The 72,089-nt window shown below is 47.2% G+C and overlaps 2 protein-coding genes, 1 long non-coding RNA gene and 2 pseudogenes across 4 annotated transcripts; 4 read left to right on the top strand and 1 right to left on the bottom strand.

Annotated features, from left to right (window-relative positions):
- Positions 1-15,709: 15,709 nt before the first annotated feature.
- Positions 15,710-18,837, top strand: LOC109773734 (F-box/FBD/LRR-repeat protein At1g13570-like; annotated as a pseudogene).
- Positions 18,838-19,764: 927 nt separating this feature from the next.
- On the top strand, positions 19,765-20,790 carry LOC109773722 (polygalacturonase inhibitor 1-like). Its single transcript, XM_020332435.1, has one exon. The coding sequence runs from the start codon at positions 19,765-19,767 to the stop codon at positions 20,788-20,790; it is 1,026 nt and encodes a 341-aa protein (XP_020188024.1).
- A 9,038-nt stretch (positions 20,791-29,828) lies between these two features.
- Positions 29,829-31,013, bottom strand: LOC141022405 (uncharacterized). The gene is made up of 3 exons (XR_012183703.1): positions 30,714-31,013; positions 30,062-30,238; positions 29,829-29,892 (listed from the first exon to the last, which is right to left on the bottom strand). It is a non-coding gene; the product is annotated as an uncharacterized lncRNA (long non-coding RNA).
- Positions 31,014-36,431: 5,418 nt separating this feature from the next.
- LOC109773733 (cytochrome P450 71A1-like) lies at positions 36,432-56,588 on the top strand (annotated as a pseudogene).
- Positions 56,589-69,391: 12,803 nt separating this feature from the next.
- LOC109773721 (uncharacterized) lies at positions 69,392-70,993 on the top strand. Of its 2 annotated transcripts, none has more exons than XM_020332434.4 (2): positions 69,392-69,734; positions 70,318-70,993. In XM_020332434.4, exon 2 carries the CDS (start codon positions 70,367-70,369, stop codon positions 70,760-70,762), a length of 396 nt encoding a protein of 131 aa, XP_020188023.1. In that variant the 5' UTR covers positions 69,392-69,734; positions 70,318-70,366; the 3' UTR covers positions 70,763-70,993. The 2 variants fall into 2 exon arrangements, with proteins under 2 accessions (XP_020188023.1, XP_040246467.1); XM_040390533.2 differs by having other exon boundaries at positions 69,731-69,836.
- Positions 70,994-72,089: the final 1,096 nt, after the last annotated feature.

Below are 72,089 nucleotides of genomic sequence, written 5' to 3'. Positions count from 1 at the left end.
ATAAAGGCTATATTTGCCCAAGTTCTTCACCTTGGGGATCGCCAGTACTTCTAGTAGAGAAGAAGGATGGATCGTTAAGGATGGTTGTTGATTATCGAGGATTGAATGAAGTGACCATCAAAAACAAGTACCCACTGCCGATGATCAACGATTTGTTTGATCGCTTACAAGGAGCTAAGGTATTTTCCAAGATCGATCTGCGGGCAGGATACCATCAGTTGAAGATTCGAGAGCAGGATATACCTAAGACAGCTTTTACCACCAGGTATGGGCTATACGAGTATACCGTTATGTCATTTGGTCTGACTAACGCACCTGCCTATTTCATGAACCTGATGAACAAAGTGTTTATGGAGTTTTTGGATAAGTTTGTCGTAGTGTTCATTGATGAAATTTTGGTCTACTCAAAGAACGAAGAGGAGCATAAGGAGCATTTGCGTTTGGTACTTGAGAAGCTCAGAGAACATCAGCTATACGCCCAGTTCAGCAAATGTGAGTTTTGGTTGAAGGAAGTTGGATTCCTCGGACATGTTATATCCGGAGAAGGAATAGCAGTAGACCCCACCAAAGTCGACACTGTGACAAACTGGAAATCACCCACATCAGTTGGAGAGATCCGGAGTTTTCTTGGACTCGCAGGATACTACCGAAGATTCATTGAGAATTTCTCGAGGATTGCAAAGCCCATGACGGAGCTGTTGAAGAAGGAAACCAAGTTCAATTGGACTGAGGAATGTGAAGCTAGTTTCCAAGAGTTGAAGAAACGTTTGGTTACATCACCAGTGTTGATTCTGCCAGATCAGCGCAAGGATTATGAAGTATACTGCGATGCTTCTCGTCGAGGACTTGGAGCAGTGCTTATGCAAGAAGGAAGAGTTTTTTCATATGCCTCACGACAGCTTAAGCCCCATGAGTTGAATTATGCTACGCATGATTTGGAGTTAGCAGTCGTAGTACATGCGTTGAAGACATGGAGACACTTTCTCATCGGAAACCACTGCGAGGTGTACACGGATCATAAGAGTTTGAAATACATCTTCACGCAGAAAGAGTTGAATCTCAGGCAAAGGAGATGGTTGGAGCTCATAAAGGATTATGATATGAGATTGCATTATCACCCCGGAAATGCTAACGTAGTAGCAGATGCGTTGAGCCGCAAGAGCCATGTCAACACACTCATGACCGGAGAGTTACCAAAGGAATTAGCCGAGGATCTTCGCGAGCTATGTTTGGAGATAGTTCCGAGAGGCTATGTTGCCGCATTAGAAATACAGTCTACTTTGATGGATAAGATCAGAGAAGCTCAGAAGACTGACAAGGAGATTGCCGAAATAAAGGAAAGGATGCGCAAAGGAAAAGCCAAGGGATTTCGTGAGGACGAGCACGATACCTTATGGTTTGAGGACCGCGTTTATGTGCCTAATGATCAGGAGATCAGGAAGTTGATTCTGCAAGAGGCCCATGATTCGCCGTATTCGATTCACCCAGGAAATACCAAGATGTATTTGGATTTGAAGGATACTTTCTGGTGGACCGGAATGAAGAAGGATATTGCGGAGTACGTAGCAGTTGTGATGTATGTCAGAGAGTGAAGGCAGAGCATCAGAAACCAGCAGGATTGCTACAGCCATTGCCGATACCCGAATGGAAGTGGGATAAGTTAGGCATGGATTTTATCACAAGATTGCCCAGAACTCGTTCAGGCTATGACTCAATATGGGTTGTAGTCGATCGTTTGACGAAAGTAGCTCATTTCATCCCAGTGAAGACCACTTACACCAGTGCTAAGTTGGCAAAGATATACATGACCAGGATCGTATGTCTGCATGGAGTTCCGAGGAGCATTGTATCAGATAGAGGAACCCAGTTTACCTCAAAGTTCTGGCATCAGTTACATGAAACTTTGGCTACCAGGCTAGAGTTCAGTACGGCCTTTCATCCACAGACAGATGGACAGACCGAAAGAGTGAATCAGATTTTGGAGGACATGTTGAGAGCTTGTGCGCTAGATTATTGATCTAGTTGGGACAACAATTTACCGTATGCAGAATTTTCTTACAACAACAGCTATCAATCCAGTCTGAAGATGGCCCCTTTCGAAGCTTTGTACGGAAGGAGGTGTAGAACACCATTGTTATGGGATGAAGTTGGAGACCGTCAGTTGTTTGGACCAGATTTGATTAAGGACTCTGAACAGAAGGTGAAGTTGATTCGCGATAGGCTCGAGGTAGCCCAATCCAGGCAGAAGAGCTATGCAGATTCTAAACGCAAGGAGACTGTTTACGAAGTCGGAGACAGAGTTTATCTTCGTGTATCCCCACTTCGAGGAGTTAAGCGCTTTGGAGTTAAGGGAAAGTTAGCGCCACGATTTGTAGGACCATACAAAGTTTTGGAGCGTATGGGAGAAGTTGCTTACAAGTTGGAATTACCCGAAGGATTGTCAGGAGTTCACGATGTGTTCCACGTTTCCTAGTTGAAGAAGTGCCACGCAGAGATGGCTGATATACCATTGAGAGATACCGTGCCGCTGGAAGCGATTCAGTTGGATAGTGATTTGACCTACGAGGAGAAACCAGTTAAGATTCTCGAATATGCCAGCCGAGTCACCCGCATCAAGGTTATCAAGTTTTGCAAAGTTCAGTGGAGCCACCATACCGAGGATAAAGCCACCTGGAAGCGAGAGGAAGATCTACGGAAGGACCACCCTCACCTATTTTCTAGCCAACCCGAATCTCGAGGGCGAGATTCATCTTAAGGGGGGTAGGTTTGTAACATCCCAAATTTTCAATTTGGAATGTTATACATTAGAGCATCATTGCATATCATATTTTATTTGCATTTTGATTTTGATCCTAGAAATTCTACGCAACTCAAGGACCCACAAAGAGAGTTGGGGATTTCGTTATTTTCATATTTGGGTTTCCTCAAATTTTGAAAAGAGGATCATTTGATTTTATTTATTTTATCTTCAATTATTTCATTTATAAAAATACGAGAGAGGGAATAAAATGACTTTCCCAAAAATAAGAAATATTGAGGATTTAATAAAAAAATCAAATATTATTTTATTTGGAAGTTTTCGCTATTTTATTTGAATTTAGGAAAAATTGCACGTTTTTCAAAACTGCATTTTAGGGCCAAGAAAATGTTCATCTCGTTCTAAATATTTTATTTAGACGGTGAAAATTTGTTTTGGCATTCTTAGATTTTTATTTTATTTCCTAGAATTTTTCTTAGTTTCAGCGAAATTGTTTAAAAAAAAGAGTCGCGCGCCAGACTGGGCCGAGGCCCAGCCGAGCCGGCCCGCCTCCCCGCCGCAGTCTCCCGCGCGCAGACCGCGCGCGCGCCGCCGCCGACCCGGACAGAGTCCGAGCCGGACTCCGCCTCCGCCGCCGCCTTGCCCCCTCCCCCAAGCCACCACACCCCCTCTTTAAATAGCCGCCGCCCCCTCACCCCGCCACCCGACCCGCCCCGCCTCCCGCAGCCGCAGCCGCCGAGCCGCCACCGCCGCCTTCGCGCCGCCGCCGCCTTCCCGCCGCCCGGAGCCCCGCAGCCGCACCGGACCCCGCTGGAGCCCGACGAGGTAGCCGCCCGCCGTAGCCGCCATTTTTTTAACCCGTTCGGTTCTTTTTAGAAAACTTAGATCCGGTTTTTTTAGAAAACCCTAGTTTTCGTTTTTTAGATTAGATCGGTTTTTTTTGGTTTAGTTTTTTTAGCGGACGTTCGTCCGTACGTTCGTTTTAACGAACGAGTTTGCCGTTTAGTCGCTGTTAATGAACCTTCGTTCGTTAGCCTGTTCGTCCGTTTTCTTTTTCTCGGATTTTCCGCGATTATTTCTGATCGCGATTTCCGATCTGTTTTTCGTTTTCGTTTTTCTTTTCGCTCGTTTGTCGGAATCAGGCGATTCAAGCGCCTAGAGTTTCGTCTCGAAGCCCTCTTTCCGTTTAACCAACTCAAACAAGTTTTTGCTACTGTAAAATTTGACTTAGGTCCAGATTAGTAAACGAAGTTTGTTTCTTTCGCCGTTTGACTTTCGTTGCTTCGTTTGATTTGATTCTTTTTGCAAACCGGAGTTCTTAAGTTGAACTTTCTGGTTAGATCTCTTACTCGAGTTTTACCTGTGCATTAGATGAGTACTTATTGTATGCTTGTTTGTTTGCGATAGAGTACCCGGAGTGCGCCGCTTGCTACTTCGAATCCCTAGGTTTCACGGATCATCAGCAAGGCAAGTAACACTTTGATCATTCCTCTTTTCATACCCAGTTTTATTGCATTAGATCAATCCTCAAACATTGCATGATTAGGATCTGATTAAATTGTGGGTTTTGGGAAGTAGATGAGGTAGTACCTATTACCTGTTTTGTATTCAAACCTTTGGGAGTTACTTCTACGTTTGCTTATATTGCTATGCTATGCTAGTAGACGTGGATTGGGTTTGAGTGTATCCATGACAGATGTGAGTTTGTTAATTAATGGTTCAACTTAAGGTGGCAACTTAAATACACATCTGGGTGGATTGAGGCACCTGGGTATTCCAGCGATTGCCTGTTTTTTTATGGACCGCCACCCAGGCTCAAAGGGATCATCAGATTATTCATGCTAGAAACTTTCCGTGTGCAGCCGCAAGCTATTATGGGCTCTAGCATAGTTGATTAAGTTGTGTGAACTCTTACAGTGGTAGACTAGCAGATGTAGGGGAAGTAGGTGTAACTGTCTACCCGATCATAAGGTGCTAACGCTTCTAAAAGACTATGTCTCGGTCATCCGTTTCTCAAACACCATGTAGTGCGAGAATCCCAACGGAGGAGATCGAGTCTTGCGGCGAAAAGTGTGCAAACCTCTGCAGAGTGTACAATCTAATCATGGTTAGTCGTGTCCCCGGTTATGGACAACTTGAGTATCTAGTACTTGGATTATCATGTGAATCTCATCATGTTACTTTAATTAATTTTGTCGGGATTAATGTTGAAACTTAATTGGGATTGAGATGGTGTCACCCATTCTCAATGTTTAACAACCACCATGATAGTTAAATAAAATTTATTCCTTTGCAGTAGGGAAAAATTGGCTTTTCGCAAAACTGTAACCATAGAGCTTTCCACCAGCCAAATATGCATGTAGTGTAGCATTATTTTGTTCATTACTCTCTATGTGTTACATTGCCAGCATATTCCATGTGCTGACCTGTTTTCGGGCTGCAACGTTTCATGTTGCAGACTTTTTACACGACGGGTAAGGTGCCTTAGGTCGTGGTCTCATACTTAGTGATGTCGTTGGAGTTGATGGACTCGCTTATCTTCCAAGTCTTCCGCTGTTATCGTTTTTAGATGGCCTTAAGCCATATGTATGGTATAAGTTCTCTTTTGAGACATTCGATGTAATAAGTGTGTGATTGCTACTCTGTTATAAATCCTTTAAGTACTGTGCGTGTCAGCATTACTGATCCAGGGATGACACTGATGCACAGAGACTTGACCGTCTGAGGTCTGGTTGCTACAACTATGGAATAAGGAGTGGCAAGAGCCTAAGCTTGGGGATGCCCAAGGCACCCCAAGGTAATATTCAAGGAAAACCAAGAGCCTAAGCTTGGGGATGCCCCGGATGGCATCCCCTCTTTCGTCTTCGTTCATCGGTAACTTTACTTGGAGCTATATTTTTATTCACCACATGATATGTGTTTTGCTTGTAGCGTCATTTTGTTTTATTTTGTTTTGCTTGCTGTTTGAATAATATCCCAAGATCTGAAATTCTTAAATGTTAGAGAGTCTTCACATAGTTGCACAATTATTCGACTACTCATTGATCTTCACTTATATCTTCTGGAGTAGTTTGTCATTTGCTCTAGTGCTTCACTTATATCTTTTTAGAGCACGGCGGTGGTTTTATTTTGAAGAAATAGATGAACTCTCATGCTTCACTTATATTATTTTGACAGTCCTTTAGAACATCATGGTAATTTGCTTTGGCTATAAAATTAGTCCTAATATGATAGGCATCCAAGAAGGGTATAATAAAAACTTTCATACAAAGTGCATTGAATACTATGAGAAGTTTGATACTTGATGATTGTTTTGAGATATGAAGGTAGTAATATTAGAGTCGTGCTAGTTGAGTAGTTGTGAATTTGAGAAATACTTGTGTTGAAGTTTGCAAGTCCGGTACACAAGTATTTCTCAATTTCAAACATGGTAAACGTTGTGTGACAAATTTGAAACATGAGGTGTTCTTTGATTGCCATCCGTGGCGGTCGGGGACGAGCGATGGTATTTTCCTAGCAATCTATCCCCCTAGGAGCATGCGCGTAGTGCTTGGTTTTTGATGACTTGTAGATTTTTGTAATAAGTATGTGAGTTCTTTATGACTAATGTTGAGTCCATGGATCATACGCACTCTCACCCTTCCATCATTGCTAGCCTGTTCGGTACCGTGCATTGCCCTTTCTCACCTTGAGAGTTGGTGCAAACTTCGCCGGTGCATCCAAGCCCCGTGATATGATATGCTCTATCACACATGAACCTACTTATATCTTCCTCAAAACAGCCACCATACCTACCTATTATGGCATTTCCATAGCCATTCCGAGATATATTGCCATGCAACTTTCCACCGTTCCGTTTATTATGACACGCATCATCATTGTCATATTGCCTTGCATGATCATGTAGTTGACATCGTATTTATGCCAAAGCCACCTTCATAATTCTTTCATACATGTCACTCTTGATTCATTGCACAGTCCGGTACACCACCGGAGGCATTCACATAGAGTCATATTTTGTTCTAAGTATCGAGTTGTAATTCTTGAGTTGTAAGTAAATAAAAGTGCGATGATCTTCATTATTAGAGCATTGTCCCATGTGAGGAAAGGATGATGGAGACTATGATTCCCCCACAAGTCGGGATGAGACTCCGGACGAAGAAAAAAAAAGAGAAAGGCCAAATAAAAAAATAAGGCCCAAAAAAACAAAAAACAAAAAAAAAAACAAAAAACAAAACAAAAAAATGAGAGAAAAAGAGAGAAGGGACAATGCTACTATCCTTTTACCACACTTGTGCTTCAAAGTAGCACCATGATCTTCATGATAGAGAGTCTCCTATGTTGTCACTTTCATATACTAGTGGGAATTTTTCATTATAGAACTTGGCTTGTATATTCCAACAGTGGGCTTCCTCAAATGCCCTAGGTCTTCTTGAGCAAGCAAGTTGGATGCACACCCACTTAGTTTTTTTGTTGAGCTTTCATACATTTATAGCTCTAGTGCATCTGTTGCATGGCAATCCCTACTCCTTGCATTGACATCAATTGATAGGCATCTCCATAGCCCGTTGATTAGCCGCGTCGATGTGAGACTTTCTCCTTTTTTGTCTTCTCCACACAACCTCCATCATTATATTCTATTCCACCCATAGTGCTATGTCCATGGCACGCGCTCATGTATTGCGTGAAAGTTGAAGAAGTTTGAGAATACTTAAGTATGAAACAATTGCTTGGCTTGTCATCGGGGTTGTGCATGATGAGAGCATTCTTGTGTGACGAAAATGGAGCATGACCAAACTATATGATTTTGTAGGGATGGACTTTCTTTGGCCATGTTATTTTGAGAAGGCATAATTGCTTAGTTAGTATGCTTGAAGTATTATCATTTTTATGTCAATATTAAACTTTTATCTTGAATCTTATCGATCTGAATATTCTTGCCACAATAAAGAATATTACATTGATAAATTATGTCAGGTAGCATTCCACATCAAAAATTCTGTTTTTATCATTTACCTACTCGAGGACGAGCAGGAATTAAGCTTGGGGATGCTGATACGTCTCCAACGTATCTATAATTTTTGATTGTTCCCTGCTATTATATTATCAATCTTGGATGTTTTATATGCATTTATATGCTATTTTATATGATTTTTGGGACTAACCTATTAACCTAGAGCCCAGTGCCAGTTTCTATTTTTTCCTTGTTTTTGAGTATCGCAGAAAAGGAAAACCAAACAGAGTCCAATTGACCTGAAAATTGACGGAGATTATTTTTGGACCAGAAGAAGCCCACGGAGCATCGGAGATAGACCAGAAGAGTCCCGAGGCACCCACGAGGATGGGGGGCGCGCCCTACCCCCCTGGGCGCACCCTCCTACCTCGTGGCCGCCTCGGAGACCCCCTGACTTGTTCCCAACGCCAAAACCTCTTATATATACAGAAACCCCCAGAACATAACCTAGATCAGGAGTTTCGCCACCGCAGGCCTCTGTAACCACCGAAAACCAATCTAGACCCGTTCCGGCACCCTGCTAGAGGGGGATCCCTCACCGGTGGCCATCTTAATCATCCCGGCGCTCTCCATGACAAGGAGGGAGTAGTTCACCCTCGGGGCTGAGGGTATGTACCAGTAGCTATGTGTTTGATCTCTCTCTCTCTCGTGTTCTTGATTTGGCACGATCTTGATGTATCGCGAGCTTTGCTATTATAGTTGGATCTTAAGATGTTTCTCCCCCTCTACTCTCTTGTAATGGATTGAGTTTGCCCTTCGAAGTTATCTTATCGGATTGAGTCTTTAAGGATTTGAGAACACTTGATGTATGTCTTGCATGTGCTTATCTGTGGTGACAATGGAATATTCACGTGATCTACTTGATGTATGTTTTGGTGATCAACTTGCGGGTTTCGTAACATTGTGAACTTATGCATAGGGGTTGGCACACGTTTTCGTCTTGACTCTCCGGTAGAAACTTTGGGGCACTCTTTGAAGTTCTTTGTGTTGGTTGAATAGATGAATATGAGATTGTGTGATGCATATCGTATAATCATACCCACGGATACTTGAGGTGACATTGGAGTATCTAGGTGACATTAGGGTTTTGGTTGATTTGTGTCTTAAGGTGTTATTCTAGTACGAACTCTATGATAGATCGAACGGAAAGAATAGCTTCGTGTTATTTTACTACGGACTCTTGAATAGATCGATCAGAAAGGATAACTTTGAGGTGGTTTCGTACCCTACAATAATCTCTTCGTTTGTTCTCCGCTATTAGTGACTTTGGAGTGACTCTTTGTTGCATGTTGAGGGACAGTTATATGATCCAATTATGTTATTATTGTTGAGAGAACTTGCACTAGTGAAAGTATGAACCCTAGGCCTTGTTTCAACGCATTGCAATATCGTTTATGCTCACTTTTATCATTAGTTACCTTGCTGGTTTTATATTTTCATATTACAAAAAACTATATCTACCATCCATATTGCACTTGTATCACCATCTCTTCGCCGAACTAGTGCACCTATACAATTTACCATTGTATTGGGTGTGTTGGGGACACAACAGACTCTTTGCTATTTGATTGCAGGGTTGTTTGAGAGAGACCATCTTCATCCTACACCTCCCATGGATTGATAAACCTTAGGTCATCCACTTGAGGGAAATTTTCTACTGTCCTACAAACCTCTGCACTTGGAGGCCCAACAACGTCTACAAGAAGGTTGTGTAGTAGACATCACCGCTATCCAGTGATCCACTCCTGGATTACTTTGGTACCTCCCTGCTAAACTAATAGCAAGGGACACATCATGTCTGGTACACAACATTGCATACATGATAGAACCTATGGTTGAGGCATAGGGAATGACTTTCATTTTCTCTCTATCTTCTGGAATGGTCGGGCATTGAGTCTGACTCAATTTCACACCTTGTAACACAGGCAATAACCCTTTCTTTGACTGATCCATTTTGAACTTCTTCAAAACTTTATCAAGGTATGTGCTTTGTGAAAGTCCAATTAAGAGTCTTGATCTATCTCTATAGATCTTGATGCCCAATATATAAGCAGCTTCACCGAGATCTTTCATTGAAAAGTTCTTATTCAAGTATCCTTTTATGCTATCCAGAAATTCTATATCATTTCCAATCAACAATATGTCATCCACATATAATATTAGAAACTCTACAGAGCTCCCACTCACTTTCTTGTAAATACAGGTTTCTCTGGAAGTCTGTATAAAACCATATGCTTTGATCACACTATCAAAGCGTATATTCCAACTCCGAGATGCTTGCACCAGTCCATAAATGGATCGCTGGAGCTTGCACACTTTGTTAGCACCTTTAGGATCGACAAAAACTTTCTGGTTGCATCATATACAACTCTTCTTTAAGAAATTTATTAAGGAATGCAGTTTTGACGTCCATTTGCCAGATTTCATAATCATAAAATGCGGCAATTGCTAACATTCTGACAGACTTAAGCATCGCTACGGGTGAGAAGGTCTCATCGTAGTCAACTCCTTGAACTTGTCGAAAACCTTTCGCAACAAGTTGAGCTTTGTAGACAGTAACATTACCATCAGCGTGAGTCTTCTTCTTGAAGATCCATTTATTCTCTATGGCTTGCCGATCATCGGGCAAGTCAACCAAAGTCCATACTTTGTTCTCATACATAGATCCCATCTCAGATTTCATGGCCTCAAGCCATTTCGTGGAATCTGGGCTCATCATCGCTTCCTCATAGTTCGTAGGTTCGTCATGGTCTAGTAACATGACTTCCAGAACAGGATTACCGTACCACTCAGGTGCAGAACGTACTCTGGTTGACCTACGAGGTTCGGTAGTAACTTGATCTGAAGTTTCATGATCATCATTAGCTTCCTCACTAATTGGTGTAGGCATCACGGGAACAGTTTTCTATGATGAACTATTTTCCAATTCAAGAGAAGATACAATTACCTCATCAAGTTCTACTTTCCTCCCACTCACTTCTTTCGAGAGAAACTCCTTATCTAGAAAGGATCCATTCTTAGCAACAAATATCTTGCCTTCGGATCTGTGATAGAAGGTGTACCCAACAGTTTCTTTTGGGTATCCTATGAAGACACACTTCTTCGATTTGGGTTCGAACTTATCAAAGCTTTTTCACATAAACATCGCAACCCCAAACTTTAAGAAACGACAGCTTAGGTTTCTTGCCAAACCACAGTTCATACGGTGTCGTCTCAACGGATTTAGATGGTGCCCTATTTAACGTGAATGCAGTTGTCTCTAATGCATAACCCCAAAATGATAGTGGTAGATCGGTAAGAGACATCATAGATCGCACCATATCTAATAAAGTTACGTTGTGACGTTTGATAGCACACAAGGTATTCCTCCGGTATCCAGGAGTTGCACGATCTCATTGTCGAAGGAATATGTATTTGACATTAAGAAAGCAATAGCAATAAACTGAACGATCAGATGCTAAGCCAACGGATGGGTCTTGTCCATCACATCATTCTTCTAATGATGTGATCCCGTTCACCAAATGACAACACATGTCTATGGTTAGGAAACTTAACCATCTTTGATTAACGAGCTAGTCTAGTAAAGGCATACTAGGAACACTTTGTTTTGTCTATGTATTCACACATGTATCAAATTTCCGGTTAATACAATTCTAGCATGAATAATAAATATTTATCATGATATAAGGAAATATAAATAACGACTTTATTATTGCCTCTAGGGCATATTTCCTTCAGAATGCACCCATGACTTCTCCAGTAAGGAGATGCTCATAAGCAACCGATCTGTGCTACCGATCTACATTCGAATGAAATCAGCGCCGGTACACCACCACGCCTGGATCCGCCACCGCTGAACTGGGTGGAACTTTATGACCGTAGAGAGGAGAACCACCAATCGAAAGCACAGTCGAGGAAGTTTTTGCTCTGAATACCAATTTGTCAAATCCTAATTTGGTGGAGAATTTGTATGAACTAATGAAACCTGATCAAGTATGTATGATCTATGGCCAAATCCAAAGGGCCATGATGTGCATGTATGTGTTCTAGCCATACGATAGTATTGGGGAATTGATAGAATGATCCAACCCTAGCCATAGTCTGTCTCTTTTATAGGTGTACTTAATTCCCCACGTTAGCGGTAAATAGTATTCGGACTTTGCCAAAGCAGCAATGCGCCTAGTCGAGGATGATGTCCAATGGGTGAAGCCGTCGGAATCCTTTCTACAATAAATGTTGTTGCATCTTATTTTCATGACGGCTCGAGTGCAGTAGCGGCAATTCTGCGTGAGAATCAAGGGCGGGCACTCGCTGGTTCATCCTGTATCCTACAAAACTTGCTTAACTCAGCATCCAAGGCTATGGCTGTTCAAAGGGGACATGAGCTATTCAGAGCCTTAACTGCAGCAAATTATTCTTTGAATCTGATTCACTGAAGGTAATCGATGCGTGTACATAAAGTGGCACACAAGCTAAGTTAACGTATGATTCAAAGTTGGCAATGTACTAGGACGATGACCCCCCTTCTGCTATTATTCTAGACATTATAAGCGATGCAATGTTTTTTTTAACTTGGAACATCTCATTCCATTAATCCACGTGCCGAGCAAGATCGCTGGCAACAAAAAACTGGGCAAAATTAGGGGCAAGACCCGGCCATACGACTTGGGGCTCTAGCTCCATCTTCGACCATGCAGCGCTAAAACATCTGCAACCTTATTACAGGCCCGAGGGCAATGAACAATACAAAAAGACTAAAGTTTAATGAGGAAAAAGCCTTGATCTCCCTAAATAAAACGTCATTAAAAGACAAATCATAACTTGAAGTCTTAATCGCCTGGACTAGCAATAATGCATCCGTCTCCACCACAACCCGGCTAATGCCGAGCTCCTCGCCTTGTAAAGTGCCTGAATGCAGGTCTTAGCTTCTGTCTGTAAAGCATCAAGGGCATAGTTAACATGCCCAGCATACCTTCACGAGGACTTCGACAAGGTGATCCATTATCTCCGTTTTTGTTTCTTTTTGTGGCTGATGCTTTCTCTGCTCTTGTCAACAAAGCAATTATGGACGGGAGTATGGAAGGTGTAAGGATATGTAGACATGCACCGGTGATCTCTCATTTATTATTTGCGGATGATTCTCTATTATTTTTTCGGGCTTCCGAACAACAAGCTACAATTGTCAAAGGTTTGTTGAACACTTATGAAGTGGCTACATGTCAACTTATTAACCCTTCAAAGTGTTCCATCCTTTTTTCTGATAACTGTTCGGAGACAGTAGCAAATGGGATTAAAGGAATCCTAGATATTACAAAAGAGGTCTTTGAGCCTAAGTATTTGGGCCTTCCGGTGCCAGAAGGTAGGATGCACAAAGGTAGGTTTGAAACAACTCAAGCAAGAATTAGTAAGAAGCTAGTAGATTGGAGTGAGCAATTCATGTCCTCGGGTAATAAGGAGATTCTAATTAAGTCTATTGCGCAAGCTATCCCCACATATGTTATAAGCGTCTTCAAATTGCCTGCTTCTGTGTGCGATGATTTAACACGCATGATGAGGCAGTATTGGTGGGGAGTTGACAAAGGAAAGAGAAAAATGGCTTGGCTCAGTTGGGATAAAATGCACCTTCCAAAATTGAAGAGTGGCATGGGATTCAGAGATATGCGAGCCTTTAACCAAGCCCTGCTAGCTAAACAGGCGTGGCGGTTGATTGAAACCCCGGATAGTTTGTGTGCTCGCCTGCTTCGAGCAAAATATTATCCAAACGAAAATATTCTGGATACAGTGTTTTCTGGCTGTTCTTCGGTTGTTTGGAAAGGCATTGAATATGGCCTTCGGCTAGTGAAAAAAGGAATTATTTGGGGAATTGGTGATGGCTCTATGGTACGTACGTGGCGGGATCCTTGGATACCTAGGGGTAACGACTTACGACCGATCACTCCGAAAAGAAACTGCCGGTTTAATCGTGTTTCAGATTTCCTTTTTGATAATGGTGGATGGAATCTGGAGTGTCTCCAGAAGCATTTCTGGGACATGGATGTGCAACAAATTTTGAGGATACGTACGTCACCGAGGAATCGTGTTGATTTCCTTGCTTGGTTCCCAGAGAAATCCGGACCTTTTACTGTTAAAAGTGCCTATCGTCTCGCAACAAAAGACCATGATGATTCGTTTGCGGGTGGGGCATCTAGTTTACATCCGGAGGGGGAACGATCTATATGGAATTTTATATGGCAAGCTAAAGTCCCTCTGAAGATGAGGATAACTGCATGGAAGGCCGCGTCGGGAGCTCTTGCAACGGAACAAAAAAAGTTGTTTCGCCATCTGGGCACTACAGATGGTTGTCGGGTGTGTGGTCGTGAAAGCGAAGGCTCCTTTCATGCGCTGGTTGCGTGCTCTCAGGCGCGTCTGGTTTGGCAAAGCATGCGTGGAATACGCCGCTGCCTGGGGATGATGTGCTAGTTGATAACGGCAAAGAGTGGATATTGCATGTATTGGCGACATGTGATACCAAAATTCGTGATATGGTAATTCTGCTTGTATGGAGGATATGGCAGTTATGTAATGACGTTGTGCATGGGAAAGAAGTACCACCCGTTGAGGTTACTATGGATTTTCTAGATAGTTACTACAAATCACTTGATCTTGCCAGGAATCATAGTATGGAGGAGATTATTAAAGGTAAAATGTTAATAGGGGAGAAGGTAGTACGTCCAATGGTACATCAAACAGGGCCTACAACTCCTTGGTCACATCCTCCGGCAAACTGGACAGCCTTGTCTGTTTGTGACTCTTACTCGTTTCAGGATGGCAGTGCGGGTATTGGTATGATTTTGCGACGTGACGACGGATCAGTAATTTTCGCTGCCTACCGAGTTATTTTTAATTGTAACGAGGTGTTGAAGGCAGAGATTCATGCACTTATGCAGGGGATGGCCCTAGCATTACAACATACAGAGCGGCAAGTCATGGTGCAATCTGATTCTTCTGAAGCGCTCAATGTTCTCAAGTGATAGCTTGTCTCGTTCGGCTTATGGACACCTAGTAGCAGAAATCAAGTCAATGATGAATGAAAGGGAGTTTGTTCCACAGAAAATTAGTAGAGCTCAAAACAAGGTAGCAAATTGTATGGCAAACTATAGCCGTACCGAGTCATGTACTGCGGTGTGGATGTGCAGATGTCCTTCATGTTGTGAGGACTTATTGCCTCTCGATTGTAACCCTGTAAGTTTGGAATAAAACTCCCATATGATCTTGCAAAAAAAAAAAACCATGCCCAGCAGCAGCCACAACGACGTCACCCTCATGATCCCGTATCACATACCCCCAACCGTCGGACGACGATTCCTTACTGAAACTACCATCAACATTTGTTTTGAGGTTGTCCTCACTTGGTTTTGTCCAGACCTCGGCTACCTTCACTATTGTTCGTTTCGAAAAGAATTCCTTGTACTCGGCTGATGCAATGATTATTTGAGGGCATGTACATTAGTTCAGACATCAAGTGTTCCTCATTTTACTAAATATATATATTTCTACAGTTTGTCATGTTCAGTAGGTGGCCTGACAATGTCCTTCGTCAGGCGCCGCCGCGGTTCCTCCTCTCCGGCGAGCCGGGCTTGTTTTCTCCTCCTAGGAGACCCCCTCAGCCCAGCGTCACATGTTTTCTTTTCTTTTCTGGAAACCACTGCTGCTTGCTCCCATCCACATCTGTTCCATGGAGTCCTGCCCGGTTTCCTCTGGGACTCGGAGCAGGCTCCGCTCCTGGCGGCGCTGATGCGGTCTCCTTAGCTCAGAGTCCCGCCCTGTTAGACCCGAATCAAAACCGTGTTTGTCGGGAGGGAGCGGGACTCCTCGCGTTGTTCTGATTCAATCCGAAATCCGCCCTTGGTTCGTCGTCGCGAGTCTCGACCCCACCCAGGTGCCGTCGTCCTCGCGTGATGGCGCTGCTGCCGCTCCAGCGGTTCCTGTCCCTGCGACGGGGTCGGCGTACCGCAAAACCTGAGCCCGTGGTAAGCCATCTCTCACCACCTCGCGTTCACAGCACTAATACATAGCTTGTGCGGAACAGTATTAATATGAGTAATGCTACACGTACAAACGAGTTACAAGGTTTTACAAAGATGGTTAATTTGATTGGTCAATAGGTGGGGAGGCGGCCCACCCCCCTGAAAATCAGGGGAGGGGGGGGGGCAGGTTTATGATTGGTTAGTAGATGGAAAAAATCCTAGTCAGCGTGTAATTGCATGTAACTCTTTGTATGTTTAGCATTATTGGTATTAATATATGCCTCCACGCCCTCGATGCAACAAGACGCTAGGAATATGTATGCCCATGGAACCACCACCATAAGGTCACGAGAGGTCAGAAAAATTGACAGCATTGATATAGGATGCATCATCTACCTTGCCACAAAATTCTGTTGGATTTGATGATATTGACCCATTCGTGTGGATTTTTCAATTGATCCGTCTCTTAAATTGAAACATATGTTCTTCCGCAAAAGTTGCATAACGGAAATAAAATTAGTGTTTGCACTCATACCCTTGAATTTATTTTCCTTGTGTTGATTTCCATGCATGATGTGTTGCAGGTACATCGATTGCTTCTGCGGCTAAAAGAAAAGGCTCATCCTGTCAACAAGGGGATAATTCTCAAGATGGCAAAAGAATGAGATTTTCAGGGCCAAACCTTCCAATGGTACTGCATAAATATAAAGTTGCTGATAATGAAAGGCTTATGTTGCTAACTCTGTACTTATAATATTGCTATATGTTTGTTTTGATCACTCCAACGCTCATGGGTACTCTATTAATTGCACAAATTGTTACGAACATATATTTCAATACTTTACTATGACAAGTAAAGACTAAATTGTAGCTTCGTCAGAAGCCAGTCATCATATATACTTCTCACACCTGGCATACACAGTTCAGTATAAAAAATCACATCATTCAAAACTACGGCACCTTTGCCTTACTTACCGCAGCTCTTCGCTTTCGACGTCCAAAACCAAATTGTTTTCCCATTTGCGCAGCACTTAACTTCCCACAGTCTGACTAGCTGGGTTCATCCTGAAACCTTTTACCTGATCCTTGTGTCAGAACATATTTTAGGCATGACTGCAGTGGCAATGTGTCACATGGGTATTTCTATTCCCTAGCCTAACTACAGATTTTTCTTCGAGAAGACATGATTATTTCACTTCAGACAAATAGTCCTAATGAATGGAATAGGACAAAAATGCATATTCAGGCAAAGAATTGGGAGTGTCCTCAGTTTTGATATCTTGAGCCTACTTTTTCTACATTGTTGAAATGTCAAAGTGTAATGAAATTTCTGCACAAATAAAATAGTGTGCCCTTTCTATTTTCTAGTTTCATAATTCAGAAAAGGGCATCAGTTTCACTATTATGCATTTTTTAGAACAAGTAATAACACTGTTAGGGAATAACAGCTGACCTTACAAAAGAAATTAGTGACTGTTAGGGGAAACACTTCTCGGCGTTAAAATACTTGATTTAATTTCCTTTGCACATTTTAAATATGTCATACAGCACACTTTACGCAGAGCACCTGGGATGCCATGTTAGTTCATATCGTCCTGTTTTTCACTCCTGTTAAAGGAGCCACTTTCCAATATAATTCAATGTTAATGCTTCTCCCTTTATCTTCTGCAATGTTAGTGACTTAATGTTTCTCCCATTATCTTGTTTGCAGGACGTCTGGCATCATATACATTCCCTACTGCCAATGAGAGATGCTGCCCGAGCTAGCTGCGTGTCTCATGCATTTCGATATTCCTGGAGATGCTACCCCAACCTCACCTTCAGTAAGAGTACAATGGGCCTGGATGAACCGAAAAAATATTTTAACTGGAGCCAGAAAGATGAACAAAATTTCGTTCTCGTCAACAGAATTGACCAAATTATGAAAAACCACTTGGGTGGCATTAAGACATTCGAGTTTGAATACTATAATTCTTGCTTGGCCACCAGTAAGCTCGACACAAGTAAGCTTGATGGCTGGCTTCAGATTGCTGTTACTTCAGGGGTTGAAGAACTCGAGATTTCACTCTCTCTAGCAAACAAGACAGAGCACTACAACTTCCCATGCGCACTTTTATTTGCTAGGAGTGGAGGAAACTCGATACGGAGTCTTCACCTCAGCGGATGCGCCTTCCGTCCCATGGCTGGACTTGGTTGCTTGACAAGGCTTCATCTGTATTCGGTGCATATTACCGAATAAGAGTTAGGGTGCTTTCTTTCCAATTCTTTTGCTTTGGAGGAACTGGATCTCATGGACTGCAGTGACATCATTCACCTCAAGATACCTTGCCTGCTACACCGGCTCAGCAAGCTGGATGTGGAGTCTGATTGCGAGGCACTGAAAGTTATAGAGAATAAAGCTCCAAATCTCTGCACTGTTAGTATCTCTAGTTACGTAGCACACCATTCTATTGGAGATTCATTGCGGGTGAAGGACCTTGAAATGCGCTGTTTGTCTGAGTTTAACCTCGTTCATCATGTCTGTGCCAAGCTTCCAGCAAGTATGCCAAATCTTGAAATTCTTCGCATTTTTTCGGTTGGTGAGGTATATTCAAAACTTCTTGATTTGATCGTTAGATGCCGGCGTCATTGATATAACAGTACTCATGCACTGGATATAATTACTGCATATCTGTGCAGATGTTCATCGTACCATCAGCACCTCTCAAATTCCTCCACCTCAAACACTTGGATATTTGTCTTGATGTTGAAAGTGAGGCATTTTCCCCAAATTCAGATTATTTTTCTCTTGTCTTTGTTTTGGATGCCTGTCCTATCTTGGAGAATTTCAAGCTGGAAGTAAGTCACTTATCTTGCATATCTCTTACCTATGTGCATAGAAAAAAATAATTAATTAAGTATGGTGTTCCTAACTTCCTGTGCAGCTTATGCATGCTCGCATGAAACATGTTTCAGTTCTTGAAGATTCCTCTCATCTGAGGCAGATGCCGGGATTCTGCCATAGCAACATCAACAAGGTGGAGATCATCGGCTTCTGCTCCGCCAAGAGCATGGTCTAGCTAACCTGCTGTATTCTTGAGAATGCAACATCGCCCGAGTGCCTTACATTGGACACCATCGCATGTGGTACTGATATTGGCGATGTAGATGCTTCTATTCAGGATATACACAAACCAGATAATAAATGCCACGGTCAAGTTGAATGTTATTAAGCCCTGCAGCCGTTGTCATTTTGTTAAACAACGGCGACCATCCAAAGCTGGCAACTATCTAGTGTTTAGCTACCATTCTTTCTTGAACTAGCAGAATTGTGCAGAATAGTACAATCACATTTTTTTTAACACAATACAGACACAAGCGCTCATACATACACGTATATACTCACCCATATGAACGTACACACACATCCTATCCCTATGAGCATCTTTGAGAGACTGAGCCGGCATACCATCTTGAGATTTACGAAGTCATCGTAGGCAGGTCGTCGTCGACGGGAACGTCTGCTCCCACTAAAAGCGCATCGCCGGAAGTCCTGAAAAAAATCCAGAAATAATGCGAGCACTGGGACTTGAACCATGGTAGGTTGGGATATTATTGTCCCTCTCACCATCCAACCATTCGCAGTACAATCACATATTGGTTGTGATTAAGCTATGTTGTCATGGTCATAATTCAAGACCACTGTGCTGACTGTGTGTCCAGCTGTGTTTTATCTACTTCTATTCTGCTGGGGCACCTTTTCTGTTTGTACTGAAATCGGGTGGTAACAAACTTCTGTTTTCCCTGTACCCTGAGGCACATGTTCAGGGAGAGAATCCTGCACGGCTCGGCGCGGCGCGGTTCTCGTTCCCGCGCTGGTACTCCAACTCGCAACCACCAGACCAGAGAATCCCCAGCTCTAAATCTTCACGCATTTGTCGCCGGAGTCCGAGAGTATTTAGATGCATGAGAAACAGAACACTGCTGCGCTTGTGTCTCTCTCGGCAATGGCGGCTGATCTGCCACCCTCCTCGTGGCATGCTCTGCTGTGCCTCGTGCTGTTCTCGGCCGTCGTCGCGTCGTCGTCCGCGATGGACTGCGACGGCGAAGACCGCGCCGCGCTGCTGAGGGTCAAGGCGCAGCTGGGCCACCCTGTGCAGCTCTCGTCCTGGCTCCCGGCCACCAACTGCTGCGCCTGGGAGCCGCCCGCCGTCTTCTGCTCCGCGGCCGGCCGAGTCACGGGGCTGGCGCTCTCCTCCCTCGACGGCGTCCGCGCGCCCGTCCCGCCGGCGCTCGGCGAGCTCCCCGAGCTCGTCATCCTCCAGGTCCAGTCCGTCCGCGGCCTGTCCGGCCCCATCCCGTCCTCCTTCGGCAACCTCACGCGCCTCGAGGACCTCAACATCGCCGGCACCTCCATCTCCGGCCCGGTGCCGGACTTCCTCGCGGGGCTGACGAGCCTCCGCACCCTCGTCATCGCCGACGGCAAGCTCGCCGGCCCCATCCCCGGGTGCCTGGGCAGCCTCCCCGACCTCAGGTACCTGGACCTCAGCGGCAACATGCTCACCGGCGCCATCCCGCCGGGGCTGCTGCACGGGAGCTTCAGGTTCCTGATCCTGGCCAACAACCAGCTCACCGGCGAGATACCGAGCGACTGCGGCGACGACGACGTCGACACCCTCGACCTCTCCCACAACCTGCTCGTCGGTGACCCGTCGCCGTTCCTCTTCGGCATCACGAAGCCGGTGGCTAAGGTCGACCTGTCGTGGAACGAGCTCGAGTTCGACATGACCGACGTCAGCTTCCCGCACCACCTCACGTTCCTGGACCTCAGCCATAACCGGATCAACGGCAGCGTCGCCAAGTCGCTGATGGACGTGAAGCTGGAGCACTTCGACGTCAGCTACAACGGCCTCTGCGGCGAGATCCCGGCGGGGAGGTTCATGTCGGCGCACGGGGCGGAGAGCTACGAGCAGAACAGGTGCCTGTGCGGCACGCCTCTGCCTCCGTGCACCACGGGCATGCTAGGTCGGTAGTCTGTAGACTGTAGAGGTAATTCAGGTTTGTGCATGCATGTTCGTGGGTTAGTTCAAATTACCTTCGGTAAATTGCACGCTCCATAAGCTATATATATCGTACTCCATCCGTCCCATTATGGGACATAGGGGGTAGAATCTAGGCGCGCACGGTGTGAATTGCATGCTCCGTTGAACAATTGTCACGAGTGTACCAGGGTGAGGAGTCGTGTTGGCAGAGCACTGAATCATGAAAGAGAATAACAACACTACGCTTAGGGCATAAATGGACACTTCCAGGTTGATCCGGTCCGCAGAGTGGTTCGGACCAATTTGCGTACACCGATGCATGAGTCGGCTATTCAACCATGTCCGCATACATTTCAAAGGCAATTTGCACAAAATAGATGGTTTTCATGCGAATCATACGATTTTTATTTAAATCATACCAAAATCATTAATATTTGGCATGTTATTTTCAACTAAATGAAAGTGGATGATACTTTTTTAACATCTAAATGACCGCGGAGTCCGTGTTGCACTTCCTGTCTTCCCCATGTCCGATAAGCTCACCGCCGATGCTGCAGCAGAAGGGGAATAATAGGAGTGGCCTTCCTGGGACCCAAGCAGTGGTGGCGTTCCATGTGCTACTCTTCCTCAGCGGAGTGTGCTCTGTCGACGGCGTAGCTGGCGCCGTCCGCGGTTGCATGCGCCTCCTCTTCGGCCACCCCCGCATCAATTTCTGCGAATAGGACGTCCCACTCTCCCCCAGGACACGCAGCCGCCATCGCTCGTGGTGGATCTCGTGGGCATAGCTCATGGACTGGTACAACGCCCGCTACTCATCTATGAAGCTTGTATCCTTCACGACCATGGCCGCGATGGCATAGTCGTTCAGCTGCTCGCGGGCTATTTGCCCCGCCACGAGTCGGTGCTCATTGAGGAGCGAGGTTATAGCTTTGGTCCTCCAATGCCTGCTAGAACACCGACATCTGCAGCACTTGTAGCTCTTCCGCCATTACCGCGTCGAAGTGTGCCCGCACCTGCTCCAAGGTGATACTGACATGGACCGCGGAGGGCAGTGGTGCCAGCTCATCGTCGTACGCCTCATCCATCATCTCGTCCGTTTCGTTGCCCTCTAGCGAGCTTGCCGACGAGCCAACCTTTATCCGACTAGCATGGCGGGCCTGCCAGACGGCCCCAATGCCGGTCAACTCCCTTTTCCTCGCTCTGTCGCGAGCCTCTCCCACATCTCTCTAAGGGTCATGGCAGAGGGTGGTATTGTGTTGATCGTTCCGGCCAAGGAGACACTATTAAATAGCGGGTGTTAGCCAGGCCAAGTGGGTTCCGTGTCCGCAGCGCCTGTTTAATGCCGGCAGGCGGACGAATAGGAGTTGATTTGAACGCGGGTCAGAGCTGTCTAGTCCCGTCCATTCACGTGTCTTCGGCATTAGAAACAGGCGCGGAGACTCTACCTCCACCAACGTAGCCGACTATGATTTGTAACCCTAGGCCCCCCGGTATGCTATATAATCCAGGGTCTGGGCTAGTCAATAGACGAAATGGTTCCATTCCTTGGTTCATACATGTACTTTGTATACCCCTGTCACAATATACACGAGTATGAGTAGGGCATTACCTCGACCATGAGGGCCCGAACCTGGGTAAACTTTGTGCATGTTTCCCCTTGATCGAATCGCTATGCCGAGATACCCTACCGAGGGAACTACCGGATTCAGCTTCGACATGAAACAACAGGCTGCATACCTCGGACATGTGGTGGATCCTTCAAGTGTATCAACAAACCCAAAAATAATTCGGGCAATTAAACAGTGGCCTACTCGAGTGAAACCGAAGAAAGTCTACAGTTTTTTGGCTTTGCAGGGTAATTATAGAAAGTTTGTCCAACATTTTGGGATCATAGTAAGACCCCAGTTCAACCATATGAATAAAAACCAATCGTTTTTGTGGACTGATGACACCAACCAAGCATTTTGAGCTACTCAAGCAATGCCTCATCTCTACACCTGTTATGCAACTCTTAAACTTCACTAAACCCTTCACCATCGACACTGATGGGTATGATTATGTAGCCGAATTTGTTTTACAACAAGGTGGGCATCCCATTGCTTGCATGAACAATCCACTGGGTCCGAAAATCAGAGGGTTATCTACATATGAAAACTAATGTATGGGCATCTTGATGGTTGTCAAACAATGGTGACCATATCTCCATGTAGATAGATTTGTGACTAGACCAAATAAGCCTAGTTGACCTTGATAGTCAATGCTTGTTGACATCGTGGCAGCAAAAAAGCATTCACCAAATTGCTCGCCTTATGCTACAATTTTTTTATCAGCTCCTCCAACAACGCATCCAATGCTTTGTCCCATCGCACGCCTATTGAAGTCATGTTATCTGTAGTCTCTGTCTTCCAACCAGTTTGGCTTGAGGATATATCCACCAGTTACACAACAATCCCGCACGCGACAACGATCAATGCTCGGTTGGATCCCATCCTGGTCCCAAGAGATGATTCACCGTGTAAAATGGCCTACTTTATTTTAGCATCTGCCTCTAGCTCAGCGGTGCCCCTGCTATATAACAAATTATACTCCATACTTTCCACGACAACACAATCGGTGGGCATTTCAACTTTCCAGTCACATACTCCGTCTCTGGCTATCATTTGCTTGGTCAAAGATGAAGGAACAACTGCGCTAATATGATAAATCATGTAAAAATTTCCAACAAGTCAAATACCCCGGCCTCCTGGAACCAATTCCTCTTCCATACGGTGCCTAGAAGGTGCTAACCATGGACTTAATTGATGGTCTTCCACAATCACAGGTTTAACCCCATTCTGGTGGTCGTCAGTAAGTTCACTCGCTATGCATGCTTTCTTCCTTTGAACCATCCCTTCACAACCGCTAAAGTCGTTCACTCATAGACTGGCTAGAATAAAACAAGTTCATGCAGCAGATCCTAAGCAACACATGCACCAGGCGCGTAACATCATGAAAGTGCAAGCCCACAAGAAGCACACCGAGCGTACATTCAACATTGGCGACTCCGTCTTTGTCAAGCTCCAGCGCTACATTCAAGCATCCATTGAAAGACATGTCAACAAGTTATCATTTTGCTACTTCGACCCCTTCAAAAGTCTTCTTACTACTCGTCAAGAAAAGTCTTCTTCCTCCTCCTCCCGCGATGCGTCGCTGGTACGCCCTGATTCCTATGGCCTTTGAGACATGAAGGTGCAGAGGATCTCTATCCCCGTTGGCGCGAGGAACCACGATCTCGTTTTTAGTTAGGCTCAACATCTTTGTTGGGGCTGTGTGGCGGTCGTGATGTCCCTCAGTAGGAATAATGTCTCCCGCGTCCGATCCCCTCCCTGATGATGTGTACAGTATCGTCGGGGGGGGGGGGGGGCATCTGGAGGTGTGTCTCCATCAAATCTCGCTAGATTCGATTGGTGTGGTCTCCGTTGGATCTATTTGGATCCAGTTTTCGTTCATGTGGTTACAGGTTTGATCTTTTCGATCTACGACTCTTTTCGTCGGTGATGGTTGCTGCTCTGGTGCATTGGTCCTTTGGGGCCTTAGCACGATGATTTCCCGACTGTCTATTGCAACAAGGTTTGCCCGGCTGTAGTGAGGGAGCGGCGATGATGACGGCGCGCCTTTGGCTCGCTCCAGTGCTTGTAGTCATTGCTAGGTGGTCCATGGACCTTGTTCTAATATTACCTCTATTGTTCTCTGTACTGCCATGGTTGATAAATGAATAAATCGGAAATTTTTCTCACAAAAAAACATCCACGTACGAGCTTGACCTCCCCAATGAGTCCAAGGTACACCTAGTGTTCCACGTCTCCCATCTGTGCAAATTCCCCGCGCCTGGGATGACGGCTACGACATACCTTCTCGTACCATCATCAACACCAATGAGGCCGGTTGAGATCCTTGACAAGAGATGGTGCCGCACTCCCACTGGTCAACGTGAGCAAGTCCTGATCAGTTGGTTTGATCCATTCATTATCAACACCACCTTGGAAGATACTACAAACCTGTTCAAGCGCTGTCCGGAGCTCTTGACTTGAGGATAAGTTAGCACTCAAGGGTAGGGGGATGTCAAGACCCTAAATGCCTCGACAACCCAAAACGCAGCCATGGCAACCAACGCGGCTGACAGCGAAGCAGAAAAATGCTGCCATGGCAGCCAAAATCTGTGCCATGGCAACCACCGGAACCGATCGTGAGAAGAGGTGCATCACCACAAGGCTAACTAGGACGGTACAGGAGATACATCGGCTTGGACTTGATTAACAACACCAAGGCTCGAGCCAACACGTCACCCACGACTACTTAAGTGAAGAGGAGTGAAGAGGAGGTCACCCACTTGCGAATCAAACTGCGGGTTTGTCATAAACCTGCTGGATTATACTGAAGAAAATCGTTTTCTCTCTCCCCTGGAACTTTGCCTCCATCACATTCTCATTAAAATCCTCCACCGCATCATCAGGGAGAAAATGATGTACTGGCGGATTCGATCAAAAATCAGATCGACCATCAATGGGGATGAAAACTCTAAGTTCTTCCATGCCTCACCCTCTCATCGGCACCGGCATAAAAAAATCACAACCCTATTACATGATGGGAATTTTCCTCTCACTGCGACAAAATTTCCCTCCTCCCGGCTTTCTATGTAACTCTCCTAGGCACCCCTTCGATTCCTACTTGGAATTTCGTGACGACCTATATTGTCCCCACTCCACCCCTTCAGTCCACCTCGACTCGCCATTCACCGGCCAAGAAATTTACGATGCATTTGCAAATATGAACCAACTGGATAGCCTTGGCCCGGATGGCTTTGCCCCTTTTTCTATGACAAGTTTTGGCCTATTCTTAAACCAAAAATCACAAACCTATTTCATAGCTTTTACAACTCCTCGGCAGACCTCTCCTGCCTCAATCGATCACTCATTGTGCTCATCCCAAAATCAACTACAGCCCCCTCTCCCGACTCCTTTGGGCCCGTCTCTCTTCAAAACTACCCTGCTAAAGCTATTGCTAAACTTATGGCCAATCATTTAAAAGATGAGATCTCGAACCTTGTCCACCCTGATCAAACTAGCTTCCTTGCAGGCCGCACCATTTCGGAAAAAAATATACGTTGTTGATATCCTCCATGTCTGTGCTAGGACTAAAGCTCCAACATTTGTGGTTAAACTATACTTCTCTAAAGCTTTTGAGTTGGTTGTTGGACATCTCTTCTTGCGATCAAGCGCGCGAAGGGTTTTTCTGGCAGATGGCTACAATGGACTGAATCTCTTCTTCTCTCGGCTCAAACGACAGTCCTTGTAAATGGAGTCCCTAGACCGTGGATTAAATGCAAAAATGGCCTTTGGCAAGGAGATCCTATTTCATCCTTTCTCTTTATCATAGTTGCGGATCTACTACAACGTCTGCTTAATCATGCTTCATCCTCGGGTCTTCTGTGCCACCCTATTAGGAATAATCTGTCATGTCCAGTTCTTCAATACACGGATGGCACCTTGATTATTGTTAAAGATGAACCTCTCACTACTGCAAACCTTCGGAATATCCTTGATGACTTTGCCTTAGCCACTGGTCTTCAAATAAATGTTCTTGAAACAACTTTTGTCCCTCTAAACATTCCATCGGAGCTGGCTGATGCACTGGCACTGCAGATGGGCACATCCATTTTCCTCAAAAATACCTAGGGCTTCCCCTCTCCCTGCATAAATTACCTCCCTCTGTGTTTCAACCTGTTATTGACCATTGCGTCACCTACTTAGCTGGTTGGGTTTCTTTCTTTCTCTCACGCGGTGGCAGACTTGTCCTTCTCTCCTCGATCCTGGATAGCCTCCCCACATACTTCATGCTATGTTTCACTCTACCGAAGAGTATCTTGGAGGAAATAGACAAGCATGTACACGCATTTTTCTGGTCCAATGATGATTCATACTCAGGTGCAAAATGCCTGGTGGCATGGGACCGGGTTTGCTCGCCTCGGTCGGCAGGTGGTATAGGGGTGAAAAACTTACAAGCACAAATGTTTTGCCTTAATTATGTTGAAATTTGCTTACCAATTCCTCCACTCCTCCAACTTGCCTTGGAAAGATTGGATTCTTTGCCATTCCCCCTCCACCTAGGTCTAGGAAAAAACTCATCTTTCCTTGGCAAGGTTATTTTCAAACATTTGGACACCCTTAGAGATATTTCACAAGTCAATATTGGTAATGGCTTATCCACCTTCCTTTGGTTAGATCTTTGGCTGCTCCCTGAGCCTCTATGTACTGCTTTCCCTGCTCTTTTTACACACCATACCAAACCTACAACATGAGTGCATTGAGCCTCTATGTACTGCTTTCCCTGCTCTTTTTACACACCACTAGATGACCCGTTGCGCCAATGGCGCAAAGGCCGAGTGTAATCCGGGTATTGAAAGAGTGTGCATTAAAATATGTAAACAGAAAATAAAATATATATGGAAATAAGTCGCAAAGAGCGGGAGCGAAACATGCTTTCAAACCGTGAAAGTTAGAATATTTAGAGACCGATGCCTACTTATATTGCCTTATGAATGTTACCATACTATTGAGTTAGGAGTGATAACAGGGTGTATTCTTCTTAGCTCTTTCCCCCCATTCCCTCCTATTTATAAAGGATAAGTAAACATGAGACTGGACATCCCAGATTGAGCATATCACAAGCATATTAGACATGGAAGTGCCATTTTTAGTACATGGCCAGCAAGACAGAGTATTAAAGACTAATATGATCAGCACCCAACAGGCATTGCTATTTAAAATGATAAGCCATATTATCTTGATGGTACATAACAAAAAAGCTCTAGAATTTCCCGCCAGTTATACTACTCCTTGCTCATCAAGCTTCTTGTTCTGGGAGAGATCACACCAAGCAAACACGATTCAGTTGAGCACAGACACGTAAAGATTCATGATCAAGAACAGAGCGCCCATAGCGCAAAAGGCGAGAGCGAGCCAAGTATTCAAACCATGTATATATGACCGATACTTAATAGATAATTGGTACCATGATAGACTAAAAGTAATGAGGTCACTTGATAATAGCATACTATGTAAGTACATTGCTTTTGTCAAGCAAGGTACATAGGTAGAGATGCATCATATAGACACCTTTGAATTTACTATATATGATTGGTAGTGTTATGACAAATATGTAGTAGTACCAATATAATAGAGGGGATACATCAATATTAGGAAGTGCTTGTTTACATTTAGAATACACGGCCACCAAAGGATGTGTGGCACATAGATGATTACGATAGTCTAAGGTCAATACATGTCTTGTTCTCGAGAGCAAGAACAAAAGGGTTGGGATATCACTAAACTAAATCCGGACTATGGTGCACATGAAACCACTAACCACAACTATTAATGAGAATTCAATTCATGTGTGCTATTTTCTAGACTGTGCGCCAAATTAGCAGATTTTAGTACGAGGAGGCATTGGTACCCATTACTACAAATTGATCCACTTCGATGCCCCACTGTAGAGGCAAGAGCATTAAGCACCAATTTTTCAGCGAACCTAGCACCTATCTGAGAAACAGATTATTACTTATATATCCTGTAAAGAAAACAGACTTGTGTTTTCTCACCACACAAAAAACATATCAGTTTTCTCGTTAAAGGTGGTATTGCAATTTAGTTAACAGAAGACAGCATGACAAATTCATAACTAACAGTAGAAGGGGTAAACAATCTTGAGAGCTAAGGAACCATGTAACATCCAGACCAAGCTATTCAGATATAGTTCCAGATCAAACTTCAATTAGGACATTACCGAGGAAAAGACACCATTATTGTAGAAAACGCCTTGGCTCAGATTATATGACCTATATCTGTTTAGGGCATCCACACATGCCCAACATCCAAGGGAAAGCAGTGGGGAGTAATAACAATTGCAGCCTGTACGTACCAAGCTGTAGCTTCTCCATGGTCGTTCCTGCTCCATGTGGCAAAAGAAGGGATATTGGCTGATTTTCCTCTACTTTGGCAAGGTATAATGAAAACCTGAAAGTGGAAATGATTGACACTGAAACACTCTCCAAGTTTGTGTACACTGGGGCGGAGCATCACATCTCAACATCACCATTATTAAGGCACTCTCCAAGTTTGTGCCCAAAGCTTTCTATCCCCAGGTCCACATCTAAGCAAGATCATGAAATAAAAATATATCGTGACCATTACCTACACAGCCTTTGTATATGTTATCCCGATTAACATGTATGGAAACAACAGAAAATACCAGGGGATAATTAAGTAACACCAAGTAAACTGCTAGCAGATCACAAACAATGCAATCTGACAACCAAAGCACAGGGTTGCCAATAGAAAGGCGCACTTACAGAGAGTTCGTCAACCAGATAGCAAGCAGAAAATATAACATAAAACTGAGGCATAATTCCCCTTTGTATTCTGATGTACATGCTTGTTTAGGGCAAACCATTTATCTTCAAAATTTTCCGAAGCATTATATAATTGAATGTATATAAGCTTGAAATGTACAAGACCTTTTTGTTCAGTGGCTTGGCCTTGAACTTGGGGGCTTTCTTCAATTCTTCTAGTTCCAGTTCCTAGTACTTTTCACCCTGTTAAAGCTGATGATGTTAGAGTCGAATATACAAGGTTGCAGCACAGTAAAAGTGATTATTGTTTTCTCAAATAAATGTACCTTGATGGCCTTACGCGCAGTGCTGTCTCAAGTTGTGGCGGTTTCGCTTCAGTCAATTTAAGTGGCTTACTACCCTGACTCTATAAGATGTATTTAACATTCAGCAACTGCCACAATGAACATCATAACATGGCAAAACCAGGTGCTAGTATGCTTACCCGCATAGTTCCTACAGAAGAAGCTTCTGAACATGTGTCAGCATGTCGAGACGCTCTTTCCATTGTTTTAAGGTGAAACTCCAGTAGTCAATGCAAAGGCATGACTTGATTAGTGGACGGTCACTCGGTAAATTTGTTATGACAGTCAAATACGTACATTGAAATCGGGAAGCTGTGGAGCTGTCCTTGGAAGAGGAGGGAAAGACGGAGCTTCAGCTATCTAAAAGCAGAAGCAAGAAATTAGTTAGGCTTCATGCTATCTAAAAGCAGAAGCAAGAAATTAGTTAGGCTTCATGCTATCTAAAAGCAGAAGCAAGAAATTAGTTAGGCTTCATGCCCTGAAGCGTGCAATTAATTTAGTTAAACAGAAACACAGGAAACTTTCCCACCTTTTTGTTAAATGGCCATGCTCTGAACTTTGGGATCTTGGCCAGCATTTCCTCCTCTAGTTCTGAAGAGCTTTTCATTCTGACTGCTCGGACCCTGTGGGTAGTCTGAAACTCAGGTTCCTTTGGCCTTGTTAGCATAAGTTTGGGCCTTCTCTGTGAGGCAGTTGTTGCATCCTCCTGCATGGTGAGTCCAAATTATTAATATATTTTTTCATGTACAAGTATTAAGATGTAATAAATGCGGCAATTCATCAAACTCTGGATTGCTAGTGGAGATATCCATATCATGGCACCAGGAAAAATAAATTAAACAACAGCAATTCACAATGAGCATACAAACTGCAATATGGATGTAAAGCTCCTAATCAACTACTAATACCGTTATCATCATCAAATATTCACAGATGGACGATAAAGGTAATGATTCTTTTTATCAAACTCCGAACTGCTATCAGCCCCAAGAATAACAAAAATTAAGCAACGTACACCGACACGCTATATGGAAAGTACCGTTTTCACCATCAAATATTCACAGATTAATGATAAGGGTATGTTTGTTTTTATCAAACTCCGAACTGCTATCATGCGCCAAAAATAACAAAAAGTAAGCAATACACCCACATGATATGTGGAAAGGAGTAGTTAAACTTACATTAGACATTGATCTGCTGTAGTGGCTGCCCAAATCTCTAGTCCCTGACTCAAACTTCTCGACCATTTCAGCTGCCAAAATATATGGAGTCACTGTCACTTCCTGAAAAAGGGCAACAATTACAGTAAGTACAAGTTCACAAAATAATAAAATCACATTACACCTGCAGTTTCATATCTCTTCCCACTACGCAACAAAATGAACTTTACTATTTGCATATGTATACAACAAGAGGTGCTTTGCCAGATTCTGAAGCACACATCCATCGATCTAACCATCCATCCACAGATCCATCAATTCCTAAATCTATACATGAAACAAAAAAAGAACAGAGAGGGGGGCCGGTGCTGACCGTGGGTGGGGCGGAGGGGCCGATGGCCACCAGAGGCGGCGGCAGCGTAGGCGAAGGTGCTGCCAACAGCGACCGCGGCCGTAGGTGGTGCCAGACGGCAGCGGCCCTAGGGCTCGAGCCGAGGAGGGAGCGCCATTGGAGGAGGGGTTGGGGAGTTGGAGGAGGGGCGTGGGTGCAGTAGCTCGCCTCCGCACCCGGGGTGGACGAGATGCGAGGGGGGGGGGCGGAGGAGGAGGGGACGACTGTGGGAGGAGGAGGAGGGGGCGGCGATGGGAGGAGGAGGAGGAGGAGGGGGCGGAGGAAGGGGAGAGGCAGCTCCCGTGCAAACCCTAGCCACCCCACCCGTCCCGCTCGCCCCTTGCCAGCCGCTCACCCCGCCGCCCCGCCCGTCCCGCTCACCGTGGCCGATGACCCGCACTCGCGCCACCTCCCCAACCCTTCTTGCCCCCTCGCGCCGCCACCCTACTGGCCTCGCCTCTTCCCCCCTTTCTCCTCCAGCGTCTCCTCCCCATCTGCTCCGCTCCACCTCTCCACGGACGCGCCCAAGTCCGAGCGCGCCAAGTTCGCCGGCCCCCGCGTGCGCCTGCACCGGCTCCGCTTCGTCTAGCCCGCGCCACGCCGCGTCGCCTCCTCCTGCGCCCCGCGGGCTCCGCCGCCCCCGACCGCGCCCCTGCGCATGCCCCTGCAGCGGCTGCGCGCCCACGGGCCGCCCGCAGCGCCCCCCGCTCGGTCGCCGGCTCCCTCCGGCCGGCTCCGCTTCTGCCCATGCCCGGGGCGGACGAGATGCGAGGGGGGCGGAGGAGGAGGGGACGACCGTGGGAGGAGGAGGAGGGGGCGACGATGGGAGGAGGAGGAGGAGGAGGGGCGGAGGAAGGGGAGAGGGGGCGGCGCGAGTGCGGGAGGAGCAACGGCTAGGTCTTCTCCACTAGAGCGGCTCCCTTTTATACTCCAACGCATGAAATGACGAAAATGCCCCCAGCAGGGCACCAAATTAACACGTGGTGACATTCGCGATTTAAAGACGACGTGGCCACCTTCCGCCTGCCTAGCGGTTCTCCAGGCTTTATAGGTTAAATACCAAACCTACGACATGAGTGCATTCAGTTATGATGATGGGGAACGATCTAGGTTTGCGTAGTCGGCTAACTTTAACAGCCACTCGCGAGCTTGCCTCTTTGCGTTTATTGTTGCAAGATGTCTCACTGGGTCAAGCTCCGGATGCTCGTACACAACTGACTGGCTCCCCTTTCACCACCAAGGGGGCATGTGATGCTCTGAGTTCTCAACTCTCCGCCCCCAGCATGGAGTTTATTTGGTCCTCGCGCGTACCCAGCCGTGTCCATGTCTTTGACTGGTTGTTCTCGCGCGTACCCAACCTTCTTACAGCACGGAAATAGGGGGTGGACGCTGGCTCCGGCAGCCGCTGCAAAATATGACGCGCGCGAGAGCTCCAGCAAGCGCGCTAACTTACAGCGCGCGTGAGTAGTCGGCGCTTGAAAATAAGATTTTATATGTCCATTTTGACAATATGATAATGCTTCAAACATTGAACAAATGTGCAAAATAAAGACATAGCATAGTTCAATTGCACGGCACATCAACAATCATGCCACATCATCATCCAACCAAGTTTAAAATCACCCAACCAAGTTCATGACACACAAAAATTCACACAAACAAATGGCACATGAACAATCATGCCACATCATCATCGTCCTCCTCTTACTCCGATTCTTCATCCTCAATCCGAAGACGATTCGTTCTCCTCCTCTTCATTGTCGCGCGCCGCATCATGCGAAGGTATGTGAGGTTCACTCATGCCACCTGGAGGAGGGGTCGCGGGTGTAGGAAGGGGTTGGGAGGATGCCGGCGCGGCCGTCCATCGGGCGAATTCGCCAGCGGCGGCGCGTGGCGGGGCGGCCGGAGAGGGTAGCGGCAGTGCGGCGCGGGCGCTCGAGTGTGCAGCGCGTGGGAGCGGGCGTATGAAATAAGCGACGCGCGATGCCGTTTCGCTCCGTGCTCTAAACCAAATATACCGGCACGCGTATTTTGCGCGTCCGCTGGAGCGCCCGAAATGGCTGCGCGCGCATAAAAGTCAATTTTCAGCGCGGCATTAATATCGCGCGCCTATGCTCTAACAACTTATCAAATCCAGTTATCTGTATGAACTAGTGAATGTGAATGAATGTATCCTTGAGTGACTATTCGCTAAATCGGGTTATCCCCAGCCATCACATCCTTCTTTCCAAACATACGACATTCCTTAAAAATCTGGCTATCCCTATCCCACTGAGGATAGCGTCAGAACCAAACGCCACCTAGATCGCGTCGGTACCTAACAGTTTTGGACTGCTGGATTTCTCGCGCTAATATTTTGTTTGTTCTTGCCTTGTCTCATCCAATCGGTTCTCCCATAACCACGGCCGGCGCCTACCATGTCGCGTCCCATCACTCTAGCCCAGACGTCCTGCCGCCGTACATGACCATCTCTCCGACAACAGGGAAGACATGTGTTTCTTCTTCCGGATCAGAAAAATGCGGCCGCCCACCGTCTAGTAAATGCAAACTGGACTGGCCAGTGGTTGTATCGCTGATTTCGTTGCGTTCTCGCACATGGTACATATCTCCACGCAGACCTCACTGTTCAGCTACGGTTTCGGACCGCCGCAAATCCCTGGCATTCTTCTACGTATAGTTTTTGTTTTTGAAAACCACTTACCACTGGTCCCATCACCATTCATGAGACCAGCATGAATGCACATACGTGAGAATGGTAAAATAACGAGGACACAAACCACGTGTTCGTTGAGCGTTGCATACATCTGCACACCGGCCTGCCTCCACCGACACACCGTCGCACTATTTGCACTACTAGCATTGAGCCAAAATGTCATGACATGAACGTTTGGTTTCCTGGGAGTACATACATTCTATATGAAAAAATAGTAATTAAATAAAAATTTAAAAGTTCTGAAAATATTTTTGCAATAAATTTGACCTTCTATTGTACTCGTAAAAAAGCACAAAGAAAATGCCCGGTGACTTCAGGGCAAAAAAATAATTAAGCTCAAATAGGTGTTAATAGTAACATGTATATATTCGTCAAAAGAAGTAACTTGTACTCCTTCTATAAACTAATATAAGAGCGTTTAGATCACTACGCTCTTATATTAGTTTATGGAGGGAGTATATAGCAATAAATTTTGTTTATGTTTTGCCCAGAAGTCAACGTGGACTTTTCCTTCGAAAAATTTTATATACTAGTGCAAAAGAAAATCAAGTTCATTCCCAAAAAATCTGAGATATTTTTGAATTTTTAGTTTTCACGATATTATTTAAGAAAGTTCCATATCGGGGAGTGCAGCAATTCGGTGCCCAGGCTCATCTGCACCCGGTCCGAAAAAAATTCAAAAACAATACCAGAAAAATTCAAAAACTTCCAAACTTTTTTCCCATGGTAGACAATTTATTGCGTGAGACATCTTAGTAGCTCTCAGCAAAAAAAAAAAACAAATTGGGTCAAAACAGTACATGAACAGTAAACTGTTTTACAGACCCTGAATTTGTCTTTTTTGCCGAGAGTTGCTCAGTTGTCCAAATAATTTGAAAATTAAGGCGGACCTCACGCATCAAATTGTCTACCATGAGAAAAAATTTAGAATTTTTTATTCAACACAGGTGCAGATGAGCCCAGGCTCAGAAAAGGATTTCTCCATATCGGGTATTTATACACTCAAGAACCAAAGGGCATTTCCCCATAATGACATAGATAACATGGGTGTGACGTGTGAACAGATATCATTAGGCCATCTTTAGCCAAACCTTTTAAATTTAATTTTTCAAACACCTCCTCAAACCTTAACTCTTTAATTCTTTTGAGGAGTTAAAAAAAATACGAACCCAACTAATGAACTCTCAAACTTAACTCCTCCAATGAACAAGATCCACATGAAAGCCTCTCTCCCTCTTCTCCCTTCTTCCTTTCACGCGGCTAATGACGACTTTTCTGCACTAAATGATTCCCATGAGCTAGCTAGTACCTAGGATAGATGCTCCGCTCATCGTGCGTGACATAAGCATGTAACGAAGTAGTCGGCAAAGTAATTGAAATATGTCCTCCACAGTCCATGGCTCGGCCTTCTTCGTCCGATTGAGTTCTTCCCCTCATCCTTCTCCTAGTGGCGCAATGGCATATGCACCGGAACGCAAGGATTCATCAGAATCCTCGATGGTGTCAGGCGACCACTTTTCATGTAAGTTTTCTTCATGTATGTGAACTTTTCCTCGGTGTAGATGTTCCTCCGCGTGTGCTGCAACTTTGCTCGTGGCCGGGGACAACAGGTGGAGCGCCGCCGGTCTAGGGCCATGGCTTGATACGACGGGAAATACGTAAAGATGAAGAAAAAATGACCGTGGATTTTCACCGGAATTTGGCGGCTAGAGGTCAGCAAAGTTGCGGGGTGTCAACCAGTGTGCGGGTTGCTCACCGGAGGCAAGGAACACGACGGGGGTGGAGCTGGCGTGCAAGTGGCCGAACTATGGACATTTGAGGAGTTGGTTTTGACTGCTCAAATTTGAAAGAGTTGAAACACTCCTTAAATATTTGAGGAGTTAAAAGTTTTGAGAGTTCGGCTAACTTATCCAAAGAAAATCATGTGCAACGGTTGCAGGGTGTCCCAATCCTATTGGGAAGACAGCGTGAGGTGGCTAGGGTTAGGACAACTGGCTGCGGGCTGCTACGGGCCGAACTGCCTTGGCGAGGCGGGCGGCATCGATAGGCAGCCGGAGCTTGACGAGGAGGACCCGATTGTAGTTTTTAATCTGTGATTTGGGAGCATCTTTGCACATGCCTAATAAACAAAGTACTTTTATTGAGATTTTTTCTAGATTGACATGTGGGCCCATCTGTCATAACGGCCAAGTTAACGATCCAACCTAGCAGAGTTAACTTTTTGTCACGTCAGCCCTGGCGAGTGGGCCATTCCTGTCATCATCGTGATTAGTTTCGGTGTAAATGATAACTAATGCAACTTGGTAGGCCTTTGTGAAAATTTACTTTTTCTCAGAGTACGCAATCGCGTACCTTAGCTCTATAGAAAGCAGAAAGATATGTATAAGATGTGATACAACTAAATTTTGTTAGGTCCCACAAAAGTGATAGTTGTCCGGAACACATGCCCCGGTTGTGATAGTTCATCTCCATGTGTAAATGACCATTTCTTAATCTTCTACACATTTCCACTGGCCTATAAAATGCACCCGGCCACCAGCCAACCTCGCACACTCCCACCATCTCCAATTCTCCATCTGCACTACTCAGAATGGAAACCACTACCACGAAGCCATCCCCCCCACCGCTAGCCCCACTGCACGTCACCATGCCCACGCTAGTCCTCCTGGCCGTCTCATGCATTCTACTGCTGCTAGTGCGTAGCATAACGCGAGCCAGAAAACCTCCCGCGCACCGCCTCCCACCGTCCCCGCGGGGTCTCCCGATCGTCGGTCACCTCCACCAGCTCGGCGCGCTCCCGCACCGCGCCCTGCACGCGCTCGCCGCGGCGCACGCGCCCGTCATGCTGCTCCGCCTCGGCCGCGTGCCCACCCTGGTCGTCTCGTCCGTGGACGCGGCGCGCGAGGTGCTGCAGCTGCAGGACCACGCTTTCGCCAACCGGCCCTCGCTCGCCATCCCGCGGCGGCTCCTCTACGGCTGCACGGACATCGCCTTCGCGCCCCACGGCGCCTACTGGCGCGGCGTGCGCAAGATCGCCGTGCTCTACCTGCTGAGCCCCGCCAGGGTGCGCGCCTACCGCGGCGTGCGCGAGGAGGAGGTCGCGGAGCTTGTCCGGAAGGTGGAGCGGCAGGCACACGCAGGCGGCGGCGTGGTGCGCCTGAGCGAGCTCCTGAGCGGCTTCGCCAAGGACGTGAACGGGCGGATCGTGCTCGGGGTGCGCGCCTCGGGCGGGGCCGGGTGGCGTGCCAAGGTGGACGCGCTGCTCGAGGAGGCCAACGCGCTGCTCGGGGAGTTCCACGTCGGCGACTACATCCCGTGGCTGGCGTGGGTGGCCGCCGTGGACGGGACGGACGCCAAGGTGAGCAGGGCGTTCGAGAGGATCGACCGGATCCTCGAGGAGATCATCGTGGCCGCGAGCGCTGGCACGGGTGCCGCCACGTCGAGGCGTTCGCGCATGTGCTGCTCTCGCTTCAGGGTGGTTCGAGCGGGGCTGGGTGGCGCTTGACCAGAGACAACGTCAAGGCTCTACTTGAGGTACGTAAAACTGCATGCATGGTGCATTCCTGCTGGAGGCTGGACACATACTTTTTTTTTTACGGAAAGGCCTTCATGGCTAGCTTTATTAAACTAAATAACAGATACATTGTCTGCCAAGGAATTGGCAATGAAACTTGGTGGTGCCTCGATCTACAGAGACGGATCATTTGCACGGCCATATTCAGCTAGCGCATGAGCTGTTATATTTGACTCTCTATTACAATGCTTAAGAATAACCTTCCCTAAACCTCTTAGTAACTCTCTGCACTCTTCTAAAACGGGGGCAGCCACCATTGATCGTCCTTCATTCAGTTGTAGAGCGTTTACTACAATCAAGTTATCCATCCTCGCCATGATGTTATTGCAACCCATCGAAATAGCTAACTTCAAACCTTCCCGAAGTGCTGCAGCTTCAGCAGAGACTACGTCTGCAACGTGGTCAATACGTGAGGTAGAAGCTGCTATGAAATTCCCTTTGTGGTGTCTTATAATGGCCCCACATGACCCCGAATGATCCTCCTCACGGAAAGATGCATCAACGTTCAAGAGCTGTTGCGACGCCAGAACTATTGGCCAAGAGTTTATCCTCGGTGTTGGCGCGGGAACGGCCATCGCACGGGTGAAATTCAGAGCAAGTGCATGAATGGATTGTCCTGTTCGCGCCGGAGGTTGAACTACCTCCCCTCTAACATGCATCCTTCTCTGCCACCAAATATACCAGCTCGCCGTAGCGATAAGTTCAGGTAGGTCAAGCTGATCCATATACGCCGTCTGATGCACCTGATCACACAATAGAAATTCCAGTACTGCTGCTCCCGATCGGTCCACCAGTAGAGCATTAGATATAGTATTCCAAATCCCCAAAGACGACCAAACTGCTTTGGCTCGCTCACAACTAAAGATGGCGTGCTTAATATCTTCAGCAGCCAAACGACATATTGGGCACTGAGAGACGTGGCCGATGTGCCTGTTTGCTAGGACACCGAAACACGGAATTGCATTATGTAAGCATCTCCAAAAAAGATCTTCACTTTCCCAGGAACTTTCAAACTCCATAATTTCTTCCATACTGGGTGTGGCGCTGTCCCACGAAACAAGTTTGCTTCATTTGCCTCGCCTACATATGAAACCTCCCATTGTTTATAGTAAGCTGATCTGACTGAAAAAATTCCGCTCGTAGTCAGATGCCAAGCAACATAATCTTCTGTTACTTGTTGGTGCAAGGGGATCTGTAGGATGCGTTCTGCATCGGTATGCCAAAAAATTTCACGGATCAGCTGCTCATCCCATTCACCTGTAATCGGGTCTATGAATTCGATTACTTTTGTGAGCATTTGGTTACCCCGGACAGTGACCACTTTCCTTGAAAAACTGTTGGGGATCCAACAGTCACTCCAGATATTAATTTTTGCACCATCGCCAACCCTCCAAATACATCCTTCTTTGAATGTTTGTATGCCCGACCAAATGCTCCTCCAAATATAAGAGGAACCCTTCTTCAGTTCACAATTCAATATGTCGCCAGTGGGATAGTATCTCGCTCTTAATACCCTTGCACACAGGGACTCATTATGCTCAATCAGCCTCCAACACTGCTTGGCCAGCATGGCTAAGTTAAAACTCTGGACATCTCGGAATCCCATACCCCCCTTTTCCTTCGGAATACACATTCTCCACCAAGCAAACCAATGCATCCTTTTATGGTCTTCCTCGTCACCCCACCAATAATGCGACATTGCATCAGTGATCCCCTTGCAAATTTTCTTCGGGAATTTAAATACACTCATCGCATATGTAGGGATGGCTTGGGCCACCGCTTTAATTAGTGTTTCTTTTCCACCATAGGATAAAGTTCTCTCCTTCCACCCATTCACCATTTCCTGGATTCTTTCAATTAGATGTTTGAAACAAGTTACCTTGTCTACTCCAATCATGGATGGCAGCCCCAAATATTTGTCAGACAGCGACTCAGTCATTATATTCAGTATTTGACACACATCGACTTTTGTTTCCACCTCTGTATTGGGGCTGAAAAAGATAGAACACTTGGCCTCACTCACCATTTGGCCTGATGCTGCACAATAGTCATCCAGGATTCTTTTCAAGGTTTGGGCATTCCTACAGTCTGCTTTCATCAAGATGAGGGAGTCGTCAGCAAATAATAAATGTGAGATACGAGGGGAGTCACGGCACACCTGAACTCCTTGTAAATTCCCAAGGTTCTCCTCATGGCAAATAAGTGCAGATAGACCTTCCGCACACAACAGAAGCAAGGAGAGAGGGGATCCCCTTGCCGAAGCCCTCTTGTTGGTGAGAATGGCAAGATTTCATTTGAATTGAACCTTACCTTATACTGCACTGAAGTCACACATGCCATTACCAATTTTATCCATCTTGCATCAAAGCCAAGCTTCCCAAGAATTGCCTCCAAAAACACCCACTCCACTCTATCGTAAGCTTTGTGCATGTCCAGCTTCACCGCACATGTCCCTTGCTTCCCTGTTTTCCTCTTCTTCATTGTATGAAGGCACTCATAAGCAACAATAACGTTGTCGGTAATAAACCTTCCAGGCACGAACGCACTCTGGGTTTCACTGATGATATCTGGAAGTAGTAGTTTCAACCTTGCCGCTAGCATTTTTGATATTACTTTATAGACAACGTTACAAAGACTTATGGGTCTGAACTGGGCAACCGTCTCTGGGTTCTCAACCTTCGGTATGAGCACAATAGTGGTCATGTTCCACCCTTCAGGAATGATTCCCGTGTTTACTGCCTGCAGCACTTCTTTTACTAGTTCATCGCCCAATATTGGCCAGAATTTCTTATAAAAAATTGCGTGTAGTCCATCTGGACCGGGTGCCTTCAAATCCCCAATACTGAACAATGCACGCTTAACCTCCTCGGCAGTGTACGGTGCCAATAAAGCTTGGTTCATATAATCTGTAACAAAGTGTTTCACTTTATTCAAAACATGTACATTAGGAAGAGCAACTTCAGATGAGAATAAATGCTGAAAGTATTATGCTATCATAACCCTCATTGACTCATTATCCTCCACCCACACCCCACTATCATCCTTCAGTTTGCGGATATGGTTCCTCTTCTTCCAGGCAGTAGCAAAATTGGTGAAAAAGTGTGTGTTACGATCACCGAATTTAAGCCAGTTTGCCCTACTCCTCTGTACCCAGTAGATCTCCTCCTTTTCTAAGTTTCTTCAATTGCAATCAGCAAAGCATGTTGCCGATCCACCAACTCATTAGTGAGAGGGCCCGACCGCAAGCTTTCCAACTCCTCCTTAAGCTCTTTCAGGCGTCTGTGGGGCGCCTTCAAGATTTCCCTATCCCATACATGCATCTCTGCATGTACCGCAGCAGTACGTTCTGCCAATGTTGCATGTGGATTAGTTCTGTTCCATGCATCAGATACAAGCTGCTCCACATCGTCCTCCTTCAACCATCTCGCTTCAAATTGCTTGATTTTTGCTCTGAAATGATCGCTCGCCAAGTCACCATATGTGTCCAAAAGGACCGGTCTATGATCTGATTTAGTATGCCCTGTGTTGGTGATCTTTGCATTAGGGAAAAGACCTAGAAACTGTCCATTGCATACAACTCTATCCAGCCTCTCCCGTATTCTTCGTCGCCGCCATGTGAATTGGTCGCCGGTGAAGCCCATATCCTCAAGTTCACTATCGACCAAGCCGTCCCTGAATCTCTGCATCATATTTGTTGGTCGCGGCGCTCCACCTTCCTTCTCATGAGAATACAGAATCTCGTTAAAATCGCCTGCCACTACCCATGGTGCACGCGCTTGCTGATACAGACTATGGATGTACCCCCATGAAAGGTGCTTATCCTCCCACTTAGGTTCTCCATAGAAACCTGTAAACCTCCAAGTTTCATCCACTGAACCTCCCACGACCACATCAATGAAATTCTTTGATTTGTCTTTCACTTGTATTTCCACCGGGTTCCGCCAGTAGAGGATCAGGCCTCCACTAGCTCCCACACTCTCGACAACCTCCATCTTATCCATATTTATTTTCCTTCGAACCTTCTCTGCCTTAGCTGTATTCAGGTGTGTTTCAGACAGAAAAAACACATCTAGCCCAAACTGCTTCTGGACATCCAGAAGCGATCTCACTGCCGCGGTACTGGCCAAACCACGACAGTTCCAACATAGTATTTTCATTGATCCCGGCGAACACCCTCGAGGGGAGTCGCCGATGTGCTTGATGTTGGATCCTCACCCACACTTGTGGGCCTCATTCTCTTGTTGTCATGTATCTTTTGAGGGGTACTCAGCTTACTCTTATCAACTGGCTCCTCCTGACCACTCTCTAGCAAGCTCACTTTATCGTTGACAAATCCTACTGGTGGCATCACCGAGGACACCACTCTTCCACTCCCCTGACTAGCCACCAAGCCATCTTGGTTCATCAATCTCTTCCGTACCATTGGAATCATTGCACCAGGGTTACGCTCTAGCTCCTCCCCAATGATCATATCACTTTCCTCTTCTTGGTTCGGGGCACCTGGGTTTCCTCTACCCCGTCCAAAGCCTCCTCCTCTACCCGAGTTGTTGCGTCCCAGGGCTCCCCCTCTGCCTGTCTTTGTTCTGCCCATGGGCGGATCAAAGTTCACAAGGAGCCACTCCCCCCATTCACAAGATTCTGCACTGTGTATACCATCGCCACATTCAGTCACAACGTGCCCAATCAACCCACAAAAATCACAGAAATCCGGTAGCTTCTCATACTGGTATTTTTTGCTCTCCTTCAGAGTCAACGGGACAAAACACACTAGAGGCATATCAAGCTTTACGAACACCCGCGCTCTTAGGTATCTAGTTGGGTTGATGCGTCCTTCATTGACGATCACCATAAGCGGCGATACAGCCACTTTCCTCGCTATCTTCTCTGCAGTCTCTCTCTTTTTCATCAGTCCATCAGGGACACCAATGATTCGTGCCCAAACCGGGATTCGATCTAGCTTATATTCTTGCACATCTGTAATTCCATCATATTCCTCTAGCACCATCGCAGCTTTACGGAAGAGCCATGCCCCCCCGTTCATGATTCGATTCCAGTCGACCAAACACATCACTTGGGCTAAAAAGAGATTCTCCCCTACCGGCTTGAAAGTCATCCTCTGCGATGCTATCCAGGCGTTCCGCAGGGATTTATATAGTGAAACATAACTGTAGGGTTTCTGGGTATGAACCCTAAATATTCTGATCCATCTCGTCTCCTCAATCAGTTCTTCAATCTCACCCGACAAGTCGAGCTCCTCCTCCTCTTCCCCATGCAGGTTTAGTCCCGCGAATCGATCCGCTAAAATTCCATCAGCACCTCCTTCCTGTCTCCTTGCATTGCCCGATCCAGATCCGTCGTCCGCCGGCGAGCCCCTGTGAACTCCGTCAGCCATGCAATCTCCTCCTCAAGGAAGCCGATCACTTGGAATCACGTCCAGACCGCCCCGTGGGGAGATCGACGTGAGATCGGTATCGAAATCGTCACGATAGTTGGGAACCCTGACGTCGCCGCCAAGGGAAGTTGGGAACCCTAGGAGACCTAGGGGAAGCTTTAATTAGGCTGGACACATACTTTCTCAACGCGTCGAAACAAGAGCAGTGCTACATCCACGGGGATGTCACTCATAGCTTAAAAAACGATTGAAACGGAGGGAGTACGTTTTACGGTGGCTAGAACAGTTGGTAAGGGCGTGTTTGGTTGCCTGCATCAAGCCCAACCAGGCCCGCGCGGTGCAGCATCTTTTTTGGCCTCGGATGCTTGGTTGCCTGCAAACACTGTTCAGCCTGCATAGCACGGTTCTTAAAGCACCCCTAGGCCTGGCCCGTTGGGCACGGCCGAATCGGCAATTTCCCAAGAGCCAGGCCCGAGCGATGCTTTCAGGCGCACGTGGGTGGCTCTCTGGAGACGTGTGTCTCGAGTTAACCCCCCTCTCTCTCCCTAATCCTCAATCCCCTCTCTCTCCCTCCATGGCCTGCTTGTTCTTCTCCTCCGCGGCTAGCGCCACCCGCAGCTCGCCGCTGACCCGCTGCATGTCGTGGTCAAAGCGGCCCCTCGGCTTGGCGGCAGCGACAGCGAAGACGCTAGCCTCGACCACCCGAAGATGGCAGAGCTGGAGGCGGGCGGATGCGGCTGGTGCCGCGATGTCGGATACCAGCGCGGCCGGGGGCGGAACTGTTGGGAATAGTAGCATAATTTAAAATTTTCCTACGCTCACCAAGATGCATCTATGGAGTCTACTAGCGACGAGGGGAAAGGAGTGCATCTACATACCCTTGTAGATCGCGAGCGTAAGCGTTCCAATGAACGTGGATGACGGAGTCGTACTCGCCGTGATCCAAATCACCGATGACCGAGTGCCGAACGGACAGCACCTCCGCGTTCAACACACGTACGGTGCAGCGACGTCTCCTCCTTCTTGATCCAGCAAGGGGGAAGGAGAGGTTGATGGAGATCCAACAGCACGACGGCGTGGTGGTGGATGTAGCGGGTCTCCGGCAGGGCTTCGCGGAGCTTCTGCGAGAGAGAGAGAGAGAGAGAGAGAGAGAGAGAGAGAGAGAGAGAGAGGTGTTGCAGGGGGAGAGGGAGGCGCCCAAGGCTGTAGGTTGCTGCCCTCCCTCCCCCCTTTATATAGGCCCCTTTGGGAGGGGGGGCGGCCAAAACCCATCTAGGGTTGGGGGGGCGGCGGCCAAGGGGTGGAAAGGGGTGCCTTGCCCCCCAAGGCAAGGGGGAAGCTCCCCCCTAGGGTTCCCAACCCTAGGCGCATGGGGGGAGGCCCAAGGGGGGCGCCCCAGCCCACTAAGGGCTGGTTCCCTTCCACTTTCAGCCCACGGGGCCCTCCGGGACAGGTGGCCCCACCCGGTGGACCCCCGGGACCCTTCCGGTGGTCCCGGTACAATACTGGTAACCCCCGAAACTTTCCCGGTGGCCGAAACTTGACTTCCTATATATAATTCTTCACCTCCGGACCATTCCGGAACCTCTCGTGACGTCCGTGATCTCATCCGGGACTCCGAACAACTTTCGGGTTTCCGCATACATATATCTCTACAACCCTAGCGTCACCGGACCTTAAGTGTGTAGACCCTACGGGTTCGGGAGACATGCAGACCGAGACGCCTCTCCGGTCAATAACCAACAGCGGGATCTGGATACCCATGTTGGCTCCCACATGTTCCACGATGATCTCATCGGATGAACCACGGTGTCGAGGATTCAATCAATCCGTATGCAATTCCCTTTGTCAATCGGTATGTTACTTGCCCAAGATTCGATCGTCGGTATCCCAATACCTTGTTCAATCTCGTTACCGGCAAGTCTCTTTACTCGTACCGCAATGCATGATCCCGTGACTAACGCCTTAGTCACATTGAGCTCATTATGATGATGCATTACCGAGTGGGCCCAGAGATACCTCTCCGTCACACGGAGTGACAAATCCCAGTCTCGATCCGTGCCAACCCAACAGACACTTTCGGAGATACCCGTAATGCACCTTTATAGTCACCCAGTTACGTTGTGACGTTTGGCACACCCAAAGCACTCCTACGGTATCCGGGAGTTGCACGATCTCATGGTCTAAGGAAAAGATACTTGACATTGGAAAAGCTCTAGCAAACGAAACTACACGATCTTTTATGCTATGCTTAAGATTGGGTCTTGTCCATCACATCATTCTCCTAATGATGTGATCCCGTTATCAATGACATCCAATGTCCATAGTCAGGAAACCATGACTATCTGTTGATCAACGAGCTAGTCAACTAGAGGCTTACTAGGGACAGGTTGTGGTCTATGTATTCACACATGTATTACGATTTCCGGACAATACAATTATAGCATGAATAATAGACAATTACCATGAACAAAGAAATATAATAATAACCATTTATTATTGCCTCTAGGGCATATTTCCAACAGTCTCCCACTTGCACTAGAGTCAATAATCTAGTTACATTGTGATGAATCGAACACCCATTGCGTCCTGGTGTTGATCATGTTTTGCCCTAGGGAGAGGTTTAGTCAATGGATCTGCTACATTCAGGTCCGTGTGTACTTTACAAATATCTATGTCTCCATTTTGAACACTTTCACGAATGGAGTTGAAGCGACGCTTGATATGCCTGTTCTTCCTGTGAAACCTGGGCTCCTTCGCAAGGGCAATAGCTCCAGTGTTGTCACAGAAGAGAGTCATTGGGCCCGACGCATTGGGAATCACCCCTAGGTCGGTAATGAACTCCTTCATCCAGACTGCTTCCTGTGCTGCCTCCGAGGCTGCCATGTACTCCGCTTCACATGTAGATCCCGCCACGACGCTTTGCTTGCAACTGCACCAGCTTACTGCTCCTCCATTCAAAATATACACGTATCCGGTTTGAGACTTCGAGTCATCCAGATCTGTGTCGAAGCTAGCGTCGACGTAACCCTTTACGACGAGCTCTTCGTCACCTCCATAAACGAGAAACATATCCTTAGTCCTCTTCAGGTACTTCAGGATATTCTTGACCGCTGTCCAGTGTTCCTTGCCGGGATTACTTTGGTACCTTCCTACCAAACTTACGGCAAGGTTTACATCAGGTCTGGTACACGGCATGGCATACATAATAGACCCTATGGCCGAGGCATAGGGGATGACACTCATCTCTTCTATATCTTCTGCCGTGGTCGGGCATTGAGCCGTGCTCAATTGCACACCTTGCAATACAGGCAAAACCCCTTCTTGGACTGATCCATACTGAACTTCTTCAATATCTTGTCAAATGAGGCGTCTTGATCTATCTCAATACAGGCAAAGACCAATGAGGCGTCTTGATCTATCTCTATAGATCTTGATGCCTAATATATAAGCAGCTTCTCCAAGGTCCTTCATTGAAAAACACTTATTCAAATAGGCCTTTATACTTTCCAAGAATTCTATATCATTTCCCATCAATAGTATGTCATCCACATATAATATGAGAAATGCTACAGAGCTCCCACTCACTTTCTTGTAAACACAGGCTTCTCCATAAGTCTGTGTAAACCCAAACGCTTTGATCATCTCATCAAAGCGAATGTTCCAACTCCGAGATGCTTGCACCAGCCCATAGATTGAGCGCTGGAGCTTGCATACTTTGTTAGCATTCTTAGGATCGACAAAACCTTCCGGTTGCATCATATACAACTCTTCCTTAAGGAAGCCGTTAAGGAATGCCGTTTTGACGTCCATCTGCCATATCTCATAATCATAGTATGCGGCAATTGCTAACATGATTCGGACGGACTTCAGCTTCGCTACGGGTGAGAAAGTCTCATCGTAGTCAACCCCTTGAACTTGTCGATAACCCTTAGCGACAAGTCGAGCTTTGTAGATGGTCACATTACCATCCGCGTCCGTCTTCTTCTTAAAGATCCATTTGTTTTCTATGGCTCACCGCTCATCGGGCAAGTCAGTCAAAGTCCATACTTTGTTTTCATACATGGATTCTATCTCGGATTTCATGGCTTCTAGCCATTTGTCGGAATCCGGGCCCGCCATCGCTTCTTCATAGTTCGAAGGTTCACCGTTGTCTAACAACATGATTTCCAGGACAGGGTTGCCGTACCACTCTGGTGCGGAACGTGTCCTTGTGGACCTACGAAGTTCCGTAGTAACTTGATCCGAAGCTTCATGATCATCATCATTAACTTCCTCCCCAGTCGGTGTAGGCACCACAGGAACATTTTCCCGCGCTGCGCTACTTTCCGGTTCGGAAGGGGTGACTATCACCTCATCAAGTTCCACTTTCCTCCCACTCAATTCTTTCGAGAGAAACTCCTTCTCTAGAAAGGACCCGTTCTTGGCAACGAAGATCTTGCCTTCGGATCTGAGGTAGAAGGTATACCCAATAGTTTCCTTAGGGTATCCTATGAAGACGCATTTTTCTGATTTGGGTTCAAGCTTTTCAGGTTGAAGTTTCTTGACATAAACATCGCATCCCCAAACTTTTAGAAACGACAACTTAGGTTTCTTCCCAAACCATAATTCATACGGTGTCGTCTCAACGGATTTTGACGGAGCCCTATTTAAAGTGAATGCGGCAGTCTCTAAAGCATAACCCCAAAATGAGAGCGGTAAATCAGTAAGAGACATCATAGATCGCACCATATCCAATAGAGTGCGATTACGACGTTCGGACACACCATTTCTCTGAGGTGTTCCAGGCGGCGTGAGTTGTGAAACTATTCCACATTTTCTTAAGTGTGCACCAAACTCGTGACTTAAATATTCTCCACCACGATCTGATCGTAGGAATTTATTCTCCTGTCACGTTGATTCTCAACCTCACTCTGAAATTCTTTGAACTTTTCAAAGGTTTCAGACTTGTGTTTCATCAGGTAGACATACCCATATCTACTTAAATCATCAGTGAGAGTGAGAACATAACGATATCCTCCGCGAGCCTCAACACTCATTGGACCACACACATCGGTATGTATGATTTCCAATAAGTTGGTTGCTCGCTCCATTGTTCCGGAGAACGGAGTCTTGGTCATCTTACCCATGAGGCATGGTTCGCACGTGTCAAATGATTCGTAATCAAGAGACTCCAAAAGTCCATCTGCATGGAGCTTCTTCATGCGCTTGACACCAATGTGACCAAGGCGGCAGTGCCACAAGTATGTGGGACTATCGTTATCAACTTTACATCTTTTGGTATTCACACTATGAACATGTGTATCATCACGTTCGAGATTCATCAAAAATAAACCATTGACCAGCGGGGCATGACCATAAAACATATCTCTCAAATAAATAGAACAACCATTATTCTCGGATTTAAATGAGTAGCCATCTCGAATTAAACGAGATCCAGATACAATGTTCATGCTCAAAGCTGGCACTAAATAACAATTATTGAGGTTTAAAACTAATCCCGTGGGTAGATGCAGAGGTAGCGTGCCGACGGCGATCACATCGACCTTGGAACCATTCCCGACGCGCATCGTCACCTCGTCCTTTGCCAGTCTCCGTTTATTCCGTAGTTCCTGCTTTGAGTTACAAATATGAGCAACCGCACCGGTATCAAATACCCAGGAGCTACTACGAGTACTGGTAAGGTACACATCAATTACTTGTATATCACATATACCTTGGGTGTTGCCGGCCTTCTTCTTGTCCGCTAAATATTTGGGGCAGTTCCGCTTCCAGTGACCACTTCCCTTGCAATAAAAGCACTCAGTCCCGGGCTTGGGTCCATTCTTTGACTTCTTCCCAGTAACTGGTTTACCGGGCGCGGCAACTCCCTTGCCGTCCTTCTTGAAGTTCTTCTTACCCTTGCCCTTTTTGAACTTGGTGGTTTTATTCACCATCAACACTTGATGTTCTTTTCTGATCTCCCCTTCCGCTGATTTCAGCATTGAATATACCTCGGGAATGGTCTTCTCCATCCCCTGCATATTGTAGTTCATCACAAAGCTCTTGTAGCTTGGTGGAAGCGACTGGAGGATTCTGTCAATGACCGCGTCATCCGGGAGATTAACTCCCAGCTGAGACAAGCGATTGTGCAACCCACACATTCTGAGTATGTGCTCACTAACAGAACTGTTCTCCTCCATTTTACAGCTGAAGAACTTGTCGGAGACATCATATCTCTCGACCCGGGCATGAGCTTGAAAAACCAGTTTCAGCTCCTCGAACATCTCATATGCTCCATGTTTCTCAAAACGCTTTTGGAGACCCGGCTCTAAGCTGTAAAGCATGCCGCACTGAACGAGGGAGTAATCATCAGCACGTGATTGCCAAGCGTTCATAACGTCTTGGTTCTGTGGGATTGGTGCATCACCTAGCGGTGCTTCTAAGACATAATCTTTCTTGGCTACTATAAGGATGAGCCTCAGGTTCCGGACCCAGTCCGTATAGTTGCTGCCATCATCTTTCAGCTTGGTTTTCTCTAGGAACGCGTTGAAATTGAGGACAACGTTGGCCATTTGATCTACAAGACATAGTGTAAAGATTTTAGACTAAGTTCATGATAATTGAGTTCATCTAATCAAATTATTTAATGAACTCCCACTCAGATAGACATCCCTCTCATCATCTAAGTGAAACATGATCCGAGTTTAACTAGGCCGTGTCCGATCATCACGTGAGACGGACTAGTCAAGATCGGTGAACATCTCCATGTTGATCGTATCTTCTATATGACTCATGCTCGACCTTTCGGTCCTCCGTGTTCCGAGGCCATGTCTGTACATGCTAGGATCGTCAAGTCAACCTAAGTGTATTGCGTGTGTTCCGAGGCCATGTCTGTACATGCTAGGCTCGTCAACACCCGTTGTATTCGAACGTTAGAATCTATCACACCCGATCATCACGTGGTGCTTCGAAACAACGAACCTTCGCAACGGTGCACAGTTAGGGTGAACACTTTCTTGAAATTATTATAAGGGATCATCGTACTTGCTACCGTCGTTCTAAGCAAATAAGATGCAAAAACATGATAAACATCACATGCAATCAAATAGTGACATGATATGGCCAATATCATTATGCTCCTTTGATCTCCATCTTCGGGGCACCATGATCATCTTCGTCACCGGCATGACACCATGATCTCCATCATCATGATCTCCATCATTGTGTCTTCATGAAGTTGTCACGCCAACGATTACTTCTACTTCTATGGCTAACGTGTTTAGCAATAAAGTAAAGTAATTTACATGGCGTTATTCAATGACACGCAGGTCATACAAAATAATAAAGACAACTCCTATGGCTCCTGCCGGTTGTCATACTCATCGACATGCAAGTCGTGATTCCTATTACAAGAATATGATCAATCTCATACATCACATATATCATTCATCACATCTTCTGGCCATATCACATCACATAGCACTTGCTGCAAAAACAAGTTAGACGACCTCTAATTGTTGTTGCAAGTTTTACGTGGTATGTAGGTTTCTAGCAAGAACGTTTTCTTACCTACGTATGACCACAACGTGATTTGCCAATTTCTATTTACCCTTCATAAGGACCCATTTCATCGAATCCGTTCCGACTAAAGTAGGAGAGACAGACACCCGCTAGCCACCTTATGCAACTTGTGCATGTCAGTCGGTGGAACCTGTCTCACGTAAGCGTACGTGTAAGGTCGGTCCGGGCCGCTTCATCCTACAATGCCGCCGAAACAAGAAAAGACTAGTAGCGGCAAGAAGAATTGGCAAACTCAACGCCCACAACTACTTTGTGTTCTACTCGAGCATAGTAACTACGCATAGGCCTGGCTCATGATGCCACTGTTGGGAATCGTAGCATAATTTAAAATTTTCCTACGCTCACCAAGATGCATCTATGGAGTCTACTAGCGACGAGGGGAAAGGAGTGCATCTACATACCCTTGTAGATCGCGAGCGGAAGCATTCCAATGAACGTGGATGACGGAGTCGTACTCGCCGTGATCCAAATCACCGATGACCGAGTGCCGAACGGACGGCACCTCCGCGTTCAACACACGTACGGTGCAGCGACGTCTCCTACTTCTTGATCCAGCAAGGGGGAAGGAGAGGTTGATGGAGATCCAACAGCACGACGGCGTGGTGGTGGATGTAGCGGGTCTCCGGCAGGGCTTCGCGGAGCTTCTGCGAGAGAGAGAGAGGTGTTGCAGGGGGAGAGGGAGGCGCCCAAGGCTGTAGGTTGCTGCCCTCCCTCCCCCCCTTTATATAGGCCCCCTTGGGAGGGGGGGGGCGGCCAAAACCCATCTAGGGTTGGGGGGGCGGCGGCCAAGGGGTGGAAAGGGGTGCCTTGCCCCCCAAGGCAAGGGGGAAGCTCCCCCCTAGGGTTCCCAACCCTAGGCGCATGGGGGGAGGCCCAAGGGGGGCGCCCCAGCCCACTAAGGGCTGGTTCCCTTCCACTTTCAGCCCACGGGGCGCTCCGGGACAGGTGGCCCCACCCGATGGACCCCCGGGACCCTTCCGGTGGTCCCGGTACAATACTGGTAACCCCCGAAACTTTCCCGGTGGCCGAAACTTGACTTCCTATATATAATTCTTCACCTCCGGACCATTCCGGAACCTCTCGTGACGTCCGGGATCTCATCCGGGACTCCGAACAACTTTCGGGTTTCCGCATACATATATCTCTACAACCCTAGCGTCACCGGACCTTAAGTGTGTAGACCCTACGGGTTCGGGAGACATGCAGACATGACCGAGACGCCTCTCCGGTCAATAACCAACAGCGGGATCTGGATACCCATGTTGGCTCCCCACATGTTCCACGATGATCTCATCGGATGAACCACGGTGTCAAGGATTCAATCAATCCGTATGCAATTCCCTTTGTCAATCGGTATGTTACTTGCCCAAGATTCGATCGTCGGTATCCCAATACCTTGTTCAATCTCGTTACCGGCAAGTCTCTTTACTCGTACCGCAATGCATGATCCCGTGACTAACGCCTTAGTCACATTGAGCTCATTATGATGATGCATTACCGAGTGGGCCCAGAGATACCTCTCCGTCACACGGAGTGACAAATCCCAGTCTCGATCCGTGCCAACCCAACAGACACTTTCGGAGATACCCGTAATGCACCTTTATAGTCACCCAGTTACGTTGTGACGTTTGGCACACCCAAAGCACTCCTACGGTATCCGGGAGTTGCACGATCTCATGGTCTAAGGAAAAGATACTTGACATTGGAAAAGCTCTAGCAAACGAAACTACACGATCTTTTATGCTATGCTTAAGATTGGGTCTTGTCCATCACATCATTCTCCTAATGATGTGATCCCGTTATCAATGACATCCAATGTCCATAGTCAGGAAACCATGACTATCTGTTGATCAACGAGCTAGTCAACTAGAGGCTTACTAGGGACAGGTTGTGGTCTATGTATTCACACATGTATTACGATTTCCGGACAATACAATTATAGCATGAATAATAGACAATTACCATGAACAAATAAATATAATAATAACCATTTATTATTGCCTCTAGGGCATATTTCCAACAGGAACAACCGCCGACCAGCCGGAACAGCCGCCGCCGACCACCACCACCACCGCCTAGCAGCAGCAGGAGGGAGCCGAGCAGTCCCAGCAAGCGGAGGACGAAGACGTGAAGGTGGCCCCGCTGATCCAGCCACATGAGGTCACGGCGCCGACGCCCGCCGCGAGCAGCAACTGCTCTGTTTCCCCTGCCCGGGGCATCTCGTCGTCCTACTCCTCCTCGTCGGCGGCGTCTGGTCTGGAGGCAGCGGAGTGGCCGGAGCCCATGTACCTCCTCGGCTTGGGCGGCATCATGGACGTCGGCTTCGTTGTCCCCGGCGGACTGGGCGTCGACCCATTCGACCACTACTACCCGGACCCCACGTGGCCGGCGCAGCATGTGTGTAGGCGGAGGCGACCGACGGGTGCGAAGAGGCGGCTTGGAAGAAGGCAGCAGGCGGCGCGAGGCGCCCGACCCGGCCGGCAGCGGACGCGCGCGAGGCACAGAGGAGCGGAGCGGACGGCAGCGGCTGGGTGCACGGCGGGGCGAGCCCGACGCGGCGCGGCAGGCGGAGATGGCGTAGCGGCGCGGCGAGCTGGCCCACGAGACGGTGTAGCTCGGCGTAGCTCGTCTGGATCACCTCCGGCGTGCCGCCCTTGAAGTTCGACACCTTCTACGGCAGCGTCGGCCCCTGGAAGGCCGGCGTCATCGCGGCCGCGGTCGCGTCGCTGCTGGTCGTCCTCGACTGCTTCACGCCCAGGAGCGGCTCCTCGTCTACGTGCTCCTCCCATGCGGCAGCCTCGACGCCCCACCTCTTCCTCCCTCTCCCCGGCAACCTCTCCGGCCAGGCCGAAGCCCATTACACAACCGCGGTGAGCCGGACGCGGCCACTCCGGCGCGCTCAAAGTGTTTGACGAAATGTCAAGCCCAATCTGTTGGCTGTTAAGTTTTGTTGTTAACGCTGCTAATCATGTGCATGTATGCAACCAAACGCCAGGTGAAAATTGCATCTCGATGACAAGACCCCCTAATACAGGCAACCAATCAACTGGTCATCTACGTTTTTGACCCTGTTTTTGCTAACCCAGACCCTGCTAAGCCTGGCTCGTTTTCTCCCTCTGAGCCAGGCCCGGCAGCGAAAGCAACCAAACACGCCCTAAGATTTATTGGAAAGAAGGGGGAAGGAGAGGCCCACCCCGGTGAAATTCAAGCGGGCGGGGGCGATAGAATTAATAGGCAGGTTACGTAGCTCTTCGTAAGGGCTTCGTAGGTGTAGGATTATTGTCGAAACAAACTGGTTTTGCTAAACCTTATGTGCCTCAAATTATTCTTAGTGCCAGTCACTTATTTCTTTTCTCGAGCGGGCGAGATGGGAGGGTCGGATCTTGCCATAAATGCAGCAGCCTCACAATCTATCTTAGGGATGTGGGGTGCAGGTTCATCGTGATGCGGGGGGTTACCGGAGTTGTTCACTGGTGCAGGGCTTAGAGAGATGGTCAGGCGGCGGCCAGCATAACGGTGGGGGAGGTCCAGGGAAGGGCGGGCGGCGAGGCGGCAATGGTCACGGTTGCAGGAGACAGGGGTGGAGGTTGACGGTTAGGGCTTGGTTGGTTGGCAGCTACGCGAGGAAGAAGAAGCAGAGGTTGAAGATGAACAGTGACCTGATCTATTTTCAGCCGTTGGAGGAAGATGTAATGGCCCTTAATGAAAGTGACTGATGCAACATATTATTTCAGGCACTTGACGTATAGGCTATCCCCAAACAAACTCATAACCCAATGAAAATCACATCGGTGCACTTTCTCAAAGGAGTTTGCTAAACCTACGGCCCACCGTGAAATACGAGGGTTGTGTTTGGTTAAGGAGGTAAAGAGGTTTCGTAGCCCATGCAAAAGGTTTGCATAGGCTTAGCATTTTTGTTTGCGGAGTCGGGATATTTGTTTACAGCTAACCCTATAGTATTTTGTCTTCTACCCACCACAAAAGAAAATAGCAACTTTTTTCATCAAAAGGAGGCTAGATTGCGTCTGTAAGGAGAACTGTTTTTTTAGAAGTCACAACTGAAGCAGTGAAAGAAGTCCTACTACTCCTTAGTAGATACCGGTATCCTCTAAGCATTAAACATTCAATAATCCGACATCTACGATGGGTTACCAAAGTTTTTACGTAATTTTCAGTGGGTGGGATGGCCCGGTCCTTGCCGCTAGTCTCAATCATAAACTGCCAACTAGCTACCCACGTAAAATTTACGTAAATCTGTTCGTAGGTGTAGCATTGATCTTAAACATTGGACTAGGCTCGTGGAATCTCAGTCCCGTTCCATGCATGTGCGCTAAACGTACCGCTCGCTCGTTGTCGCACATGCCGTTTGCCTACACGTCGGTAGGTCCCGAAATGCAGTGGGCTCATGGGACTTGTTGATGTGTCTTAATCTGGAAATTACGAGCTATTAATACCACTGCCGTTCGTCCATTGTCGTCTTCAACTCTCTTTTTTGACGTCGTGTTCAACTTCAAGAGCCTTTGCACTATTGGCGCTCATCGCGTACTACCTCCTTGGTCTCGAAAGGCAGTGGGCCCGTACGTGGGACATGATGTGTCTTAATCTGGAAATTACGAGCTATAATGCCTAACTTTTGTAATCAACATACCTCGCAAAAAACAACTTTTGTAATCAACATCTTCCGTGCATTGCTTACTTTTCAAGAGCTTATGTACGATTGGAGCTCATCGTGTATCTACCTGGTTTCTTTTGTCCTCTCTTCATGAGGCCGCCTTCAGTGGCGGAGACAGGGGGGTGCCAGCCAGGGCCCTGCCCCCCCCCCCCCCCCCCCCCCTAACATCAGTGATTTAAGCCTATAATGAATAGTAATAGTGATTTGCTTTTGCTAAAATTGGTGTTTTTTCATGGATTAGCCCTCCCTAACAAGATTTAACAGTAGTTGGCCCCCCTTGTCTGAATTTTCTGGCTCCGCCACTGGCCTTCTTTGTGTTCCCTTACAACATCTACAGCTGGATTCATCAAATCAGGCCCCTTAAACATTTGTGGACTGTTCAGACATGTCCACAGAAAGTGACCGGTCAAATTTTTGTCTCCACAATCGAGTATATCATTTAGCAAACCTCAAATCCACATAACCACATGCATTTTAAACTATCTTCACGATGCAAGCAACCGTCTAGATTGACTTTTTCTTTTACCGGTCAATGACTGGACCGTCTGCCGGGGATTGGAGGCTTGGGACTGCACACGGAGCAACCCCAAAAGGATGCAGGCAAACGAGTCCGCAAAGATGGTGAACGTTCGCGTTAATTCTTTTTGCGGCATGGTTATTAAAGCAACAAAAAATAGAGTAGCTTATTTTTATTTTCACGGACAGACACACCCACTTGTATCCCTATTTAGGACAACTGTAATTTTGTGTGCAACAATAACTGTGTACTTGTTTTTTCTTTACTTTGTATGAATCATTTGTGACATGTTCTCCGGTAACCGGTTGTTCCTTTTTTGAGAAATAGAGGAAATTTTAGTCTCCCAACATTACTTTGCACCATTACCAATCTAGCTTGTCACCATAATTGAGGACGACATCCACATGCCTTCTTGTTTCTGTGATGCCACATTCATTTCAATAATTTTCACAGGACCTATTCGGAGCAGGGACAGACTCGACCATAATCGTTCTGGAATGGGTTATGGCCGAACTACTCCGCAACAAGGAAGCGATGCAAAAGCTACAACAAGAGATCCGACGCCACTGCACGAAGAGTCACTCCCGCATCATCACCGAGCAGGACCTCCAAGCAATGGAGTACCTTAGGGCCGTCATCAAGGAGACGATGCGGCTGCATCCGCCGGGGCCTCTCCTTGTCCCTCGCGAGTCCATGCAGCACGCAAAGGTCCACGTCTACGACGTCCCACGTGGGACAAGAATCATTGTGAACGCATGGGCTGTAGGCAGGGACCCGACGGTATGGGATAATGCCGGCGAGTTTCGTCCAGAGCGGTTCATCGATAGCGAGGTGGACTTCCGTGGGCGGCATCCTCAACTCATACCATTTGGCGCCGGGAGTAGGATGTGCCCTGGGATCGGGTTCACGACATCCGTCGTCGAGCTGGCACTAGCGAACCTGTTGGGACATTTCAATTGGACGGTTCCTATGTTGGAGAATAAGGAGCCGGGGGTGATCGACATGGAGGAGGCCTCTGGGATCACATCACGGAAGAGGGTGCCGCTGTGCGCCGTAGCGACACGGCCGACATAGTTGCATGGGTATTATTTAGCAATAACATTGGGCTATAGTATGTGTTGTCAGGTTTTGTTCTAAAGGACGTGTTGTCGATGTAATTTGTTTTTTTACATACTCCCTCGGCTCCTAAATCTAATACGCTCCATGTGCAATGCACCCCAGCCACACACACTTCCGCATGCAGAGGAGGCTGTGCCACACCCATGTCCAGCCACAGGGCTACTTGTGTCCAAACAAGCAACTGCGAACTACAATTCGGAATATGGGCAAAAAACTTATACACACTATAAAGTGGAACAGAGGGAGTAGTACATATGCAGACGCTTGTATATACGAACATACACTCACCCCTATTAACGCAGGCATGCACGCACACACTCTATCTCTATGGGCACATCATCTTGAGATTCATAAAGTCACCACAAACGCCTTCTTAGTCGACGGGAACGTCACCCCCCACTAAACGCACATCGTCGGAAGGCCTGAAATAAATCCAGGAAAACACGAGCATCAGTGTCAAATTTAGGACTTAAACTCTGATGAACTGTGAATACCACTGTTCTCCTAAACATCCAACCACAGGTTAGATCGCGTCTGTGTAATTTGCCGAAACAACGTTTATTGTGCTGGTTATGTTGGATGCTAATGCTAGTGTGATGACTAGTGACTATCATTGGAGATTGTTGACAATCTGTTTGAGTCACGACCTTTTGGAAGCCGTTAGCAGCTGTCATCGTCATAGCGTCCCCACAGGCAACTAACTCAATTGCAAATGGATTGGTTGGCAGTCATCTTATCACAGAGATGTGATCTTAGAGCATCTCTAACCGAAGCTCGGAAGGGGTCTAACTTCTCGGAAGACAACTAAATTCATATTTGTTTTAGCTGCTCAAATTGTTGAGGAGAAGTCTCCGCGGACCCTCAATATTGGGCGTGAGTTATCAGCAAAAGATCCCCTTCCCTTCCTCGCGCGGCTGCCTCTCCCCTGCCCGTGCATCCACGCCGGCCACCGCCCACTCATGTCGACACCCTGTAGCCCCCGCCGACATCCCGCTCGACTTTAGTTCGTTCCGTAGCCGTCTCCGGAATCGATGCATCTAGACTCTGATCCGCCGCCGTCGCGAACTCGTTGACAAGAAAGGCCACTGCAGAGCCACGTTTTGTCCGTAATGGAACCACATAGCCACCCCAAGCTAGGGCCCACACAGCCTTCAAAGCTTCTTACAGTATGTCCTCGTCCTCTTGGCGCTCGCTCCTCCTGTCAGCATGTCCTCATCCGGCGCTCGATCAGGCTTAAAAATGTTCTCATGTATTTGAAAATTGTTCAACGCATACCAAAAACAAGTTATGCATGTATACGAAAGATGTAGAGCATGCATTGAAAAAACTAGACATGGATTGACAAAAAGAAAGAAAAAACAACAACGGAACCGAAGAAAAATGATAAGAAAAACACATAGAAAAGCGAGAAAAAAACACGAAAGCTTCTAAACCCGGACCAAACAGGTTCATAGAAGCTTCCTAAAACTGTTCCTAGAAGCTACAGTATTGGGCCGACCCACTATCCTCGCGCCAGAGATGAGACAGATGGTTCTCTCGGTACCAGCTTAGCCCAAGGGGGTACTGAGGCCCCTTTGACAGGTGAATCTTATTTTGTACAGTGTAATTCCTACGTGGCGCAAACTCCCTCTACAACACATCTAGCATATCATACCGGCGGGAGCTACCCCCGATTTTTAGGAGCGTCCACCAATTTTTTTCCTTTTCAGTTGTTTTTATGCGGTTTTTTTATTCTTATCCTTTTTATTTTTCTTTCTTTAAAAAACTTAAGATTTTTTCAAATGCATGAACTTTCTTCAGAATCCCGAACTTCTTTCAAATGCATGAGTTGTTGACAAGAGTGCAACTAATTATTTAATTCACAAACATGTTTTAATTTGAGAACATTTTTCGTGAATATTTTTAAAATTTTGTGGACATATTTCAAATTCGTGATTTTTAAAAACTTGTGAACATTTTTTACGTATTCGCAAACATCTTAAAATGCATGAATAATTATCAAATTCACGATATTCTTTCTAATCCATGACCTTATTGTGAATCTGTGAACATTTTTTCACATCCATGATCTTTTTTTTTCAAATTCATGCACTTTTTCCGAATCCACAGATTTTTATTCAAATTCAGGAATTTTTCTTGTATCCATGAAATTTTGTCAAATTCATTATTCTTTTCCTAATCCATGAGCAGTTTTCAAATTAATGAAATTTCTCCAAATGCACAAAGTTTTGAATAGTTTTTCAAATATGTGAACAATTTTTTTTGTATCGATGAACATTTTTTTCAAATTCATGAACCAAAAAAATGATGCTGGTTTTTCTTAAACCATTAACAGAGGGAGGAAAAACCCAATTGAGCCAACCGGGGGTTTGAAGCGAACTTGCCAAGAAATATCTAGTCGAAAGAGCAATACAGAGCGATATCCATTTTTCATGCCTCGGCCTATGTAAGCATTCATGCGAGCAGTACCTTTTCGAACCGGCGATTAGGAGGTCTCCCTTTAATGACATCATCCAAAGTACCCCTCTCGTTCTTTGGGCCAAGTCGCTACAGAGACACGCAGTTCTGGCACGTTCTTATGACCCTTTCAGGCGCGGCTACGTCTCGCTTATTGCGAGACGGTAGCTCGCGTCACCTCAAGGGAACCCATTAGTGGTCGGACCGGTACTGGTACGTTACCTTTACTCGCTATTTAGTTGGTCCATTTTATCCCTTTTTTTTCTTTGGTTTATATTTTTTGAGATACTATAAATACATCTTTAAAAAATTCTTTAAATTTCAAAAACTTTCATCACACATTTACAAACTGTTCATGCATTTCAAAAATATATTCATGACAGTTTTAAAAAATACAATGTAAAAAAACGCATGTGTATTTTAGAAAATTATTAGTGATTTATTTTTTTTAAAAAGTGTTCGTGCGTTTAAAAAAATATGTTCGTGCCATATTCAGAAAAGATTTACATGCATAAGAAAATAGCCGTGTTATTTATAAAAATGTTTTGTACCATCCAAAAAATGTGCATGTCATTTAAAAACTATTCTGACAATTAGCAAATGTTCGTACGTTTTAATAATTTTTTTGGCATTTATCAGTAATGTTGAATGTATGTTAAAAACGTATTCACCGTGTATTAAAAAATGTTGAACATGTATCTGGGAAAAGTTTAACATGTATTATAAAATTCTTGAGCGTGTACTAAAAAATGTTCAGTGTATATGTGAAAAATGTTAAACTTATATATGAAATATGTTAAACTTGTATTTAGATAAAGCTCGGAATGTATTTTTAAAATTAATAAAAAAGGAAAAAGGCAAAGAGTGAAACAAATGAAAATCGGAAATAAGCAGAAAACCAGAAGAAAAGTAGAATAAAAAACAAACAAAGACCCAAAAGAAAATCCATGAAGATACATAGGAAAACACAAACAAACACAAAAAGGGTGAAAACCCGCGCGAAGGTAGAAAACCGATTGGCAGCAGTACACATACAAGGTTTCCAAACCGTGTGGTTGGACCGGCCCACTCAGATAAACTGCCTGAGGCGAGGATATCTTCCGAATTAGGCGAGATAAAGCGGACCTTTCGGCGCCTCCATCCAGTCCAGTCCACGCACGACCGACCAAACGGTCCACGCGGACCGCAGCAGAGCAGAGTGGCAGCAGCAAACACGCGACACGCTTCCGCTTTCCTCCTCGTGACCACGAAGCGGACAAAAGGCTGACGCTCGAGTTCGAGACCACCGTCGTGGCGACCGGGCCGCCGGTGGAAGGATCATTGAAGCCTTGACCGGCGACCGCCCGTTAACTTCCCCCGGCCGGCTGTCTTCTGAGCACACGGGCAGGCGGCGGCCACGAGGGAGTACCACATACGGCAGCACGCGTGTGCAGACCGCGGAAGGGATGGGTCATGGGTGGACGGTGAGTTAATTTGCTACCACGAAAGGGGCGGAAGCAGCGGGGCGCATGCGTTGGCGCAAGGCTGCCTGCCGGCGCATGCAGACGCCCCCGATGCCGCCTGCCGCGCCGGGCCGAGCGCCGACCCGATGCACTCGGCTCCCGTCGGGGAACGTGCCGTACTCGCTGGCACGTCTTCCATGTCGTCGTAGGCACAGCTGGACGTGGCTGCGCAGTGCTACTGCGCGCAGCACCGGCCGAGCTTAATTTCTTGCTGTCTAGTGCGCGTCAGAGATGGTAGGAGGAACCCATGCACGGCGCCCGGCCGCGTTCACGCTTGTGCGGGAAGCTGGCCACCGCCAGCCACACCGCGTGATGATGGTCGAGCCTTTGGTGCGCCTTCCGTCAGTTCCACGCCATCTCCATGGCCGCCCCGGTCGCTGGCAGCCGCTCCAATCGGCGTCCCCCTTTTGCATGAGTTTTTTTCCTTCGCTAGGGGTGGTTGGCCGAGTTGGATACAAGTGGTTTAGTTTTGTTGGGATCTCTTCTCCAAGGGATCCGGCTTGCCTGCTCCCTTCCCATGCTCCCATCCGTGCTTCCATTTCATTCTACGGCTGTTTTTTTTCCTTTTTTTCCTTTCTAATCTAATCATCTCCCCCCGATTTTAAGGAGGTGAGGCCAGCCTTATTTTGTTCCAATCAAATGAAGCCACGTATGCGGAAGCACGGATGGGCGCACGCGTGGGGAGCAAGCAAGTATCGTCCGCGTGTTTTCTACCGAAAATGCTAAACTCATGGGCATTTTACTTGCTTTTACGAGGCCTTTCCTTAATTCTCTAGAACCCCCCTGAGTTTCAGGTGGATGGGGCCCGTTTCTCTCCCTTTTAATCCAATGACAACTCGCCAACTAATGATCACCCCGTAACACCCCCGTAAAAGCCCGTTGATGTAGCATTACTGGTTTTCTACGGGTCGACTACACTATTTTTGCTCTTCACATGGACAGATCAACCGCTCGAAGCCGGGTTTTTTTTTTCATATTGAGGCACTTCGGTTCTAAAAATATGTAAAGATCGTCTTAATTATCTAGCTTAAATATCAAATATTATGCCCTGGGCCTATCTACACCATCAACCCACGCAATCCGGCCGAAGAACAAAGACGGTGTGAGGCGTTATCTTATTGATCTATACACGTTGCTAAAAAAACAATCTATACACGAGTATCACGCGCTGATTGGGTCACCGCTTAGTACGTACCTTTGGTGGGAAAGAAGATTAGAGCTCAAACAGCGAACTTTGTTCCTTCTTTGACTCCAAAGACAACCATTAAGGTAGAAGGAGGACATCGTTCACCTTTGATAATTGATACCCCCCCAACACACACCCCGCATCGTCTCCTCTAAGGCAACTCGGGGGCAAACCCTAGCCGCCGTCTTCGTTCCCCCTCTCCCTCTCATGTCCGCCGCCACCAGAGGTGGCCTCCGACGCGATCACGTGGCACTGATGAAGGTGGCGGCGGGGAATTGGCGGCTCCACCCCTCATGGAGGGCCTTAGATCCCAAGGTGGCGGCCCTGGCCGGAGGCGCTCGGTGTGGCTTGAGCAGCAGGCTGCGCTGGCGGGTGCAAATGGGTCGTCCCTCGGCTGTGCAGGCAGCGGTCATCGGCTGCGTGGGCGGTGGTTCCTCACTGGCCTCCCCCGATTCCCGGTGTTGCTTTTCCCATCGCTCGATCTACTTCGCTCCAAGCCATCTCCTGCTCCCGGCTGCCGTGGTCGTATTCCTCATGCACTGGCTCTACGGATCTGGTGGGAGGACGCGAATCCGGAGGAAACTTCTCGTCGGCGAGGCGGCCAGATGGAAGTCGACACCTTTTGGTGATGATCCCCTTCCTGGAGGCTCCGGTGGGGATCCTCCCCTGCCCACCCCCATCCTTGAGCATGGGTGAAAGGCGTTGGTCCCCTATTCTGGACGACGACGGCGCCGTGGTGTCATGCTCCTTTTCTGAAGGTGTCGGTCGGGACCTGCTAGGCGGTGGGGGAGTAGTGGTGGCTTAGTGGCGGTGTTGTTGGCTTGTTCTCATCTCCGACAACTTGCTTGACTTTGGTTGGTGCTTGGTATTGCCCCTTTCGGCCTGCTCCATGGATTGCGCCTGCGATCAATAGCTCTCGCCAGGCGTGGTGCCTTTTCGATGCCGATGACGATGCCCATGTGACAGGTTACTCTGTGCTTGTAGTTTTGTTTTTGTTGTTCTCCTTTGTCAGCTTGCGAACCACGGCTCTTGGTTCTGGGGAGCCATTCTACCGACCACCAGCGTAGCACCCATCAAGCCTGGGTGAAGGGTAGTAGCCCTTTGCAGCGGTGGACATTGGCATCGGTGCTTCGAGCTCTCGCCCGGTTTGTCACTACCTTTGAGTTTGTGTTGTATTGTACCTTGTATCATTTTATCCGTTTCATTTTTATTTTCTTTGTATTGTGTTGCTTTTGTAATCATGGCCGGTTGATGGCTTTGTTATTCAAAGCCAGGAAAGGTTCGAGCCTTCTCTCGGGCTCGGTCTTCGCCTTTTCTCTAAAAAGGGTGGAAGGATGGTTCAAGCCACCTGTTTGGTCTGTGACGTGGGCCTCCCTCATCAGCGGCGACGAGAGCAATGACTATGGGATCTATTCTTGCGCACGTCACTGGCTACCCAATGTTTGACTCCGTTCGTTCGTTCGTGTATGGAGCGGGACGCTCTGACGAGTGGGGGATGGAAGGATGTGGTGCTGCGGTGTGTTCCACGGCGTCCGGCATCGCCAGCCCACACAATGGCTACCCATCCCACCCCTGCTTGGCTTCAGGGTACATGTTGTGGAGATCCTTTTCGGAGCTCTTGTATTTAGAGAATGGTCACCGTGCACGCGAGTGCCACAATTTTTGGCGTCCACCTAGCTCGTTGTCATGCCTTTCGTGTCATTCATGTCCCGCCTCGGCATCTAGCACCGCCAGGCTCTGGTTTCATGCGAGGGACCGATGAAATCTGCACTCCCCTCTAAGGTGCTTCGTTGATGGTTGTGGGTAGCAGTCACCTTTGGTACTGCTCGCTTGGGATCCCCGTCTGATGTGGTGCTGCGGTTTTTGCTCTAGTAGATCAGCCCGAGCTAGCGAGGCTGGCTGGCATGGGCTGGGAGCTTTCTAGAGTAGGCAGAGGTTGCTCTGAGCAGGATCTTCCTTGTGTCGGCTATGTTGCAAAGCACTGACGTCGTCTCCTCCTATCATGTCTGGTGTTGGCTCCGCAGAAGACAGAGGGACGGAGCTATATGGTTGTTTCCCCCCTTATGTTGGGGATAATTCACCGTCAATGTCTGCCTTGCCCCCTGTGTTGTCTACCTCTAAGGGCGAGTCTGTCACCGTCCTCGTGGCTCCGGTGCAGCAAACCATGCCTGAACATCGGGAGCTATATTTGAGTCCTATGATGGTGCATTCGGTAGTGACCTCGTGCGAGGGACATGATTCACCTCTGTTATGTGAGCAACTAAAGGCACCCGAGTACATCGTGTCGGTAGTATGTGTGGTTGATGGTGTTGTTGCGGTCGGTGTGTTGGCACCTACTCCTGAGAAGCTCTAGAGCTAAGCTTGGGGGAGCTGACACGTCTCAAACATATTTGCTTTCTCAAACACTTTTGCTACTATTTGACCCCTAATTTGTATGATTTGGATGAAACTAACCCGGACTGACGCGTTTTCAGTAGAATTTCCATGATGTTATTTTTGCGCAGAAATAAAACTGCTCCAAATTGGACGGGGAATTATTTTAGAAAATAAGAAGATTTACGGAGCTGAGATGGACCATATGGGCCCCACCAGGCCTCCTCATGGCTTGGTGGTGAGACCATCCGTCGGCCGCGCCTGGTGGCCATATGGGCCCCCCGATCACCGCCTTTCGACGACTCTTTCGCCCAAAAATCCTATATATACCAAAAAACGCAGAAAATCAGCGGCGCATTTTATGATACGGAGCTGCTATCACCCCATGTTCTTCCTCTCGAGATCCGATCTAGAGTATGATTTAGGCTTCAGAGAGGGGGATTTTGCGCCATCGTCATCGCCACCTCTTCTCCAACAACAATTTCAAGAAGCTCTCATCCATGTGTAAGTCATTTGTAAGCACATGGAGGTAGATGGGGATTGGATGAGATTTCTTATGTACTCCCTCTGTACTGAAATATATGTGGCTGGAGTAGCTGAAGGTACAGAGGGAGTACTCGATATCCGATTTGGTATGGCTTGATGTCTAGTATCAACTATGTTCTGAGATTGATGGTGTTATGACTTTGCTATGTTTAATGCTTGACACTAGGGTCGAATGCCATGGTTTTAGATCTGAACTCTCTATGTTTTCATTAATATATTTGTTTCTTGATCTTATCTGCAAGTTTTATACACCTCTTATTGTTCTGAACCCGTGACCCTAAGGTGACAATAATTAGGATATCAATGATTTATTGATTGTTAATGTTTTGGTCTGGTTCTCTACTAAAAGAAGCACATTAATTACCCCAAATTTTCATTAGGACCCCGCTGCCATGGGAGGGTTGGAAAGAAGATGTTGTGTAAGTTCTTATCATAAACACGTACAACCACATATAAAATACATGCTTACATATGATTGATGAATTGAAGCTAGTTCATTATCGCTCTATGTTACGACTATTACATAATGAATCTCGTCGAAACAAAACCCACTGTCTACTTTCATGCCTACGCTTTTCATTACTGTTGCTCTCTCTCTAAAATTACTATTGCTGCAGTCTACTACTCCCTCCGTCCATAGTTATAAGATGTTCCAATGTCTTTTCTGATTCGGACATATTTAGACGCATTTTAGTGTTCTTGTTCAATCATTTCAATTCGTATGTAGTCGATATTGAAATATCCAAAATGGAGTACTTTTCTGCATTACTGTTTTTGTTACTCCCTCCATTCCTTTATATAAGGTGTATTTTATTTTCAAATGTCAAATGAGTTCATGTTTGACTTGGTTTTTAGAAAAATATATCAACATCCACGATAAGAAATTTATATCATTTGATCCATGTGAAAAGTAGTTTCATATTTTATCTACTAGGTATTGCAGATGTTGTTATTTTATTCTATAATCTTAGTCAAACATTCAATAGTTGACTTGCATAGAAATCAATACACCTTATATTCTGGACCGGAGGGAGTACTATTTTGTTGCTATTATCATCATATTACCGTGCTACTAATTTTTTTTGCCAAGCAAGTTATCTATCCAGATATTGTTGAATTGACAACTCAAAAGCTAAGGCTTACAAGTATTCTTTGGATCCCTTTGTGTTGAATCAATAAATTTGGATTCAAATACTTTCTTCGAAGACTGTTGCGATCCCCTACACTTGTGGGTCATCAGTCGTCGCCACAACTCGAAGAAAGACGTCACCGAGGATGATCACCTGCAATGAGGCAGGCCAGCAAAGTGCTAGCCCGGCCACATGGGATGTGCCTACATTGAGGACCGCAGTAGCACACACAACAAGAGGAGCTGGGCTACGCCGTCGGGGGAGGGGGCCTGCAGGGGAGTAGCAACCAAGGCCGAGGCCATGCCATGCCGATTCGCACGCCGGACCAGCAAGGGGAGCAGCAGCCGGAAAGGAGCTCTCGAGCCGCATCGAGAGTGGATCTTAGGGGAGGAAGACGCAACACGCCGAGAGGGACGAATCTAGACCTGTGCATGGGCAGCCCGGCCCGGAGGCCCGAGCCTGAAAGCCCGGCATCCGGGCCGGGCTCCATTTTCCCGCCCGAAGCCCGGCCCAAAAGCCCAAAAATGCCCGAAACAGTCATAAATCTATATTTTATTCGAAATATAGGTATAGTTTATTATTGTAATACCCCGAATATAATTATTTTAATTGAAAAATGGCACTGTTCATGTGCTTCGGGCCGGGCCCGGGCTTGGGATTTTTTGCTTCGGGCTTTACAAAGCCCGGCCCGGGGTTTGATCAGGTTTAGACGAATCCGTCCTGCCGCCACCCTCCCCAGGCTCAACACTCCTTCGCCGGTGAACCCTCCAGTGGCGGCAATGCGAGGGGGTGTAGGGTTTCCGCGTTGCGCCTTGGGGAGGAGTGTGTGTGTGTGTGCGCGCGCGCGCGGTGGGGGGGTGCAGGATACATCTTGTCAGCACTGAAGCTGATGGTCGTTTTCAGTTGGCTTGCCATAGGCTTAAACTGAAACCAAACAGTCGATAGTACAATCCTTGGAGGCCGGGGGGTGCACGGGACGGCCATAACTACGGGCGCGTTTGGTTACCTGCATCGGTTTTACCACTTTGCATACTTGTCCCAGTTGGGCCTGACTGAGCATATACAGGCTAAAAACCAACATCTGCATGTTGATTGGTTGCTTGCATTCCCTCTAGCCTGAATGTGCTAAAACGAAAGGCCTGTTGTTTGGTTGCGGACTTGTTTGAGGGGAAACATAAGTCCGATTGTTTGGTTACATCCAGGACAGTTGTGTGGTAACCTCCTACTCGATGTGGTGAGGTTACCAAAGTCACACATGAACTAGTAAGAACTAAACTAGTAGCGAAAGAACAATCTTAGGTACAAACATAAGTCTTAACCACGCAGAACAAGTTTTAAACCAACATAGTACGATAAGTTCTAAACGAAACCGAAGCAGCAAGAACAACCAAGGACTGGACCATAGGAGCTCAGGCGGTCGCGGCGAAGGCATTGCCGTGCTCCTTGCACTTGTGATCACCTCCACGCCCTCGTCGTTGAAGACGATCACCTTCATGGTGTCAGGGGACAGCAACTTGAACATCAGCATGTACCCGATCATGATCTGGTGAACGACGGTGAAGGTGGCCCAACCCTGATCAAGGGTGACCCTGCCATAGATCACCCTCACCGTCACCCTCCATGCGCAGCCGGTGTTCGTCTTCAGCTTGAACTCTGTAGGGATGGCGGGGAAGTGCTTTGTGAAGTCTAGAGGCAATGACAGACTCTCCAGCCTAGGAGCAAGGATAACCTTGCAGAAGTGGTTTGGTCCTGACTCCTGATGAAAGTGGCCATAGTTCCTCTGCTTGGGGCTTGGGTGATCCGGCACTTGCACTTCGTCCAATGGAGGCACAACCTCCTTGTCCTTCTCCAATGGTGGCACGACATCCTTGCCCTTGTCCATCTGCATTATGAACAATACGCAGTTCAATGGTCAGCATTCATTCATATCGGCCTAACGCTCCTATATTAATCCACCCTACTAACTCAGCACCGCACTCAAACCCCCTCTGTTTCACCACCTCTCCTCTTCCACCTCTCTGTTTCACCACCTCTCCCTCGCCATGAACTCCCACTCCAACCCCAACCCTTTCCCCTGGGGCATTGGATGGAGGGACCTTCTTCCTTGGGTGCTCGCTCGGTGACCGCAAGAAGTTCGAGCAGACCACATAAGTGTGCTCGAACTTCAGCAGCATCGATGACATGCACAAGGAGGCTGATGTTGTGATGAAGAAGGCTACGCCGGACGAGCTGAAGACACTGGTTCGACCCAGCCAAGGGCGCGATGTCAGTGGACATGCTGTGCTGGGCCATGAATCAGGCAGACTCCAGCGACGCTCGATGGGCCAAGTACAGTCAGTACAAGGCGCCTCAAGACCAGCGTGCCGCGGCGTACTGGAGTAGTACGTTCGGGTCGCCGGAGTTCGACAACGACGAGGTGCAGATGGTGGCCAGGGTGCCGACGTCAGGCGACCGTGCAAGACCCATCGTTCTTGACGAAGACGATGAGGACGAAGCCAGTGAGGAAGAAAATAAGAATAAGATGACTACGCCCCCCCCCCCCCCCCCCGCTCGACACGACTCCAGGGTCGCCGCGGCTAGACAATCCAATCCCTGCCCCCGATGTAATCGAAAAATAACCTATGAGCTGTAGATGCAGAATCGATTGATGTCAATCCCTACGCCCGATGTGTTAAATCCCCCCTAACTCTTCAATGGCGTGCTCTAATTGAATCTAGCCCGAGTCGAAAGCAGTGAATGTACAGAGAGGACGAGGTCTTACCGCCATGGCCGATGTGCTCCAGTACAGGTCTGCAGTCACTCCGGTGGTTGCCGCCGCCGTCTTGGATCGATTCGCAGTAGAGCTCAGGTGGTCGCCGCCGCCGGTGTGAGTGGGGAAGAGGGGAGAGAGCGGTGAGGAGGGGGAGATGAGGGTAATTTATGACGACGCGTCTGGAAACAACAAGACTTCTCGGGACCGCACCCACGCGTGCAACCGCCCACGCCCACGTGCCGAGGGTTGCATCGCTCGGGCCTGGCTGAGGAAAAACGGTCGATTTGAGCGTTCCCAGAGATGCAGGCCCAGAGATGCTTTAATTTTCATGCTATACAGGCCTAATAGTGAATGCGGGCAACCAATGGCGTCCTACGTGAAGAACAACAACATCACTCGAGTCGTCCAAGTTGTTGGTTCGTCCTCCGTGCAGAGGACACGGCCGAGTTTGGTGTTTTCCGCCAAGATGGTAAATCCCTTGTCTCTTCCAGCATTTTTCATCCCTCTGCGCATTTCCCTCCAAAACTATAAACAGGGAATCATCAGTGCATCCACGTACACTGCTTCGTCAGGGGACATTTCACATTGGCCTTGTCTCGTCTCTCACGTTGCATGTCCCCGCCGTCCTCAGTGGCCAAGTGTAAACCACAAGCAAAAGCGAGAAGAAATGGGTGGTTTTACCGTGACGCTGCCCCCAGGATGCCCTGCGGGTACATTCCTGCCTGTGCCTCCACGTTGTTACTGCGGTCCATGGGCGGTATAGCAACTCCTCTCTCTCTCTCTCTCTCTCTCTCTCTCTCTCTGGAGAATAGTGTGACCAGTTCTCCTCTGCCTCTTGGTTCTCTTCTCTTCTCTGTGTGCGCACAATCTTCCACAAAACCTCAGACGCTCCCCACCCACCGTCCGTATCTGCTGCCCATAGTCCATTTGCCCAACAGCATCACCCTGTGCCTCCTCTGTTCTCCGTCTTGTTCTTGCCCGAGAGCAACCGTAGATCAGTCCAGACAAACCATCAAAAAGGCCATAGATCAGTCCAGACAAACCAGCAAGCCTCTGAAGATCTCCTCTTGCTGCAAGAATCCAAGAGAGGGGAGTTTTGCTAGAACAAGTTCGTCGCCTGCCTTGCCTTGCCAGCCAGCCTCTGCGTCGTTGCAGGTTCTTCGTCGTTTCTTTCTCTGTTCTTCTGTTAATCAATCCCTAGTTGGACCTGGGGTGATGATTTGGAGTTCTTGATAGCGCTCCACTAGTAGATATGAGGTTGCTCGCGGTTCTTGCCTTCTGTTTTTGGTTGTTGGATTTAGATGGTACAGTGGTTAGGTTGCTTTGTAGCTGGTTCTCCTTGGATCCCCACCAAGCAAGCAAGCTTTCATTCCCACCTGAAATGTGCCGGAGTCCTTTGATGCTCCTGGTTCTACAGACTGATTTGTGGTGAAATCATCGGAACTCTGGAAGATCTTTTGTGTATTTTACCCCCAACAGCAGATGGCATGCATCTGTAAGAAGGGAGACATCGTTAGATAGCCGAGCTTTTAAACCAACAGCTGCTTAATCTGAACCTTCTCTTAGCCATTTACAGTAGCAGATTTTCAGATGCTGACTGAAAGTCTGAAACCGTCTTCTGCTCTCTTTGTTGACTGAAAATCATGTCTCTTTATACATCAGTTATTTGGTTGATTCTTTCCAAGGAAGGCACCGAGAGGAAAGATGGTCTCACTCGATTTATTTCTGCTACTTGCAGCTCTGCGATTAGAGCTATTGGCTCAGGCTGCGGGCTGCCTGGATCCTGGATGGGCAGGCCTAGAGGTGGGAAGGCCAAGGAATCGATGGAAGCTGCGAAGAACGAGGACGCGGGTAGCGCGGGTGAGGAGGTGATCCCAGCCTACAAGAGGAGGGGACGGCCACAGAAGCTTTTCAAGCACGACGTCGATGAGGAAGAGGATGTCGCCAAGGTTGAAGACGACGGCGACGGCACAAAAGAAGAGATTGCGCCACGCAGGGAGTCGACGGGCGCAGCTGGGAACGGAGGGAAGAAGAGGCGGCGACAGTCGAAGCGCGGCTCGGCGTCAGCGACGGAGGAGAAGGGCGGCGCGCCAGCGAGGGCACCGACCGGATTCCGGCAGAATGGGAGCCGGCGGAAGAACACCCCGCGGAGAGCTGCGGAGGCGGGGGTGGAGAGCAAGTGAGGCTCTGAAGACTGAAGAAGTGTGTGACGTAATGAGGAACTGCAAATGTGACGTAACGAGGAACTGCATAATTGCAGTAGGTTGTTATGTACTAGCTTGAAAATTGCACTATTAGTGGTAGCTTTTAGGTTTATGAGTTACTGTGACATTATGGATTTTAGGGGTTTATGTCAGTTAATTCTATGGACAGTGCTAGTGACTGGCATATGGATTAAAACTTTCTGAGAGAAACTCCATTTACAGTGCACTAATTGCTTCGTTTTTTATGAGAAACTTCCAATCTATTCATCTTCAATCATGGCAGTATAAAGAACAACAGAGATAATAAAAATTACAACCATGTTCGTTAACCATCTAGCGACGACTACAAACACTGGATCGAGCTGAAGACGTGTTGTTGTCATCTCCCCTTCGTCACTGGAGCCGGACAAACCTTATTGTAGTAGTCAGTCGGAAAGTCCGTCGTGCTAAGGCTCCATAGGACCAGCGCACTAGAGCAACAACCATTGCCGATGAAGAAAGGCGTAGGTCAGAAGGATCAAACATGTAAACACTCAAACGAAGATGAACGAAGACCGGATGAAAACAGATCCACCGAAGACCAGCACCGACCAAATCCCGCGAGATCCGATGAAGAAACACCTTTACACTCCCTCTGACGATGCTAGACGCACCATCGAGACAGTGATAGAACGTGGGAGATGTTATTCCTACTAAGTACATCGCCGCTGCCACACAACTCAACCAAGACACTGATTCTAACAAGAACGAGAACGGGTCCCTCCCGCCGTCGGGCGGCCGAGATCCTCTGCACCTCCATGGCTTTGAGGCCATCAGAGATAGGGCGGACCGGCGGCAGCGCCGACGAAAGGAGAAGGGGCTTTTCTTGTGGAGGAGGAAGGAGATACAACAACGCTTAGCCCTATCCACCGTACTATGCTTTCCTGTTCATGACATGCCTGACTAAACTAGCAATTACAGTTTTGTTTTATTCTTAAAGACTTTTTATTGAAAAACTTCTGATTTATTCATCGATAGTCATGGCAATACATAGAACATCACAAGTAACAAAGATTACATCCGTGTTCAGGAGCAAGCGGAAGACGTGCCCCCGTCATCGCCCCTCCCTTAGTAGAAAGTCAGAAAGTCGCTGCGCTAAGGCCCCATAGGACCAACGCACTAGAACATCAACAATCTCCGATGAAGAGAAGTGTAGATTGAAAGTATCTAACCTATAGACACACGAACACAGACGGACAAATATTGAATCCAAGTAGATCCATCGAAAACAAACTCTGGCTGAATCCCGCAAGTTCCCTAGAGACAC

Source organism: Aegilops tauschii, chromosome 5 (genome assembly GCF_002575655.3).
Source record: "Aegilops tauschii subsp. strangulata cultivar AL8/78 chromosome 5, Aet v6.0, whole genome shotgun sequence".
In the NCBI taxonomy this organism is placed as follows: Eukaryota; Viridiplantae; Streptophyta; class Magnoliopsida; order Poales; family Poaceae; genus Aegilops; species Aegilops tauschii.
The sequence above is the reverse complement of the archived record's forward strand: the minus strand, read 5'-3'. Positions and strand labels throughout refer to the sequence as shown.

Bases quoted from the DNA above. Each gene is read 5' to 3' on its own strand.
- LOC109773722 (XM_020332435.1), top strand. From the start codon at position 19,765: ATGGCGGCTGATCTGCCACCCTCCTCGTGGCATGCTCTGCTGTGCCTC.